Raw genomic sequence first — 72,089 nt, 5'->3', positions numbered from 1 at the left:
TTTAATCTTAATAATTTCATGTGCAGTATCGTCAATGCTAACGTAGGTAGCACAGAAAAACAACAGGTGAATTCTGGGATTTATGAAGCCACATCTGGAAAAGCCCTCGAGGTAATCGCACAGAATAATGAATCTTCAAGTGAGTGAGGTATGGTGCCGCTCAGTACTGTTTGCTTAAGCCACGCTTTTATGTGGAGACACATGGTGTGCTCAGAAAGAGGTCTTCTGGGGTTTCTGACAGATGGCATGGCTCACAGATAAAGACAGCGTCAATGTGACAAAAAGCTCAACTCGGCAGGTCTCTGGTAGAGACCCACTGTAAGGCTGCATATGCCGTAGTGATTTACTGTTGGCAGACTTGCTCTTTATGCACTTAAAGAGACTGAATCCGAGGCGTCGATTGTATTTGATGATGCTGAGATGACGTTCAATTGTGTGAACTACCAACAAAAGGGCCTAAACAGCTTGCCAAATGAAGATTAGTTTTTAAAAGCATATTTTTTAAAAATGCAGATCTTCTGTTAATGGCCTAAAAAGAAATACAACCCCAAATCAGAAAAGTTGGGACAGAAAAAAAAAACGTGGAAAGTAGTAGTAATTTCTAAATTTACTTTGACATGTATTTCACTGCCAAAAACACAACAAACATTATTAAAAGTGTTCCTCGTGATTTTTGTTTTATTTTTCAAAATAATAAACACATATTGCAATTTAGGTTTTTGCAACATATTTAAAAAAAAAAAAAAGTTGAGACAAGCAATTTAGGGCTAGTAATCAAGAAAATTTGTTAAATAATGATCTGATTTGAAACAGGTGATATCAACAGGTGATTGTTATTATGATTTGGTACAAAGGCAGTACTAAGAAAGGTATAGTCCTTTAGGAGCAAAGATGGGCTGAGTTTCCACTTTGCTCAGATGGGCCAGTTTTCCAATACCCAACCTGATTTGGGGTGAAATATAGGGGTAATTATATCAGCATTAATGGATCCATAATATCTGTTCAAACCAAGATTAATAATTACTGTAAAGTTTTAATAATCATTGTTGTTGAATGAGAAAATCCACTTAACAATTTATATAATAATACAAGATTTTTGCTGCATGTTCAAACTACACATTCAAAAGAAACTCAATCTATTCATGAGTTTGTTTTTGGGACAACTTAATTGTTTAATCGACTTAAATGTGTAAAAACAATTAAGTTCATTTGTGTTGAGACAACATGAAGGACCCTTTTCAAATATCCGGGTTTCTCAGAAGCGGAAGACATCATAGTAAGGTAAACTCAGAGCACAGTGAATAGAAGAGTACAACAAATAATTTTTTTTACAATCTTATTTGCTGAAATAATAAAAGAAAAACTCCAGCATGGTGTTCTCAAAACTTTCAGAAAAAGGAAAAAAAAAATGTGTGAGACTGATGATGGCAGCCAGAAGAAAGAATAAAGTCAAATTTACTCTCAGCCCCATAGACGCTGCATTAGAAACATCTCGCATAAGTGGTAATTAGTTTTTTGTCATTTGAAGCAAAGATGATATAATACATTCATGAATGCATATAAAAGTTCATACGTTTTTTTTTTTTATTAAAATATTAAAACCTTTCAAGGATTTAACATTATGATGACTGTTAAACACGTCATAACGGTTTTGTGAAAAGGGTCCATAGTGTAGAACCCAGCATTTTTACAGTGAATAACAACACAAAAAATGCACTTACAGTAATTTTTTTCAAGACACTTCTTTAAAAAAAAATTTTTAAAACAGCCTTTGTAAAGCAGTATTAGACATGGACTGAACCAATCAGCTATGAGAACAATCACAACATTACAAACTTGAAGCAAAGCAGCATACAGTATGACATTTTTTAACCCATTTCAATGTTTTTAGCTTCAATCAACTGCTTTACCCATTTTACAGTGCTCATTGTTATGCGTAAACATTTGCATTCACACTGTCTTGTAGTTTTATACGAGGCCAAACTCCTGCTGCAGGAAACAACACCAAACCAGGACACTTCACCCTCATCTTTCACTGATTCATTTACAAAATTTAGGTTCAGTTTTTCTTACTTAACCGATCTCCGATTGAGATTTCACAATATCCTGTTATCTGTCCTCTGATGCAAATGTCTATCGTAGAGAAAGCTATTTTGAGGGGAATTGAATGAGTTAGTGACGTTGTAAAGATGATAATATTAAAAAAATTAAACATTTAAAATGATCTGCTTCTCTTGCTATGCCTGAAAGATTCGTTGCTATGGTCTTCATCAGGACAATCTGCTGTTAGTGTTTCAATGAATTTAGAATGACTCCACATCTCTGTTTAACTGGAAAGTTAGACTTACAGTTAAGTGGGGTTCGTCAGATAACTAGAACCTTAAGGAATTAACCACCAAGTGCCATAATAGCACCAATAACATGCAGAGAGAAAACTGATCAATGCTCTTTTTCAAAGTTTTGTATTTAAGAAAACATGTAACTCATGAGAAATGCTTAAGAAGCTTCTGTTTACTCTTAAACTTCATGCAATCTTCTAATAAATAATTGTTTTACAAATAAGTTGAACTAAAGCATTTATGTTCAACAAAAGCAATTGATCAATTTACAATTGATGAACAACATCTGAGATCATATCTCATAGTGTTGTTGATACACTCAGCTATTGTGGTGGCGAGCAATCATACAGCAACCAGGATTTTCCCAACGGATCAGGTATTATACAATACACTTACTTTTGCATTTCACTCCGAAGCGTTAAAACACAAAACTGCAGCATGAGGCTACGAAATAATAAACAGAATATTGGCCGAGGCTGCTAATATAGTTATCTTTCCTGCTGTATACAGACTTTAACTGTTTATTTTTCTCACAAAGGCTGAGGCTGAAAGAACCATGGGTTCACCTGAATACATAACAGGTTGTCTACAATATAAATTCAGTGTCAAGCAACATTCGTATGAGCCGGTCTAGCACAGATAACGTTTCCTCATCATCAAGCCAGGAAGAAACGCCACCTCAGGCTATAGGAAAGTGATTGGATTGTTTCATCTGTGACATTTTGCTCCTCTGTGAAATATTCAAATGTACTCATATGCTTCAAAAGGCACTTGGCCTTGCCAGTCAAACTCCAGAAAGGACAGAATAAAACCCAATATAGCGCTTAATCTCTAATGAAACATTTGCGTTTACAGAATATACCCTGATACTGAGCAAATCAGCAGTGAACAGAAAAAACGTTTAGTCTTATCTTGTGCTGAACAGTTGCCATTAGATAAAAAGAAATAGACTGGAACAGATGAAATAATGGGATAGGTGCAAATTATTTACAGTGAGATAAATGAGAATTGTGGGTGAAATTTAAGAAAGTAAGTTAAAGAATGAGGGAGTTTGAAAGAACCATAATGGTTGATGTTGCAAGCGTTGGTGGATTCATGTCAGAAAGTGCAGTCCTGCGAGGCTTTTCAAGCACAACAGAATCAAAGGGTTAAAATGTGAGTGGAGGGCTACTACAAAAACGTTCAGCAAAACAACAACCAAATGCATCTATTCTGGTGAACCAATCACAAAAAGTGAGCCACACTTCTATAAATTAATTTGATATACTTGATATACTGCATTTGAGGCTGATTACTAAATAACAAGTGGACATACAGTATGAACCCTGTTTTCAAACAAACCTCCCTCAATTACTGCAAACTCAGTAGACACAGATACAAAGTGGTAAATTTGATTAAAACGTCGAAGGCACTCCGGTAAGTGGAGTGTAGAAAGCTCTCGGAGGAGTCTGATGTGAAATTCCAAAGAAACCAATTAAAACAGAAGGGAGGGAGTAATAAACAGAGAACAAAAATCCTTCACCACCTGTAATAAAGCATCCTCCAGAGCCTCAACAGGATGGATTACTATAGCAGGGTCACACAACGATGTGGAGGATTGACAAATAACGCACTGACAACATAATAGCCAACATATGATCAAACTAAGTAGAAAATACTCCAGCAGAATTCTCTGAGAGTCCTTGCTAGCAGTAAACGGATGACATTTAAAAAGTACAAAATCAAATAGGTGCAAAGCAACTGGGATTAAAATATCTGTTGAGCTCTCTGTGATTATCAATCATCATCAAATGTGATGAAGAATGAGTTTAACAAGTTTTAAAAGTTTTAAAAACTGTGCATGTTGGTCATGAATTACAGCCTGCATCACCACAGTCGCAAGTCAGTACAATTATAACCCGGAATGTGGAAGTTAAATCAGGTTTATTTTGTGTATTAACATAACAGATAACCATACAACAGTGGATAATAATGCGTATCCTGTCACATTTGTCGTGCAAAAACTGTGTGTGTGATTCATCGAAAGGCTTGAATTAACTCCACAACAAATACATCAAATAATTATTGGGGAAGTTCTTACTGTAGTATTTTTCACAACAATACATGAGATCTTCCTTTATGTCCGTCACTGTGCTGTTTATCTGACGCAGCTGAGGCAGAGATTGAGGCACACTCTGACAGGCACGCGAGAACAGTGGGCAGGGAAAACTGACAATAAAGCCACAGGCAACAAAAACAGCTACAAGGTGTTGAGAGCAAAGAATTGTAATATTCTGAAAGGTTTAATAGATAATCTAATGGGTGTTTTAGCTGAAATATACAGATACACTCTGGAGACACAAAAGACTTATCTTAAATTTTGAAAAAGGGATAAAATAAGTACCCTTTAAGTACTCTTTATTCAAAGTTTTAAAACGTATTTAGAAGAACTTGGTGTACATGAATTTGAGAAAGCAACCTATTGTTTTACATTTGTTCATATTTGGCAGAGGAAGATCCATGGCCATACATTTGTGTTAGTTTTACAATGTTGAGGATTTAATACTGACCAATGGTAACACAAATATAAACATGTCCTAATGCAAGTATTTCACAGTGCAGTTAAACAGCTTGCCTTTTTACAGCAGGTTTAGTTCACAAATAATGCAAATTAAATATGATTTTAATTTACAATACTAAATCCTAAAATTCGGCACTAGTATATTTTCCATCATTTGTGCGCATACATCTAGTTACCTGGACTGAACTAGAACTGGTATCTGGAGACTTATGTCAGAATGATTTGAATTGTACACCTGACCGGTGTCCTGACAATTTGTCTCACTGTGTCAGATTGTCCAAAAAGGGTAAAATGAGGCCAGATTTGTTTTTATTAGCAACATGTATATATAAACAGAAAGGATTTTACAGTGCAAAATATACCTCATCAGATTGTTCTACCATTATATGGAACATTCTGTCAGAAATGTAAATTTTCACTCACAAAAAATGTGACAGGGCCTGACCTTTAATCTTGTCCTTCTCAAAAAAATCATACAAAACTAAGCATTAAATCATACAATTCAATAGTAGAGCGCGCCCTTGATCACTGTCAGCTTTCCATCCATCAAATGATTTCAGAGCCATAGCCTTAAAGGTGTATTGCAAGCATTTTTCAACCCAGGCTCATTCCGATTACGTACCCCTATATACATTTCTGGAGAGCAAAATACGTCCCGCTGTGTATGCTTTCTCAGAACTCAAATTGCTCTCAAAAGTGCCATTCACACATGCTCTTCTTACGTACACCCACCACAGGCCACTGTCGACTGACTGACTGACTGACCGACCGACCGACCGACCGACCAACACCGACTCCCACCCCCTTTCCTGAATCCATTGAATAGTGTTTTAAAAAGCACTGATTGAGCCGCCCATCGCTTTCCATAATTGTAAATTAATTTGTATTATATATTTGTATTTAATAGCGGAATTTATAATTTCACATTTTTAATAAATTGATGTGAATGATAACAACTTAAACATCCTATTTCTGAAGGTTTTTTTTCCCCAAATAACTGTTTTTAGCATAACATAACTATTAAAGCTGTGGGTTCAATTGGGTTGTGATGAGAACAAGTTTAATAACAGGGGTTGTACATTTGTAAAGTGTTTTTAATAAAGAAAAACACTGAGAACCAAATGAGTGACATATTCCTTTACAGAACAACTCACAGAAATTAACAGTTAATCCATTTTAGAAATTTTTGTGATGTAATACTTTTTATTCACAGTATGTATGCTTTTATTTCAGGGACAGATAATGTACGTGTTTGGTAGAATGTTCACAAAATACATCATCAAATTGGCTTAACAATTCAAATAAACAACCCCTTACATTGAGAAATTTCTGTGACAGTAGTTAAAAAATTGTGCTTATTTATTTGATTTAGTGAATCATAAACTGGAGACTTCAGATAGGATTGTAATACGTAAATTGTTAAAGGAATCACTCAAACAAACAAAAAATGTGAATTGAAAAGACTTAATTCCCAATCTGTGGCTTTTTTTTCTATTGAACACAAAAGTAGAAAGTTGGAAATCAGTAATCATTGACATATAGAGTAGATAAAACAAATACGACTGAAGTCAATGATCATTGGTTTTCAACATTCTTCAGAAAATCTACTTTTGAAGAACAGAAAAAAAACTACAAGTACAGGGTGAGTAAATGATGACAGAATTGTTATTTTTGGGTGTAAGATCACATTAAGAGTCACTTAAACCACACCATTTAGTAAGGGAATCATTGACTCAAGAACATGTCAACAACATATGAGTCAAATACATGAATGAATTGTTCTGCATATTTAAACGTCTGTTCTAAAGAAAAACTGTCTACCACTGGTTAAAGAACAATGCAAGCAAAATGAACGCAAAATGACAGAAAATACTTACTGGGCAACGGACTGTGGATCTTAGACATTTCTCAATGTCAGAGCCTGCAAATGACGCGTCCCATGACAAACATTCATCTCCACCACTGCAGCTGCATTTACCTTCCATCTATTAAAGTCACCTAAAAGTACTAAAAAAAAAAGCATACTAAGTAGATTCATTGCATTTAAAAGTTGAAAACATTTGGATAAAAACAATGTGGCATCAGGAAAACATGACTTAAGTAAAAATAAACTTTAACATTATGAGGAGGCCAAAGAACTGAAAAATTGTACAAATAACAGCAATCTGTCTCTGGACTCTCAGAAAAATGATCAAGTATTTTACGTGAGATATAAGCATGTCTTTAATGGAATGTGACAGCATATTTCGATTCAGCCAGAAAGCTTTTGTAAGGGAGTTTTTTGCCCTTTGCGGTCTCTCACTTACTCAGCAGTTACAAATACTCTAACAATAAAAAAAAGTTGTCATCCTGGCTCAAATTGCTTGATAATAAAAAGAAAAAAGTATGAAAGACTTTAAAATGTGCATGTGCTGAATGGAGAAAACGCCTTTTTGGCAACCAATATTAAATCCCACACACTGCCCACTTTTATATTGTTATTTCCAAAAGAACATTAATTCAAGCACAAAAACAGTCAAATAACAGCCATGCCGAATGTGCAGTCAGGACAATTCTCAGCTGAAAAACAAGCAACATCACCAAAGGAGAACAACCCATCACCTAAACCTGATTGTTCAATGCTTGGGTTTAACCATATGTTTAGTTATATACAATGCAAATTCTTAGCAAAAACAAAACAAAACATGGATTACACACATTCAGAAATAAGTCTTGTCAGAAACAGCTCAAAAAAGAGAAAGATATAATTATCCAAAAGAGGTGGTGACAGAAAAAACAACAGTCAAATACATAGGACAAATATTTTGAAATTTGGTAAAAAAAATCGTTGACAATATATTGTAAAATCTATAACTTAAGCAAAAACACTTATCTTAAAAATCTTATGCCCAGTTCAGACTGCATTATTTTATCCCCGATTCTGACTCGCCGTTTTGAGAAATCGCAGACAAATGCCTGAAATCACAGGCAAATCGGTGCTCGTTCACGCGAGTAACAATTAAACAGTATGAACTATCAAAGACATGAGCTGAGAGAATCACTGTTGAGTCGCCGATACCCGACAGATATTTGGCATGCTAAATATCTGTAGCTGACAGCGATTCAAAATCATGCAGAGTGAAATGTGCTCTGATTGTAAATAACATCAGCAATTATCTACAGCCAAAGAAAGAGCAGCATCCACAAGCGCTTCTGTTCAATCTATTTGGACCCCAAAAAATGCAGAAAGAACTAGTGGAAATTTAACAGAGCAATATCACAACCGGGTCAAAAAAAAAAAAAAATTCGAGAGGATATTGCTAATTCCCTTAAGCCAGGTGAGCAAAATAAGTACATTTTCTACCCCACTAAAAGCTTTCTTCTCATTATGTAGCTAATACCAAATTATATACTATGACACCTCACGTTGTTTCCATGTCACTTCTCGCGTGTGTTTGGTTGAGACATAGCTTGCAGACTGAGACTAAATTGTCGATGATTCTTCCTATTGTAAAGTCATGCCCTGAGAAACCCCCTCTCGCCGATTCATCTTGGAGTGTAAACACAGTAGAGACTAAACGCTACGCCAGATAGTCATGCAGTGTGAAAACATCTGTGACGTGACTACATTGAAAATCATGCAGTCTGAGCACAGAATGTAACATGACGACCACACTTAAATTAGCATTAACCTTCACAACTTGACTCATTATTACTGTTAATTTTTACTAAACTAGTTGACAGAAGTGTTGTGTTTCTGTTTAGAAGGCTTCTTTTCAGAGCACACCCTTGAAGTGCTGCTATATTTACTTATAATTAGGGATGTTTATGAAGCATCCTTGGGCATAAGCGACTCAGTTTATAGATTTATAAAAGTAGGCAGGTGCAGCTGGCATATAGCTGATCTCCATAAATTTGGGTTTGAGTTTTACATGGGCTTTCTTTGTTTTTCTTAAGCAATATTTGGCAACACTAATGAGTCACGATGAATCACATTCGCATTGATTTCTTGCACTGCTCATTCAGATGAGAGAAAACTCTGAAAATACATTCGAGCAAATTTGGTTCTGTGACTGCTTTTTGTCAGGAGTTAATTCAGTTGTCACTCCCATAAACGCCTGAGATGTTGTGCATACAGAACGAGAAAACTAAAAAGGTAAACTGACTAGCAATTTAGTTGCATAGGTGAGTTTAAAGGGCCATGAAACCCCTCTCTTTCGGTTCAAGTCTACCTCAGTAATTTAAAAAAAAAAATGCTCCAAGATGGGCGTGAAGCTCTGTGAGCAGAGGGAGTAGTAGGCGTGGCCGGCAGAGTAGGGGAAAACGAGGGGAGCGAACAACTGTTGTCGGTTGGCGCACAAAATGAGAAACAAACCATGAGACCCATGATTTTATAGTTTACAAAGTAATTTAATGCACTGCTACACATTTGTTATTCATAATTTCATATTCACATAACCACAATTTGTTATATCATTATAATGTTAATCATGCAAACACTATAAATGAGAACGACTTATCTCCTCCTCAATCCCCGGGTCTGAAAGCAGACACAGTGGATAGCAGCGCAGCAGGTCTCTTGCCCTGTCTATTTCAGCTATTAACCCTGCCAGCAATCTGGAGGTTTTTAAACATATGGTGAACACAGCAGCACGGATATAGGCGATGTGTCTGAATGGTAACAACCTCAACTGATAAAAGACAAAGTCTGCCATTCACCAATTCTTGTACAGCTCTTGCGACAAAAATGCTTGCTACAAACCAACAGCTTTGCTGTATCAGTCCTGACAGAATTGCAGGGAAAAACATGCAACAAACCCCATGGATTATGAAAACAATCATCATAGTCTCCCTCACAGCTTGACAGGTCTGCCTTGCCTTCGGAAAGCATGTGCTCTCATGAATAATTCAGAAGCAGGCTCTTCTCATAGGATAAGAAAACTACGCTATAAACAATAATAAAAAATTGACACATCATCACTCCACTAGCAGATTCGTGCTGCGTCTCCGATTTTGATCACACCCAAATAATTATTTTAAACCTGGAAGATGAAATTAATTGATAAAAGCTCTAAATTTTCCAGTTTTCCCCACAATTAAAGCTGATAGGTGCTAAAGTTGTCTTAAATGATGCTCAACACACACAAATGTGTTACAATTTCAGAAAAAGTACTCCAGGATGTCTTGAACCATTAACTTTAGAAAAACAAATGGACAGAAATTAATCATATAAAATGTTTATTTTGAACTAGAGAACAAGTTCAAGTTCCAACATATCAGTAAGCAAATTCTGTTCCCAAAAAGAGATGATTTTAAACTGTACCATTGACATAGTCCATTACAGGAAAACGTTCTGTTTCAAACAGTGATAAACAATTCTAATGAACACTTAAAATGCAATGCAAGGGGGGAAAGACCATATGTGCTTACAACGTAACTGCATGCCTGTTAAAAGATGACTGTTATACACAACAAATCATACAGTCCAAAATCAATTAACTACAGCAAAGACGAGTTCCAGCGAGGCACCTAAACTTGGCATCACGTGTGCTAAAGAATGCAAAACACAAGGGGTGAGAATATGATCAGACACGTATATGAGCAGCTAATATAGCTTATTACAGGAACTCCACAGAAGGGTGACAGGACATCATTTGGCATTTTGTGTAGTACATTTTCCCTTTGAATAAGGTCATGACATAACAATGGCTAGTACGACAGAATTTGTGTTCCAAAAAGCGGCGAGGAGGAATGTAATCTACGCATTCACAAACGTGCGGCCATTATTAAGGCATCTAGACCACTGTGCATTGTTGCCAAGAAACTCTAAATGCCCTACAGTAAGCTGGAGCTTTATGTTGTGTGCTGATATTTCATACTGTGGGATATGCTGAAAATACTGGACTGTCTTTGACTGTAACAGAAATAAAATGCTACAGTACACAGAGTACATGCGAAAAATGCTCTAACACTGAAATCCAAACACTCATAACAACATTCTGGCATTGCTTCTCTTCACAAACCACCGAATTAATTACTCTACACCAGACTGACAAACACCAGCTTTTCTTTCAACAAAACACATAACTGAATGGTAACAAAACTCTGTAGGTAAGCAAAACCTGCTTTGTTGTGTCCTCCAAAAAAGTGCAAGTAGCAACCAAGTCAGGATACAGCATTCAGTAGTGCTTTTCCTGCAGGTAATCTTTCATTTTGTTCGGTAAAGGCAATTTCTGGATCAGATCTATCCGTGTGTACTGACGGATAACAAATCGGCACAAGTACTGCAGCGAGCGCACTTGCATAAACCTTGAAACGGGATTGGTCAGTCTAACGGGGTAAGTGGCGGACCCTGGTAAGCGAGATCTGGAATAGCAGAACGCTCCATTTTCCGAATCCTTGACTGAATTATCAATGAGATCCACGATGGATACGTGGCCTTCAATGTCAGGCTGTTCATAGAAGCTGAAACTGCCATTCGAGTGCTCGATTCGAGTATGGAGAGTCTTGGTTTGTGAGCGAAAGCTCAAGCTAAGGAGATACCGATCATCAGAACTGTCGCGGACTAAAAAAGAACCATCTGGAAGATTTGTCAGCTTTTCTTCAGCCTCCCATCTGGTGATGGGACCCCAATACCAACCCTGCTTGGCAAGTTTCTTCAGCTCAGCTGTGAGACTGGTAACCACCATAGGCCCACTGTTCTGCACAGCATCATAGACCCTCTGCACCCCTGGAGCCGAGTTGGGGTCAAAGTTGAGATGGTGCATGACTCTCTCTGCAACCTGAGCGTGTGTACCAGCAAATCCAGAGAAGCTTCTCTGGAGATAACTATCGGGCAACGGAGGTAGCAAGGGGGAAAGAGGGGCTTCGAGTCTGGAGCCCTGCAGCAAGACATTTGCAGTGTTTAAAAAGAGTTGGTTCACCGATGATGACTCCATGAATATATCTGGTGACAGGAGGTCCTGGTCAATTGGTTCTTCATCTTGATGAAGAGATCCACATCCCTCTGACTGCGGAACGATATCCATGGGCGTGGTGGCATCTAAGCAAAAAGAGCGGGAACCTTCATCATCAGGATAGAGTCCATCATCTAAAGGCATTGTGTACTGAATATAATCCTGAGCTGCAAGACCAAGGACTACAGGCACATGTTCATCCATATCAAGGTGCAAATCGCCATTTTGAGTGGCGGAATGGTGGTCTGGCACACGCGTGGTGATTCTGAATGAATCACTTGATTCTCCGAACTCTCTCTGGAGGTCCAGGAAGTCTTGGTGGACACTGTTGAGTGTCGAACTAGGATCTGAGGAGTTCATTAATGCTTTAACGTCCATTTTAATGCATGTCTCCTCCGAGTTAACTGGTCTGAGAGGCCACGGGGTGGGACTGTAATGATGACTATGGACGGATGTGGAGCGGGAGGAACGCTGGGATTTTAAGTCACTGAGACTAATGGGTGCTGAAGAGGAGGAGAAGGTGTCGTCATCTATAGAGCATACAGATGGAGAACCACCCTTGACCTTTGGTTTCTGTTTTGCTGATAGTCTTCTTTTCAAGGTGCCCATGAGACCCTCGCTCTTAGATCGGACTTTGGATCTTTTTTCGTCCTCATTATCCAGGTCGCTGCTGACGAGATCTTTGCTGTAGCACCCTCCAAACAGAGAGTCTTCAGCAGAAAAACTGGCTGCCAGGTCTGGCTGCGATACAGCATATTCACTCTCTTCTTTGCCTTTAATGTTAAACGACTTCCTTATTGTCTTCAGACTTATCTTCTTCATTCTGAAAGATCCCCCTTAATAATTTAAAGGGGGATTATGCGTGATGTTCCTGGGATGAGGGAGATGATTGTGAACACTTACACATAGCTGATCACATGTGGCCACCAACTGCCATACCTACAAAACAGAGAGAATATGACATTACATTATAATAGAGTATAAAAAAGCAATCTCATAAAATGATAACCAGAGATGCACCATTCTACTGGCTAAAAATCGGAAGTCTAGTTATTTTTTTTAAATGTCATTTGTGCCAGGTCAGACTGTTCTGTTTTTGCTTCAGATTCAGAAATTATACAATGCTCGTGCTGCATGCAAGAACATTTTAATGGATGAAAATTGTTTGGCTTATAATAGAGTAAATAAACATCTCATTTGTGCAGTAATATTTTTTATTTCTTATCTACTGCTTAATAAAATGTTAAAAATGGCAATCTGCAATATTTTGCAATCTACATATACGCTTATAAAGACACCACATATACGCTTATAAAGACACCACATTCAAAATCAGCCATGAAAATCTGAAAACTGGCTTGAAAAATGAAAATTAGTGCATGCCTAATAATATTTATATAAATGACAGTATTATATTTTTCACGTTTTTGCTTTTGGCCTTGACTGGCTCATCTTGAGTTGCCCTATGATGTCACAAAACAACAACAAAGTAACTGTACAAATTAGGGCTGTGCGATTAACCGAAATCGAATCACAATTGCGTTTTGAAACGTTGCAATTAGCTAATCGCAAAAAGCTGTGATATGAAATGTATATGTATCATATAATATCCCCCACCCAGAGCAAATGTGTGACTGCTTTCTGTGTGTGACAGCCTTCCAAGCCAATTGAGTGAGCACACTTTAGTTCTGCCCAATCAGAATTGCGCAACCAAACACAAACAGAAAAGCGTGGACAAGTGGTATGATGCCGTCTGTCGCTTTAGAAGCATTAATAGACAAATTGATATCAAAGAAAAACAGCATGTCAGTAATATGGAAATATTTTGGTTTCAAAGTTACAGACACCAAACAAAAACTGGTAATTCGTAAGAGCTGTCACAGAATAGTGGCCACAGCACGAGGAAATACAACATCCAGCACCACAAGGCACCCGGCGAGGACTAACGCTATAACTCACTACTTTGGAGAAAAAAAGTGTTTAATTTTAATTTCTGAATGTTTAAAAACAAATTTGAATAAACGTTGGAGTAGGTCAATATCTTTTCAAATCCTTTTTGACCAACACACACTGCACTTTAGCAGTAAGAAGTTGATACAGAATAATGAGCTAGAGCTTGACTATAAAATTAAATTGCAAGTCAAATCGAAACATCTGTTAAAAAAATGCAATTCGATATTTTCCCCAAATCGCACAGCCTTACTACAAATATAATGTTTAGTATCTTAATAAGTGATAAGAGCTAGATATTAAACAATATTATTCTATTATGGCTGATTGATGACCCAGTTAAATAGACTACAATAAATAGTTGGTCTAAAAACTCACAGTTATGAGAATCATAGCTTCAATTCACATAAAAATTAAGACTTATCAACTTTAATAATATGAAAAAAAAATGAAATAAATATTAGATTATTGTAAAGTATAACAGCTGATCATTCTAACTTTATCAAATCGTAAATAATGCTATATATAATCTTGCAGAATAACACCTTTAATTGTGTACATTAGCTTGTCTAAATAAAAATGCACACTTGAGTAAAAACTTCTTAATTTAAAAATTAAAAATTTATTTTCAAAAGAATAGCTGGGTAATATTCTAAACAAGACATTATTATATATCATAGGGGTGTAACAGATCACAATCCACAATTTGGAACACAACTGACCGGCAGATTAGGCTAATCCAGTTTTTTTTAACTTGTAGATTAATGCTAAATTTGTAACAATCACAGAGAAATCGCCTCTCACGTCATTTAAATCATGTATAAAAGCATTTAGGCTTTCCTGTAAAATATGATGATGATGGAAGAAGTCATGGTGGGTTATTCAGCATCTGGTGGGTTTCTTAGGTTATTAAAGGTGTTTTCCATCACTACTTTTTACGGCTGCATTAATGCATTCCGTGTAAGCTGCGCAATTAATCATTAAAAGATCAGGATCTCAACAACCACACAACAATTATAAATGGTGATTTGCATATATTTATTAATTCGTCAAATTTCTGCATTCAAATCTGTGTTTGAAAAACTCAAAAATTAAGAAAGAGATTCAGTCTTTAGTCTTTTGAGTAAGTTATGAAGTTGCAAACATTCAAATAACACAGAAGTACTGGAAAACAGTTTACAGTTTAGATAAAACCACTGATTGTCATGGTAAAGATTAAAAACACCTTCATATGCATTTAACTTGTCACTCAAAAATTTAAATTGTAGGCAGCAATTACATTATTAAACCAATAGGTTGCGACAACCAGCCATCAAAAATATGCCACTGAATAATTCTTTAAAAATGACACCTCGTAACGAAACATGAAGTTTTATGAGTGAATAACTGAATCATTTATTGAAAATGAGACAAAACAAATATGGATTGTAAAAGTTATTATGTTATATTTATACATTTAGCATCATCAGAAAAAGTAGATGTAACAGTGAATTTTTCACAGTACTGAATATTTTACAATTTCTTTTTATTCAGCTGATTATTTCTCCAATTCAGTTTTAACAAAAGTACTGGTTTTCAGTTTTGTTTGTTGTAACCAAAAGTGTCATGCAGTAATGTTTTTGTAACAAAAGGAAAGCAAATTACATTTTTCCCCCATTTTTGGTTGATCTGAAAAATGGTCCAATTCGTAACTAAAGCATAAAGTGATCCAAACCATGAGATTTGTGATCGGTTACACGAATATATCATACTCAATAATAACGAACGGATACCAATGAATTTGAATCATGAGGAAACAATAAACAAACAAAAAAACATACACAATTTTTATAAATGACATCTATAGTTTCAGACGGACAGCTGCATGTAACACTGCAGGACATTTAAAATCCCTGTTACAGTTATCATTAACGATAACTAATATAGTTTTATATGGAGAAAAACATGTAATATGGCAGGACATTAAAAAGTACTTCAAATCAAATTCCCAACTTCAAACATTATTCATTATTATTAGGGGGAAAGCACGCACAGATGAATCATACTCCTCCACATACACATTAAGCTAACAAAATAAAGATTCTGTGGAATAGAAGATGTAATAAACAGCACAGATTAACCAGATTCATTTGAATATAATCAAAAAGCCCACTGCACACATGTTAAACATACAGAACAATAGTTAAAAACCATGCAAACTATTAAGGACTATCAAGACGGCATTCACATGTGATTGGGATAAAGTTTGCTTTATATTCGGACATTTGGTCATTTAACTGTCTCTATATTGTTTACAGCGCTTATTTCAATATTCAATCAGAATTAGCATGTAAGTGTGACTTCAAAACAACATCAACACACTCTAATTCACTGTGAACAATGCTGTACTTTGATAGTCATTTGCTGCTAATATGATTAACCTATTTAAAATATGCAAAGAATACTTTTCTGAAATTATATTATTAAGCAGAATGTCTGAATATCCGAATATAAAACCAAAGTTACTTCCATTTACATCTGCTGTACCTTTAAAAACGATTACATTATTTTACAGAAGGTTAAATATTTGTATGTATGGCAGTATAAAATTAAGCAGCATATCTACATCAATTGTTCCACCAGCTAATAACAGATTTACAATACGAATCCGTCACACTATAAACAATATATATATAATTCAAAAATCATAATGTATCACTCTCTGAATACATTAATATAAACGTGCTAACGCTTTAAGAGCAGTTAGCACTCAGGCTAACCTGTACAGGCCCTGTGTATTACACATGACTTCTGTCCAACGCTACAACACTAGTTCATCAATATTTACATATAAATATTAACTATACATTACCTGCCGAGCCTTGAATACACTGTCAACTAACAGGAGTTTTCATATTAGTGTCCGAAGAGCTATGAAATCACCCTAGGGTTCATTATGATTTCACAGCTAGCTGATACCTGCACTTGCAAAAACAGCGCAGAAACGAACTCACTTTCGACTGTCACGAGGAATAATGGGCACTTAAGGGCCGCGTTTTGCGATAAAGTAACACCTTACGCTGGGAGAGTTTTGAATTGTGCCTATATTCAGCGTTTAAAACTTTTTTCCTAGCTAGCAGCCGTTTCTGCTGGCGCTGCCTCTTTCTCTGCCCTCTTTGTTTGCTGTTGCATCATGGGAGTGAACGTGAAGGAGGGAGGAGATCTTTGATGCTCGTCTGGAACACCGCTCACTCAGTCTGCTTGAGCAAAATAGACCATTTCAAAAATATTACTGTAATATCGGTTTATTTTTTTTATCGCGTTTTATATTATAATAACTATATATAATTATTTTGTAGCCTATATATATTAATGTTTTTTTTTTTTTGCTAGGCAACACAATCATGTTTTTTCAAATGTTAGCTTTATGTTATGCTGTGTTTTGTTGTTAATATATGTGCTACCATATTTATTATTGCTAACTTGTGTATTTTTATTATTGTATTATTAATATTTTACTACAACAATTGTCACAAATGCAAATACTTTTAGAAGATACTTTATTGCTTGAAATCATATTTTATAATTTTAATAATAAGTCTACAGTGTTTCTTAACCAACACAACCATTTTTATCTTTAATTACATATGAATTATTTACTCTGCATGAATGTTATAATAATTTTATTATTTAAATTTAATGTATACATAAAGCAACCAGTTCGTCACCTTGGAATTATAGTTTTTTTTATGCATTCTAAATGATTTTGGGATATTGAGCTTCAAAGTTTTTGCATTCCATATAGCACACAATATGTGTGTAACAGTTCTCTTTCATTAACACGACAGAGACTCTAAATGTACTCTAAATGTAAATTTTCAAAAAGCTCTTCAGTTTGCAAATTGGGTTAAAACAAGGCAAATGCAAAAAGTTATTTTCTGCTTGGAGTTATAATGTTCTTTTTGGCAGATCATTAAGCATTACTTTTCAATACAGTCTGCTTTCCTGCAATAAAAAAAAATGTGTTGTAACAATATGTTGATGTTTGAGAAAGTTACATTTTTGCTTTTATTTTAAACATTTATGTAATGTTTAAGGAAGAATAATTTTTCCTTGTTCAATTTAGGCATACAAGGCTGTGCTAAATATTTCTTCCAGTACAGATGTTTATTTCACGCAATTAGTATGGCAATATTTATGTTTTTTTTTTCAATTATATGCTTTATATGATATATTGAATTATATTTATAGAATTTTTTGCACATGAATTCAATGAAGTATTTTTCCTTAATATCAAACTGAAAGATTTTAAAAGAAAACAGACAATGAGCAATTACGTTGTTTAACAAAGTTTAATAAACACAGAAAAAATACAAATTTGTAGCCTACTGATATGTGATTTTTATTATCATTTTATTTTTATATATTTTTTTTGCAACAAATCATAATAATGAGGACAACACTGTGGCTCAGTGGTTAGCATTGTCGCCTCACTGCAAGAAGGCTACTGGTTTGAGTCCCAGCTGGGTTTGTTGGCATTTCTGTGTGGAGTTTACATATTTTCCCCATGTTGGCGTGGGATTTCTCTGGGTTTTCCGTTTTTTCCCACAAGTTCAAAGACATGCGATACAGGTAAATTGGCCATAGTGTATGTGTGTGAATGAGTGTGTATAGGTGTTTCCCAGTGTTAGGTTGCTGCTGGAAGGGCATCCGCTGTGTAAAACATGTGCTGGATTATTTGGCGGTTCATTCCGCTGTGGCGACCCCTGCTTGATAAAGGGAGTAAGTCAAAAAGAAAAGAAAATGAATGAATGTATGTGTGTAAATGAGTATGTGTGGGTGTTTCCCAGTATTGTGTTGAAGCTGGAAGGGTATCCTCTGTGTAAAACATATGCTGGATAAGTTGCCGGTTCATTCCGCTGTGGCGACCCTTGATAAATAAGTGACTAAGCTGAAGGAAAATGAATAAATAAAAACCTAATAACCAACAATTTTTATTTTTAAAATCTGATTTATGTCATTTCAATGTAATTTGATATTATTTTCTAATCCAGATATACAGAAACGTTGTATGTTTAAGTGCTTTTATTCTATTTTGTATCATATTCATGAAGTCTGTAAAACTAAAAGGTGACTTGGTCATTGTTCTCTATAACTATTTGTTCTGAATTTAGATATGATTTCTATAGATTTCTCTTTTTTTACTTTTTTTTCGCATTATAACTATGCCACCATAAAGTTTTGTATGAGTGCCTTTCTTTTATTTGTTAATATTTTGTAACATGAGCTCTTAAAACGTCTTTAAAATGTTTATTATTATTATTATTATTATTATTATTATTATTATTATTATTACTGGCACTGATGGTTCTATAAAAACCTTTAATGTGCATGGAAAATTGACAGTGCTCTAAAAGGAGTGTTTGAGGATTGCTGAAGCAGAGTTTTTATTTTAGCAACTATTAATTTATTCTGAATATTGATTGTACAGTTTAAACCATGCAAATGTGTTCTTAGGTTGACTTACATTATAGTGATATTTTAAAGAATTTTAATATACAAATTTATTGCTGCTTATGTGAAGAGACCCTGGAAAAGCAACAAGAAAAAAATCCTCTTAACTGCTGCTCACTGGAAAAATGCAAAGCCTGCTGCACTTTTGTTGTTCCTTTGCACATCAGACTTTTAGATGATTAAAGTGTGGTCTAATTAGTGTCAGTAATATTTTAAAGAGGGCATTTATGCATGCCAAGGCCAGGCTAATTGATGTCATACTCTTTCTGTGTGTTGTTTTTCTGCTCTGTTTAACTGACAGAGCTGTAGGCGGTTGTGGTCAGGTGTATGAAAGCTACACAGAGGAGACAGATACTCTGCACAGGGATAATTACCTCCAGCAATAAGGGTTAACAAAACATTTTACTCACAGACACCACACAGTGTGTTCTGCACTTACTGTTATGCATTTCAGAGCAAACGACTTTTACTTTACAACTTTGAGCTTAATTTTAAAATATCTTATTTATAATAATAATAATAATAATAATAATAATAATAATAATAATAATAATAATAATAATAATAACAACAATAACAACAACAACAACAATAATAATAATAATAATAATAATAATAATAATTATTATTATTATTATTATTATTATTATTATTATTATTATGGTTCATTCAGCTGTGGCGACCCCGGATTAATATAGGGACTAAGCAGAAAAGGAAATGAATGAATGAATGAAGGAAGGAATGAATGATTGATTATTATTATTACTATTATTATTATTATTATTATTATTATTATTGATTCATTCATTTTCCTTTGGCTTATTCCATTTATTCATCAGGGGTCACCACAATGGAATGAATCGTCAACTTATTCATCATACGTTTTACACAGTGATTGCCCTTCCAGCTGTAACCCAGTACTGGAAAACACCTATACTCTCAATCACACACATACACTACAGACAAATTAGCTTACCCAATTCACCTATTGTGCAAGTCTTTGGACTTGACAGGGAAACTGCAGCACCTGGGGGAAACCCACACGAACACTGAGAACATGTAAACTCCACAAAGAAACGCCAACTGACACAGCCGGGACTCGAACCAGCAACCTTCTTGCTGACTTTGAGGCGACAGTGCTAACCACTGTGCCACCATGTCACCCATTATTATTATTATTATCTGTAAAAATGCCTTACCGTTGAACTTAATAGTTAAACTGAGTTCGCTACATGATTAATTTATTTTCCTTCAGCTTAGTCTCTAATTAGTAAGGGGTCGCCATAGCAGAATGAACTGCAAATACTCCAGCACACTTTTTTATGTGGCAAATGCCCTATCTGCCACAACCCAGAACTAAGAGTACTAACATTCAGTTATTAACAGACAGTGAGAGTACACTAAGCATATACAGGGAGAATATGGAAACTCCTCACAGAAATGCCACCATGCCCAGATGGGACTCGAAACAGCAACATTCTTGCCATGTGGCGAGGCTAACCACTGAGCAACCATACCAACCTGCTTTATAACTACTTTATAACCATTTTAAAAAAATTTTTAAATGAGTATACCCCTTGCAGGTCTTTATGTTAATTTAATATTTTCTATAGAATGCTATACAATAATATATTTGTGCATTTACATTAGATAAGTCAGCACCACCAAAACTGGAACTACTCTATAAATATGTTTGTTTCATGAGCTTTAAAAAATACAATTATTGCTGCTTAGGAACTATCTGTATTAAACTAATATAAACAATTATCCCGTAACTTTACATCTTTTGGACAAAAAATACAATTGGATTGGTACAAAAGACAAAAATATGTATGTAAAACTGTATAATATGCAAAAAAAAAAAAAAAAAAACGCACAAAGAGAAATACACAGCTTAACTTTTAATCTTTCAGAGAGAGAAATGCTGTGAAATACAATCTTCAAAATATGTATGTTAAAAATAGCAAATACACACAATGTACAAAATGCATTACAATTATTTATGTACAACAATGTTTGTATGCTTAGTAACACTTTACAATAACAGTACATAAATAATAATGTATTAATATGTAAAGTAAACATAACTTTATTATGAATTAAATATGAGTTAAGGCGCACACTAATCATGAACAAACTTTAACTGCAGCATGATCCATAAGAATTCAGGTGTAAATAACAGCTACCCCAATTATTTGTTATTAGATTTTGTCAATAAATGTATTAATTAACATTTAGGTTTAAGCTAAATGTAACCAGCCTGAATTCATGAACTGTTAATGTATAATTATGTCATGACTTTACTTTGAGGGGCACATCATTAACTTATCTCTAACTACTCAAGAACACCTGCATTTAAACTGTTGATGTTAATGTTGACATGTTATTGATATTCAGTGTAAACACACTAGTTGGATGTGCATAAGGAATTCATGAGTAGTTAAGAATGGGTTAATGACGATATGCCCCTCCAAGTAAAGTCATGATGTAATTCTATATTAACATATAATGAGTTCATGATGGTTAAATTAAGCATAAACTAATGTGGTAATTAATGCATTAATTAACAAACAATCATATACTAACAAGTAATTAAGGTAGCTGTTATTCACACATGATGATGATGTTAGTTCATGATTAGCGCATGCATTAACTCATCATTAGATCACAATAAAGTAATGTTAAGTCTACATATTAACACATTATTATTCATTATTCATATACTGTTATTGTAAAGTTTAACCATGCTTTTACCTGTAGGCTATAATTTAGATACAGAATTTGCTGTGAACCTGTGAAATCAAAAATGTATGAAACCAGTGAAGTGAATAAATAAATCAAACATCAGATTAACTTGTAAAGGCCCACAAAACAAAACAAAACAAAACAAAACAAAAAACAAAACAAAACAAGGGGCATGCTTAATGGTATTGTTATGTTGCCATCCAAATAACCTTGTTTTATCAGTTATTGTCTATTTCTTGTATCTGTCTAAATGACACCATGACAGAGCACCGTACTTTGAACAACTTTCCAACAAAGTTGATCAGTAATTAGGTGGCATAGTCTGTTTAAGCATAAAGATGCCCTACATTTTACTGTTTGTCTGTTGCATGTATTTCTCCACTGCCTTTGAACAGTGACGTGCCAAAAAACCCACCACGACAGCACACATTATTTTCCCCTGATAGCATTAAACTGCCTCAGACTCGATGCCATCTGACATGTTTTCATGCCTGGATTGGCGGCAAGGCCAGATGGAAAACACGAGAAAGAATGATTGACATGCTCACGCAGGTCGGAGGTCATGTTAAGCAGTCAGGACGGGCCATCCTTCAGCGGAGACGTTTAACAGGTGCGCACAGAGGGCCTGTGAGCAGCGGGACAATGAGTTTGATTGGGGGCGATGGAGCCCAGGGTGAGGGTATACGTGTGATGACTCCACCAACAGGCTGTTCTCATTCACCGCTCAAGTCTTCCCCGTGTGATGGAGTGATGTGAATGATGGATCACAAATCAGGGCTGATTGTCGACATGAGGCTTTATTTCGTTTTTCAGACGAGAGAGCTGACCTGAGTCTCCTTTACAGCTCACGCCGCACAGATCTGTTAGCGTTGCACATTAACATTGGAGGAAAAGAGACGTGGATTCAGTTTGAGAAGTGGTAGAGTGCTTTATTTCTTTTCTCTGAGCTGAGGGGAATAATGAAACGGCTATCTTCTGTATAATCGGCTTCATAATTAATTGAGTTTGCAACAGAGATGCTGTTATTGAACTGACTTGAATCAACATTTAATTAAGATTGAGCTGATTAATAAAACGTTTTACTTTTTCGAGGTGCTTAAAAGTTGGATTGAGTTTGTTTTGGACTTAATACACTTTGTAACATTATATGGAAGCCTGTAAAATGCACCTTTTGTACTTAAATTTTTTTAAATGATTATTTTGCATTTTTTTCATATCATTATATGATCATATCATTATATGATCATATATCTTATATCAATCGATCTCATTTTCGAGATTTTATCTCAATACAAAATAATAATAACATGTAAAGCACCTTGTAAAACTTAAAACTTTTGAAATTATTTGTTTTCTTAAGATTACTTCACAACTAAACATAATAAATGAACTATTTCATTTTTAAAACTAAATCTTTACTGACTTGACTGCGGAATTGCTCCATGTTTGAATGTAGAGATCACATTTGCGCAGATATAATAGTTACGTTAAAATTAAAAAAAAATGTTTGCCCTCACCATACAAAATATGATAGAAAACAATGTTATAACTCGACACAGAAACGCCAACTGACCCAGCTGAGGCTCGAACTAGCGACCTTCTTACTGTGAGGCGACAGCACTACCTACAGCAGAAATGTATATAGAGGTACGTTTTCATAATGGGCCCATATTTCAATATAAAACACTGTTAATGAACTAAACTGAATCAATATGGATGTAAACAGAACTCTGTGATACTTTCATCTTTATAAAATTGCGCCATATAATAAATGTAGCTTCTATTACATGTTTTGGAGCTAAAATTTACCGTAGATATCTGATTTACCTGGAAAAAGTCCACCGTATAACCTGGATAAAATGGGTTTAATTATTTTGTATAATAAACTGGCTACTTTAGAGTATGCTTCAGAAGCTATTTTGGTCCCTAAACAGCCTATTTGATCTATTGGCTCTGTTCAAGTGTCTTGTCATTGTTCCTGCAATAGTAAGTCGAGGAGCTGAAGTACAATTCATTTAATATGATGTTGTTGTTGCTGTGTGCTGCTCTTGTGCCTTAACTACTGTCATCTAATTCAACGTCATCTACTAAAAATAAATAAAAAACGAAAGACAATAAGGCTTAACAACCAAACAAAGCGCTCTGAAAGTGGTAAACAAATGAAAAGTGCTCTTAGTTGGTTTATTTTAACAGTAGGCTATCTTTTGAATCTCTCACCCTGTTATGTGGTGAAGCATTACATATACATACTGTTTGATATTCCTCTGCGTTACTAGTGTCGTTTGATTTCCACTGTGTCTGCAAGTGGAAATAATGCTGAAATTAAGATTTCACTGGTACCTCTCATTATCTACGATAGACACCAATGGTCTCTGAATGGCCTCCTACAGCTGTGCCACTGCTTATTTTATTCATACCAACACAACGCTTTAGGCTACAGTTGAAAGTAACTAACATCAGCAGGAATGGACAAGCTTCATTTTCATAGCTTCCTGTACCGGTTCCAGGGTTTGTTTGTTGTTTTGCCCCCCTTGTGTATCCGTTTCCTCCTGACTGGCACTGCTACCCTGGGGCCCGTCTGCTCATGATATTAAAATAACCAGGGAAAGGGGGATGCTGCCATCAAGAGGTGCGATAGTATCTCTGTGGAAAAATGAAATATTTAAGCTGCACAGGAATATTGTGTTATGAGCTGCTGCGAGACCGAAAAAGCTTTTGCAAACTGCATTTCTATGCAAATAATGTGCTATGTTTGTGCTAATGTAAACTAAATGAAAGGTACAAACTGGAAGATTTTGTATTAGTGATTTATCAATATTGCACAGTCAGATCTTTTAGATATCACTTCAGTTATCTAATAATATAAAGAACATAATTTTTAGTAGAATTGAATAAATGTATTTCGATTTTTTAAAAAACTATTTATTTAAGAGGAATGTTAAAAACGAATACTTTTTGCCATTTTTAGGCATGTTTTTATTTTAAATATTGTTACATGAAAAACATGTTTTAATGATTATTGCAGAATAAGATATTAGCAGATGATCAGTGCAATGTTTTAAAAAGAATAAAAAACAAAATACACTAAATAAGTCCCTCATGTGTCTAAAACTGTATTATAAAATAAAACAAATTGTTAACATAAAATCTAATATTTTTTGTTAAGGTTTTTTCGTTTTTTAAACAAAAAGTTTTAAAATTGTTGAACCAATTACTCAATGAGGCAGCATGGTGGCACAGTGGGTAGTATGTTCACCTCACCGCAAGAAGGTTGCTGGTTTGAGCCCCAGCTGGGTCAGTTAGCATTTCTGTGTGGAGTTTGCATGTTCTCCCCGGGTTTGGGAGGGTTTCCTCTAGGTGTTCCGGTCTCCCCCACAGTCCAGAGTGTTTTATATATACAGTAGGTGAATTAAATAAGCTTAATTGCTAAGCCGTGGTGTATGTGTGTGACTGTAAGAGTGTATAGGTGTTTCCTGGTGTTAGGTTGCAGCTGGAAGGGCATCGTTGCATAAAATATATGCTGGATAAGTTGGCGGTTCATTCTGCTGTGGTGACCCCTGATTAATTAAGGGACTAAGCTGAAAAGAAAATGAATTAATTAATGAATGAATGAGTGAATTACTCAATGAAGCATTCATAGAGCATCTGATTGCCATTTTTAGTTTATTTATTTAGAGAATTAATAATGTTGGAGTTTTCAGTCTCAAAATTAAACTTTTATACGGCAACATTATCATTATCACTGCGTGTCAGTACTTTATTGAATTCTTGAATCAGTCAAGCGGTACAGCGTTCATCTGTATTTTACAAATAGGAAATCTATATTTAGTAATTATGATATATTCATTCATTCATTCATTCATTTTTCTTCCTCCAAGTCCCATTATTCATCAGCCTACTTACCCAGCCGGTGTTCTGTCGTTTTTTTCTTCCTTGTCAGATTGTCTCCCATTCAAAAAGTAGGTACCACATTTTGATGATGCAATATGCTACCCATCAAATTTTGCCACCAGTGTAAAGTTTAATGTGGAGTAGTCCCTGCAGGTACAGGACGTCAACACTATGTCATATTGACATTATACCCCAACGTCATGCGTAGTTGGATTTTGGTTTGGTAGGATGATGTCAGAACCAATGTCAATGTCCAACGTCCAACCTAAAATCAACCAAATATCAACGTAGTTTGACGTCGTTATTGGACATAAAAATAACTCTGTTCTTAGAGGCTGGCTAGACATTGAATTTTGGTCACCTGACATCATAACTTAAATCTAACCTAAGATTAAACATCCTATGATGCTGTGTGCCTGCTGGGGTGTGATATGAAGCTGTAATATCGCCCTAACCTACCTAATCCCTAACCCCAGCCTCAGAACCAATCAAATACAGTGGTAGCATTATCTTATGGGTACATTGTCAGGACATCAGGACTCGAACCAGTGACATTCTTGTTGTGACAGTGCTAACCAGCTACCATATCAAGATATGATATAAAGGCAGCTAATATATTCTGAGGGAACTTAGGGCATATCAATGCAAGATGAAGAGTAAATAACCAGACACTGGTGAGCATAGTAAGTGAGCCAACCAATCAGTCTAGAAACAGGAACCAAGACATTATTAGTCTTAATAGTCGTTTTTTTATCAATTTAATTAAGTATACAATTAAGTGAACTGAAATGATAAATAACAATACTACGCATGACCTTGGAAGCAGATTAAAACATTTATGGCACATACATTTATGTAATATTCCATCAAAAATGACAAAATGAGTGACAGTAAGTAATAATATTTGAGACCTTTTACAGGTTATGCTGCGTTTAATAAAATGTGCACAGGAACTGTGCTTAGGTCACAACTCCTAAAACTGGCATTAGTTCAGGTAGTTACAGTCAGGTAAACATGTCAATCAGCACTGAGGGCCTATTGCCAGACACATTTATCCCTGGGGTTTAATAGGCACACTGATGCACTGCCATCCACAAATGCAAAAATCAGGTGAGAGAAAAATAATGTAGTCATATATGATTATTTTGGCTGTATTTAACAGACTATTTGTGTATGCAAACCTCGAGATTTTTAATATCTTCAGTGGCTGGCCTAGAATTGGGTTACCTAATGTTATATAGTGAACTAAGAGAACTTGCATAAATAAAAACGAAGACACATGGATCTCTATGCTTGAGTGACGAAGAAGCAAATGAGACTTTAATATGCCTTCCTGTTGGAAAATTTTGGAAATGCACTTGTGGATGCAAATGCATCAGAAGGTACACAAAAAATATCCTCAGCACCCACAATGAATATATTTTGGAGCCAAACAAGTACCTCAGCTGCACATCTGAGGTGCCACAGCGGGTCTATGAGGCCATAGGCGTCCAGTCTGTCGAAATGGGGTTTATTTTCTTTCTGCTTAGCTTAACCCCACTGGTTCCCTGTGGTCTACACACACAGTTCTGCTGCATTTGCTCTTTCTTTGATTATCAGGAAGAAAGCTGTATATATTGTGCCAAACTTCCCTGAAGCGAGGCAAAATTTGGCTTCTTTCACACAGACCTGCTTTGACTATGCCCCTAGTGTCCCCTTATAAAGGACTCCCTTGTTATCCAAGACTTGATGAGACTAAATTTTAAAGGTTGAAAACAGGGGCAAAAGGGAACATGATGTTTCATCAAGTGTACGTACAGAACTGAGAAATTGAGCATTTACATTACCTTCCTTTGTTGAACAGGCTTGAGCGAAGATTATGATCGTACTTCTTTGGCATTATAATTGGAACAAATACACATTCACAAAATTCCTATTGTGTCGTTTTATCATTTTTTTTTTTTTTTTTAGCAAAGTCAAGATATTGCTATTCAGTTGGAAAATTTCCAAATCACCCACTTACAAATGGTCACATTTGATTGAAGAAGAACAACAGGAGGTGTTTAGTGCTTAAGGCAAATTAAAATGAAATTTGCAGACAACAGAGGTGAAAAGGACGAAAGTTTCCAGTAGAGGGCAATGTTGCTTTTAACCCACTGGTGAGCTGAACTGTAATGCAAGATCAAGACCATTAGCACGTTTGTTTGTCTTTTATTTGGGGGAGGGTGGGGGGTTATATGTATGTCACATAGCATTTGAACAATATTTATATTATATTATATTATATTATATTATATTATATTATATTATATTATATTATATTATATTATATTATATTATATTATATTACATTACATTATATTATATTATATTATATTATATTATATTATATTATATTATATTATATTATATTATATTTGACAAATATCTTTCCCTTTACTTGTCATTTGTTTGCACTTAAATAGTGAACAACTTCATGACAATATATTGAAACTTAATACTTAATAAAGTTTTAAATAAATATTGCTCAAACCAAATTTTGATTTGTGACACCTCAGAACACTCTTAAATATAAAGGTGCCAGGAAAAACATTTTAATATTCTAATTTGACATTTTTCCACTGTAAAGGACATTTTCTGTAATGTAAAATTTCAATGGATGTTAAATTTTCTTCAACGACTGTTCTTTATTTGTTTTATTTATTGCATGATTCAAAAAGTATATCTTACAAATATTACTTTTTATACAATTATGCATTTATTTATCATTATGTAACTTCATCAGAGCTATAAATGAGCAATTTCACACTCTTAGCAGTGCGATATGGCTGTATATCAGCACTGGTGGGAAGCGTGCGTTGGCTCAAGGCCACAGGCTGAGTGCTTTCCACTACTGCCAATATACAGCCATATTGCACTGCTATGAGCGTAATATTGCGTTTATACAACAATTTGACGGAATAATCATGTGTATAAAAAAGACATTCTCAAAAACCCTATTTATATGAGGAACTACTTACTTCCACAACACATTCTCATCTGCAGCTGATGTCAGAACAGCAGAAACCTTTGTTAATTCACCAATGTCACTTTAGAGCTAGTATTTGAATGATTCTCTAGAGTAATGTCTAAAATTTGCTCAAATTTTAAGATTATAAGGCTGAACGGCATGAAATACCATCAGTCTACATAGATTCCTGTGTTGCAATTGGGATTTCACAATAATTAATCCAGAGCAAATCAAACACTACCAGTGGTTCTGTGGTATAAATACTACACTTCAAAATACCAAAGAGAGTGATCCACTTAGAGTGTCACTTACCTGATTTATAATGATTTGTTTAGCTGTAGTTTAAAATTTACACTGAGAAAATTTAATTTTTATCCCTCTAAGTACATATTATATTGTCTCTGTCGCCATCTTGTAGTGGAACGTTAACCGTCACTTTCTTTGGTCTGCTCAGACAGGCTGATGGCAGCCGATGCACTGAATTTGATGCTCCAAAATTATAAATATTTAAAAATAGGCACTATCCTTATAAATAAACTACATAGTTGCAATCTAAACAACTACAAAAAAAGCCTCAAAAGTACACTATGTTGTCCAACAGCAGCAATATTTGTCAAACTGTAGAGTGTCCTCTGCTTGTTGCTGTACGTGGGTGGAGTAATACACAGGGGTGAAAGAAGAAGTGGCTGTGCTATTATTTGCAAAATATTTCACGACTATCAGCCAATCAGATTCAAGAACCAGACTGAACTGATGTATAAATAGATATATTGAATGTGGCTCAATGCCACCATAATAACCTTTTTTGTACAATGTAGAACAAAGTCAAACTGTTATAAAATACATTGTTTTGTCACATTCAGGTTTTGAATTAGTGAGGTCTCAACTCAAACCACTGGGAAATTATTATAGATTTTGTATGCAAAGCAAGGAAGCATTTCAAACCACACTGTAAATTATTTAGCATGAAGAGTTTTCCTAACCATTTCAGAAAGTGTAAATTGCTGTGGATGTGTTGCTCTGTCTTGTGCTCTGTGACTCTGAATGCTGACTGCGCAGGACACACATAAGTGCACTGTGCCGTGTGTCCATTGCGATGACATGATTTCATCCAGGTTGTGGTGTTTATGTGGGTGCTGGGGTTTCTTTTGCCAAGGGTAAACAGCGAGAGGTGCTGCTTATAGAACTGGGCTCCTTAATGATACAGTCAGGAGAGGGGCTAGTCCTCACGGTCCACGTCATCTCTGACCTTTTTTCTGTTTGGAGGAGGTATTTGATTACACCTTTTTTTTTCTCAAGTTCACACATAAACCATTGTGGATAGTAGGTGAGTGTAAAATAGTAGCTTTGTTTTGATATGATGGAGGTGAGGCTCTGGTGAAAAGCTGGCAAGGCATTAAAGAATGGAACGCAGTCAACAAGAAAAAAGGTTTCAATGCTTTATTATTATTTTGTTCTGATCTGGTCTTCTAAAAGTGTAGGATAAATTACAGTGTAATGCTTGTGTCTTCGTTTTTACTACATTCATCTATTTGACCAATGATTTTTGCCTTTAATCACTTAAAAGGGCACCTATTTTACCTATTTTACAAGATGTAAGGTAAGACTTTAGTGTCTCCAGGATGTGTCTGTAAAGTTTCAACTCAAAATTCCCATCAGATTGTTTATTGTATAATGTAGAATCTATCCAAGTCACTGGTTTGAGCCTCGGCTAGGTCAGTTGATGTTTCTGTGTGGAGTTTGCATGTTCTCCCTGCGTTCGCGTGGGTTTCCTCCTGGTGCTCCGGTTTCCCCTACAGTCCAAAGACATGCTGTACAGGTGAAATGAGTAGGCTTAATTGTCCGTAGTGAATGAGTGTGAATGAGTGTGTATGGATATTTCCCTGAGATGGGTTGGCGGTTCGGATAAGTTGGCGGTTCATTACGCTGTGGCGACCCCAGTTTAATAAAGGGACTAAGCCGACATGAAAATTAATGAATGATTCTGTCCATTTTGGTCTCTGAGGGGTATTTAGCTGTTTTTGTAGCCTGTGGCTTGAAATCCAAGTGAGCTGCTTCTCCTTGCCCATAGCTCTGAGGTGCGTGTCTGCTTTTTTTGTGTTACGTTAGATAAACAGCAGTCAGTGATAGAGACAGACACAGATGAAGCTGAAAAACAGCTCATTAGTCAAAATCAACTGAGTAGGTTTGTTTAATGTAATTATGGTGGAGTTTATTCAAGCCTTTATGAAATGACAAGTCACACACAAATGCTGTTTGCTGTACACGCACACACACACACACACACACACACACACACACACACACACACACACACACACACACACACACACTTTAAATACATACATTAAAACTTTAAAATTAATTCTGCTTTACATGGAGCCATTAAAGAGAGGCTTTGGCGGAAGAAATATGTTGTCTCTTTTATTGTCCCAATCAAAAAACAGGCTGCTGCATTTTGGATTATCTGAAAGCATAAGAGTGATGACTGACTGATGCTAGTGTACCGTGTATTACAGTAATCAAGCCTAGATTAGATAAAAGCATGAACAACAATTAGTCTAATTGCATGTTTTTGTTCTTTTTTATATAGTTTGAGCTTTAATTAAAAAGGCCTTTTATTGTCATTGATGGTTTCTTAAGAATATTTAACATCTATAGAACATTTCTACACTTCACCAAAGATACTTTAGTGGAATATTTATGATTATTTTTTGTTATTTTGAAGATCAGCCTTCATTGTTCTTCACACTAAGAAAAACTTGAACTTAAGAATATCAACACACACACAAACATGCGCACACAAAGTGTGAGATAAGATTATGAGATATAGTCATGACTGAAATTCTTAATTATAAGCTGGTGAGATAAATTCTGAATTGTAATGTATCATGTCACATCCTGTGATTTACAATCATAACACATAAAATCATAATTTCATAAATGAGATATAAAGTGACATTTGGAAAATATGAATTTGTAGTCCTGAGTTTGTTAACTAGTTACATTTGTTGTGAGATATACGCTCAAAGTTGTGGCAATTAAGGTCAAAGTTAAAAAAGAAAGAAAGAAAGAATTGTTGTATTCAAAGCTGCAGGGCATAGAAATGTTGCTGAAAATTACATGCAAGATGTTATTAATGCACGAATTATGAAAAATGCTGAAAAGCAGTATCAAATCAAAACTCATATAAATCATGAATATTCTGATCAAAATGACCCCCTGAGGCTTCCAGGTTCCAACTTGAATATACCGCTCTTTCTGTTTGTTTCACACATGCTGACAAAAACTAACCCTCCGTCGTGATTTCAAGACATGGTGTGTACTCCTAATGAGGCAAAATATACAATCTAATGAAATTCATAAATATTAAGATGAAAATAGTCGGGTTGGTTGTGTGCACTTCACTCAGGTCAGCGACAGGAGGGCACCATAGGCTTGTGCCAAATGTTGGCATGCCTATTTTAGCCATGGCGGAAAATTTTCCTCAGGTTCTATGAGGACATACAGCGGGGGTACAGGGCAGTGGGCAGAAAACTCTTTGCTTTACGACTGCTGTGTGAACATAGGGAAAACTTGCACAACCACCACACTGGCACAACCTCAGTGTGTGTGTGGGATCTTGACAAATACATCTCTGAACACGGCCAACATCGCAACTGGCAGGGTGAAACACACAAGATTTAGGGTCCTGAGAAGCAGGACGTCTGGCAAAGGATGTGTGTGGGTGAACAGAAAAAAGGTGAATAATGTTTAAGCACAAGAAGCCAATTATTATAATTTTTTTTAATTGTTGATTTATATTTTAATTTGGGGATGAGGGGGTGTAATAATTTAAATTAGTTCAGCATTTAAGAAGTAAAAATCAAGATCTGTAAAACATTTGTAATGAATGATAATGGTAAATTTAACTTGATGTACAAAAAAAAAATGTACTTGTTTTTATTTATTTTACTGTAAAGTTTCTGTAAAAAGTGGTGACCCCCTGATAAAGCAGGGAATACATCTTAGGATAGTGAGTAAGTAGTCTGTAGAAACTGATTTTTTTTTTCTACCTGCTTAAAGAAAATCTTGGCATGAAGTATGTAGGGATAATTTACAGTTTGAACCCAAAGAATGACTAGTCTGTCAGACAAAGAAGAGCCGGAGTGAGATTAAAATAACTAAAGTTTGCTGAAGACAGTTTGCAGTTTCATCAGTAGAAGCCAGCTTCAACACTTGCAATGATTTCCTAGGACGCTCTTCCTACAATCACAAATTACCAACACTTACATTCTTACATAAAGTCATTAACTGTGTTATACTTACATGTGTTTTAAAGCACAGATAGACTTAGAAAATTTCCACATGGGTGTGTGCGTACTACTCTGAAGGATATCTCAAGATCTCAAGCATACAAACGTCAGACAGCCACTAGGCTGTTTAGAGCTGACCCCAGACCTGTGAAAGGATCCACAATCGAACAGAACGCACACACACGCTCAAAGTACAATCTGTTTCTTACCCAAAATTTAGTGAACTCTCAGCCGTCTTTATCAAATTCTCACTACAAAAAGTCTATCTTTAAATCACTTTAAACAGAATTAACACATAATAATAATATCAACATATCTTTAGACAATATTAACAAATAGCAATACAAACAGGAAAACAGTTGTACAGTTGTTTTCAATCACCAAGCCCTTCAGTTCCACTCGAGGTCATGACCTCTGACCTGGTTTGCTGGCTCCTGAAAATAGTTACAAAGAGACAGGCAAATGTACTGAACATTCTGATATTAAAAAATGTATTAACTTTATTTATTAGTCAGAATTATCTCAAGATTAGATTTTGATTTAAATAATTATATTAATAAAGCAATGAGAAAAAGGAAAATGAGAAAAGGATAAACTTCGATTGTTGAGATTGATTAAAAGACAACAATCTGAATCCATCAAGTAAAACTAATATTAGCCTAATATTAATACTTTAGGTGTGTTTGACAGATCTAAATGTGAAAGGTTTAATGATTTGAATGGTTTTCCAACTTTTTGACATGTTCCATGTAGGATTCCTGCTAATGACTATTTAATGACTAAATAATAATTTGCAAAATTGTACAAAAGACAGCAAAATATTAGTGTTTGTTTGTTTTCTGATCTTTTTTATTAATACATTGTGAAATTTTTTACTTTTAATGTCTACTTCTGTGTTATTTTAGTGAAAGCAACTCAAAATTAATACAGGAGTAATGTAATGCATTACAATTCTGAAACAGTAATATTGTAAAGTAATTAATTATTTTTAAATGACAGGAACAAGTAATCTATAATGCATTACAAATAAAAAGGAACTTGCACAACACTTGAAATAATGTGCTAAAATATGAATAATGTACTAAAATGCAAGCAATATGCTAAACCATGTTAGCAATGTTTTAATGCTAGACAACAATGTGTTAAACATGCTAGAAACATGTTTGTGCTAGCAAAATTAACAGATCTGTCTGTCTGCCTGATAAACTGCAGCAATGTCTGACTTAAAATTTCTAAAATTACATTATTATCAGGCTTTATCAAGCCAACATCAAAGTCTGCCTTGACTTATTGTTTTATTTTATTGAAAACTAAAAAAAAAAAGCTAAGACATTTGGTATCTGTGAACAGCAAATCTCTACCTTTTTTTAAATGATTAGCCATTTCATTCATTTTTTTATTTAGAGATGTCCAGATCCGATCACATGACTGGAAATTGGGCCTGATCACGTAGTTTCAGACTCAATCGGAATCAGACGTTAGCTCTGAATATATATATATATATATATATATATATATATATATATATATATATATATATATATATATATATATATATATATATATATATACTCATTATTTTTGAACACATTTTTGAACACATAGTTATGCGGTGGCACAGAGTTAGACCTCTTTCTTGATTTTACACAGCAACGTGTGCGGCATGACATCACTTTGTTGCAGGGACACTATTGGTTAAATGCTGGCAAAGTAGATCACAGAAGCAGCTTGAAGTGAAAAGCGCGAATATGCCTGCGTGCTGGAGGTATTATAAAGTTTAGGATGACAACAGTGCCATAGCAAACTGTGAGATATGTAAACTTGGGATTGCTGCTGGTTATTTTAAGTTGAGGTGCTGTTTGTTAACCAAAAGTGTAGAATTGATGTTATTTATTTCTTGATTGTTCAAGCTACCTCACAGAAGTGCTCTGTTTGTTAACAGAGTTGTTGAATGTTAAAATAAGGTGAATTAAAAAAAATAAGGATCACTTATCTGCTCTTAATTTTTTTATGTATTATAGAAGTATCGGATCGGGTTTCGGTATTGGTAGATACTCATAATCAAATTATTCGAACTCAAGGGCAAAAAATCTGATTGCGACATCCCTATTAGAAATCTAACTTTCTTAAATGTTCTGTCATCCTCACAACAAAGAGCAGCATCAAAATCAAACAACAGGAACAGTTTGGTCATTGCAAATCTCAGCATATCAGCAAATGGTGTGGCCAACTGTTTGAGAGATTTATGTATGACAAACTCATACTGGCCCACGCTCACCACTCATCAGAATTAACATAAACATCTGCCTGTATTTCTGTCCCCATGCACAATGTCTTATTTTCAGAAGCACACTTACATGTATAGAATGAAAACATCTGGAAGCAGATATGACAGCTTCTGTGGGCCATGAGCTGGATATTTATGTATATAAGCACAGTTAAAAATATTCCATTATCATTATACAAACCAGCAATGCAAAGAAAAGCACCCTCATCACCAGGTTCCTGCTGTAAGTATGTTAGAATAATACTCATTAAAATCTGCTGTGGCGGTGAGCTCTGCAAACCCTTATGCGAAGGTACTTATTGTTGACCGCATACTCATCATATACGTCTACTCAAGCGAGCGGCTTCTGAGGAATTCATATGAATGTGCAAGTCATTTCTAGAAACTGTTTTACAATGTCCAGGCTGTGGATATCTAAAATGGACTGGTCACAAATAGACATGTTCACTATTCAGTGGTTCTTAGTGACCCACAAGTCTGTTCTGTGGGCTGTTGGGAGAATCCCGTGTACAATATAAACACTATAATGCAACTATCAATGTGAGATGAAACTTTGGCATTATATTTAAAGGAATGAAATGAAAGAAGCTATAAATATGCAAATATTTGCTTGAGACGTCCTTTTTCTTCAAAACCATGAACAAAACTATGCAAGGTAAATTTGAGCCAGGCTTCGAATGTATGTGATTTGCACAAACCACAAGGTGCTTTCCGCTGTGATTTATTTGAAAGTGCAAAACACCAGTTTGCATTTGGTGCAGTTAACAATTTTAGCACCATATCAGGTTGTTATGCCCACTTTCTTAAAATATATAATTACCCTCTGTATACATGAAGACAACAGAAATGGGAAGTAACAAAGTACAAAGCAGGTTTTTCTGTCAGTACTTTTACTCCACTTTTTATTTTTTTATAACTTTTTACTTTTACTCCTTACATTTATACACAAATATCTGTACTTTCTACTTACATTTTTAAACCACGGTTGTTACTTTCATTTTCATGTGTTTGGTGGCGCGATCTCTATTATTTCTTGTTATTGCGTAATTTGAATGACTTTTTGATGCAATCAATATATTTTTCATCATTGTGCGCCTGCGTGCTGCAGTGCTTGGCTTTTTCAACCAAGGACACATATATTGATATTACAAAGGTAATTTTTGCTTCCTTTTGTGACCACAGAAAAATTTATTAAAGTAGGAATATTGTTTTTACTCACTATTGGTAATAATCCTATGTGATTTATATGTGTAATTTTAACATTTCGTCACCTTAGAATAAGATTCAATCTGACATTTTTGTCAAATTTGAGTTATTGACATGTGTTTATTAAATGATAACTCATGTAAATTAAGGGATGTTTTTTATATTTATTTATTTATTTGTTTGTTTGTTTGTTTTACATTTTAAGACTTTTAAATAAAAAAAAAACAAATGTAACACACATACTGTTTGCTATATGGAATGCAAAAACTTTGAAGCTCACTATCTCAAAATCATTCAGGATGCAGATAGAACCTTATAATTCCAAGGTGACAATTTAGTTTAATATTTTATTATTAACACATTATATTATATATCAAATGACACAGTTAAAGCAACATGTAAATTCATGTTAGCCAAACACTAAAAGCTGTGCTACAGTGTATTGAGTACAAACTTTGGCTGTTTCTCAATTTCAGGAACGCAGAAAGAGACTTGCATTCTTGTGGAGACCATTCATTTCAGGTTACCTCAGAAGAATAAACTCGGGAGACCACAAGAACAGAGAACGCGTCCTTGTGAGAAATGAAATGCTGCATTCTTCCTGATGGTCACATGACCTCCATGATTGTTTTTCTCCCTTTCACAACATATACTATGCATAAAGACTTTACAAATGTTGCACAATACAAATAAAACAGATTTTAATACGCATTTCATCAAATAAACACCCTTAATGTATTTATGCCTTTATTAAGATTTTCTCAAGTCTGCATTGTTGATTGATTGGAGAAAAATATGGCTCATCCTAGAGCTATTACAAATGGGATATAAGCAGTTTCATTTAGAATTATTCATTGTTCATACAGTCAATACTCTCTTAGTAAGGTATAAAAAAGATATTGATACTAATTGTTCATTTTGTAAGCAACACCCTAGTTCACTTATTTAGGCAATGCAGTTACTCTAATTTGCTTGGAAAGATTTTTCTCTTTTTTTAATTGAGAATGTTGATTAAGATTTTTCCTTACTATGGGAAAATGTTTTGTTTGGTTTTGTTAATTATAAAACAGAAGATATACATAAAAAGAAAATATATTTTTTAATCTTCTTATCTTATTCACAAAATTTTATATACATAAATGTAAATTTTCAATCCAAAAACCTTTTTTTATATTTTGCTTACGGAAATGCATCATTACCTTGAAACTGTGTCTAACTCTTTTACAAAAAGACTTTAAAAACAACTGAAACTTGTAAATTATATCATCTTTTTCTTGTATAATGTAACCCCTTCTGTTTGTTTTTCTTTAGTTTTTTTTTTGTGTGTGTGGTTGTTGTTGTTGTTGTGTTTCTTTTTCCAAAATATTTTCGTTTTGTCTTTCCATTTTCTTTATAATGCACTGTGATTGTATATTCTCAGTTTTTTGCAAAAAAAAAAAAAAAAAAAAAGTCTGCATCTTTGTGTCTTCAATACCAAAAACACATCCGGGAACTTTCACATGTCCTCCGTTCTTGCGGTCTTGAGTTTTGGAACTGAATTTTGGCAGTAGATGATGATGTTACATGAAAACACAAGGACACAAGATTGCTGAAGAAAGCATATTGAGAATCAGCCTTTGTCAAGTGCTAAGAATGTTAGCAATTTGCTAAAACGTGCTTGCATTGTGCTAAATAGCAGGGTGAAAAATGTAGCAACATGATAATACATAGTAGAAATGTGTTAGCAAAATACGCAATGTGTTAAAACATGCTTAAGCATGATAGGAATGTGGTAAATATGTTACAAATATGTTAATAATTACATAATTAGGCTATTATGACATCACTGTAAAAAAAAATCTTGCTGCATTTTTAGTTAAATCAAATTAACCTGTCTGGTCATCTCTAATTAACATCCATCAAACTGACTAAATATATTAAATTAATCTTTTTTTAATATTAATTAGACTTTTTTGTCTTTACTTTTTGTCATGGTTTCTTTTTTTTAAATATTTCCCAAATGATGTTTAACAGAGCAAGAAAATTTTCACAGTGTTTCTGATAATATTTTTGTCTTCTGGAGAAAGTCTTTTCATTTTGGCTAAAATAAAGGCAGTTTAAAAATTTTTTAAAGCCATTTTAGGGTCAAAATTTTTAGCTCCTTTAAGCGACAGTCTACAGAACAAACCATCATTATACAATAACTTGCCTAATTACCCTAACCTGCCTAGTTAACCTACAGTAATTAACCTAGTTAAGCCTTTAAATGTCACTTCAAGCTGTATAGAAGTTTCTTGAAAAATATCTAATCAAATAATATTTACTGTCATCATGGCAAAGGTAAAATAAATGAATTATTAGAAATGAGTTATTAAAACTATTATGATTAGAAGTGTGTTGAAAAAAAACTTTTGTTCCTTATAAATGTCTATCACAATGAAACTATATTATAAACCTGCACTTTGATAACTGCTGATAATTACCATAATTACGTTCATACTTATGTAACATTAGCAAAGAATCTGTCAATCCTCTGTAAAATCATATTTCTACACTGTATGCCAATGCACCACAATAGGGAAACTTGAATAAAGTTATAGAAACCTGCATCACAAAATTATCTAAGCAATTTTGTTTATTCATATTTATACATAACCCAATCAATAATTATTCTTTCCATTTATGTATTGTTAACTTGGACAATATCAGACAATATTTGGCTGAGATACAACTTATCTGAGGGTTAAAAAATCTAAATACAGAAAAAAATTGCCTTTAAAGATGTCTAAATAAAGTGCTTAGTGAAGTACATTACTAATATAAAATTGAGCTTTGATATATTTACATTAGGAAATTTGTAAAATCTCTTCATGGGACATGATCTTTACTTGTTATTCTAATGATTTTTGAGGAAAAAGTAAAATCGATCATTTTGACCCATAAGATAACAAACCCTTGTAACTTAAAACGGGTTTTGTGGTCCTGGGTCACATACATTGATTATAATTCATTTTGACCGAGATCTGAACCACAATCATTTTTCATTATATTATATAAGCATCCAGCCAGAAGTCTGTTGGGTGCAAATATAAAATATAAAGTGTCACTGTTTTCAAACCTTGGATCTAAACCAAGAACACATGAGCATGCGAAACCAGTGTAGCTTCACACTCGGTTCAAAGTTACACAGCAAAGGTTGAAGATAAAGCCTTGTATTTATTTATGCTGACACATGAGTAACTTGGGCTGTCAGTATGTAAACAAATGTTGAAATAAATGAACACACGCACAACACCATTGTGTTTTGTATTTGTATTTGTAGAATCATTTCTCTTATAGTTGTGCCCTGAGTACAAACATGTCCTTTTCCTGATCCAGCTCCAGCTTCTGCCACACTGGCCTGTGAATTTTGACAGAGCTCTGATGCATGCCTCTTTTCTCTAGAGACCATCATACAGATCTGCAATGCTTCCACTGTATCCTGGTAACTATGCACTTAACAGACTAAGAGGTGACTCAGCTGAAAAATGTAACAGAAGACCCCATTTGTAATAGTTTTAATACTATAATCCGAATTGTTCTGTTTTATTGGCACCTTTAATGGTCTATGGAGGACTCTACTTGTTTTCTTTTATTGGTGTCATGTTAAAACCATTAAATTGAGTATGTTCTAAAACACACTTGAAATCACTTAGAATGCACTGATTTTAAAGATTAGCCATTTCTAATGGTGTCTGTTGTGGTGTTTTTATCTTATGGCAATTTGTAACTTTTTGAATCAATGGCAAAAGTCAAATGAATCTCATTCATACAGTTAGTACGATTTGCTTATCCTTTTATAGAGTAAAGAAACTATGACGTCACTTTGTAGGCCAATTGGCTGCTAGCATAAAACTGGTTCCCTAAGAACCTTATTTAAGCAATTTAACCAAAATCCACTTTAAAAAAACCATTGACTTCAGGACGAAGGAACTGGAGCTGCTAAAATGCTAACTCGCTTCTATTTTTTTGCTTACAAATTGACGTCATAGTTCCTCCACTCTATAACAGTTGGGTTTAGAAGTGGGCCTCCTTTTTAAAATGTAAAATGTTCGTGCTACTAAACTCAAAATCAGATTCGTACAAGTTAGCCCTTAAACTGACAAGACATACAATAGCTATGTTTGCTTGTGAGATCAACTGAACTGGAGTATGCATCTTATATCAAATAGTCTAGTTTTTCTTTTACGCATGAAGAATCTTTACTCTATTGTTAGCATGTTGTGGCTTCACAGCTACAAAGTAGACTGGGATGTAAAAAAAAAGTGGTAGTTGCATTTGTCCATATTTGGATTAAAACAGCACTATAAAAATTATTTGGCAAAAAATTATGACAACAGGTAATTTTTATGTTACTTTATTTTATTCAGCCCCATTTTTGAAGGTATACAAATTTAACTTATTATTTGATGATGTAAATGACTATTTACAGATGATTATTTACCATTAATTTGATTTAACAAAAAATAAATAAATAAATAAATAAATAAATAAGGCAGCAAGTATTTTTTTTACAGTGAGCAAGCAATTATTATAGTTTAAGTAAGGTTTTATTGCTCATCATTGGGATTACAACAAAATGGCATCCTATATGACAGTGGTTCCCAAAGTGGTGGTCACAAGACAATGACGGAGTCATTACTTCCAAAAGTCGAATAAATTTTATTAAACTATTAAAACTACCATATTTTATTCATAACTTACAGAAGATAAAAATAGTAATTAATAGAATAAAATAATTATTAAAATACGAATAAAATTAGAAATAAAAATAAAATACACAGCATAGCATCAGTTGCAACAGATTGATTTTACATCCCCAGGCTAAAACTTACTGGCAAATTCATTCAATCAAATACATTAAAAATTCATACAGGCCACAACGGAACATTAAGGATGATCTCTGAGAGTCCAAAATTAAACCAAGAATAGACTTGTGCTGAAAACATTGTGCTCACCAGTCTCATTAGGGAGCTATTATTAAATTAAGCAAATTAATAAATCACTATATCAATTATTGCCTATGATTGTTGGACTGTAGCACTTTTGCTTGTGTTGTCATTATGCTTGTGTTTATATAGGCCTATAGTTGTGTTTGCAACATTTATATATTTATAACCACCTCCGAAGAATGTAGGGGTCACGAGTCACTGGCATTGTTGCTTTGGAGGTCACAGGCTGAAACTTTTGGGAAGCCCTGCTATATGAGACAATACATAATCTGTAAAACAGCTTTTAAAACTTTGGCTGTTTTTTTAGTTTTTGGAAGAAGCCTTTTAATATTGGCATATTTTTATTTGACCAAATAGTAAACAGGTAATATTGTGAAATGTTAATACATACAATTCAACATTAATATACCATAAAATGTCATTTATTCCTGTGATAAAGCTTGTGTCACATAATTATTCAAACATCTTTCCAGTTTGCTGATTTGCTGCTTGAAAAAAATTGTTCAGAAAGACAATCATTATAAATGTTATGGCAAAATGTGAGTACACCGGTTTTCAAAAAACATTAAAGACTACAGAAATGCTTGACTACATGAACCAGGCAGAAATATACTTGGTTTTAAGTGATAAACTGCACAGCACTGTAAGTCTGCAGGCAGAGATCTTGAGGAGCCGGAGAGGGCAGTCAGGAAATGAAAGAGGTCAAGGTAAGTGACAGAGAGCTGCTACCACCACTCCACCACATCTGTGCCTGACATGGAGGAAATGCACTCCAGGAAGTCAGATTAAAACCCTCACACACACACACAATGTCCTTCTTTGTCTGGGCGCCGCTGCACTGCCAGCAGAAGTTGAGTGTTTTTACATGAGGCACGTTGGGTTTTCATTCTTCAAGGTGCAGGGGCTCCGTCTGAGCTCTCGAATTTGAAATCACCTCACAGCTGTGTTTAGCCAACAATCACAGAAATTCAAATACATAATACATCAAAACCGGACATTGCGAGGGGAGCATTGTGAAATCCTTCACTATATACTTTCTCTTGAATAAAATGTACTCAAGATGTTCGTATAAGTCACAAGGGCAATACACTGTTAAAAAAAACAAAAAAAAAAAACACAAAAAAAAAAAAAACGCTGGCTTCCACACAATTGTGTTTTTTTTTCAGCTCATTTAAAAGAAGTAGTTTGAACAAACATAATTTTTTTGAGAGTATAATGAAAGTTATGAGTGTAAATGGTAATAAATAACACTCTCCACACACACTCTCTCTCTCTCTACTTTTTTGTTCATATACTGCTCTTTTTTTGTTAAATTGTTCTCAAATTCTTCAAAAGCAATAACAATTTCCTGGCCTGCCGGGTTGTTACAGTATAAAATTCTGAACATATGCAGCAAAAAATATATAAACTTTAAAATGTAAACTATATAATAACAGCTTTTATAACACATACCGCTTGTTCTGATAGTTACACAGTTGTGTTTGCATGCACCATTGCCTATTGTTATAATTTTAAGGAATGCTTTATATCTTTATGAGCTTGAATAAAATCAAGATGTTTGCATAAGTTATAAGGGTAAAAAATACTGGGTTTCACACATTCAATTTGTGTTTGGACAACATGAAGCGATTAAGTTAACATTTTAGTTTTTTACAAATTTAAGTGGATTGAACGTAAAACAATTAGGTTGTCCCAACAAACAAGGGAATTATGTTGTTTCAGCTCATTTTAAAAAAGTAGTCAGAACAAACGTCATTTTTTCAAGTATATATGTAACAAATTATGAGTGTAAATGTCTTTATTTTATATTGCATGCACTGTAAAACCCAACAAGTTGAGGTAACTCAAAACCATTTGAGGAAACCGATTGCAACAAACTAGTTAAGTTCAAAAATAAATTCTAATTAGTACTGTGAAAGTAAGTATGCAGCAAAAAATATATAAACTTTAAAATATAAACTATAGAAAAAGAGCTTTTATAACACATACTACTTGTTCTGACAGTTACACAGTTGTGTTTGCATGCACCATTGCCTATTGTTATAACTTTAAGGAATGCTTTATATCTTTATATGCTTAAATGAAATCAAGATGTTTGTATAAGTCAAAAGGGTAATTCACTGTAAAAAAAAATATTGGGTTCCACACATTCAATTTGTATTTGGACAACATGAAGCGATTAAGTTAACATGCAATTTTTTTTACAAATTTAAGTAGATTGAACATAAAACAATTCAGTTGTCCCAACAAACACAAGAATTATGTTGTTTCAACTCATTTTAAAAAAGGAATCTGAACAAACGTCAATTTTTTGGAGTAAATATGTAACAAAACAATAATGAGTGTAAATGTCTTTATTTTATATTGCATGGTAATAAATAACATTCTACACACACTCTCTCCACTTTTTTGTTCATATTACTCTTTTTGTGGTAAATTTCTCAAATTCTTTGAAAGCAATAATGATTTCCTGGCCTGCCAGGTTGTTACAGTATCATATTCTGAACATATGCAGCATAATATACTGTAAAGCATGATACACCAATGGGCAACCTCTGAACATTGATATAAAAATATGATTACAAAAATATAAACTATAAAATAAGAGCTTTTAAAACACATTCCACTTGTTCTGACAGTTACACATTTGTGTTTGCATGCACCATTGCCTATTAATTTTTACTTTAAGTAATGCTTTATATCTTTATGTGCTTAAAATAACAAGATATCTTTGTGTAAAAACATATAAGATCAGATGTAATGCATTAAAATTCACTATATTTACAACTTATATACACAAGACATTTACATGCAGATATAAAAAAAGGAGACTGGAGTTTTCTCAGGAGCAGATGGTGTCAAAGTCAATGTCTTATTTTCCTGTAGAGGAGATTTTTCGTGACAGCGCTGGCCTTACATCTAGCCCAGCACGACCAGCAAACCAAATGCGTGGTAATTACCGGCTGTAACATTACCAAGAGCTCTATTTCTTTGCATCCGTCCTTGGAGAATGGTTTCAAATGACCGCAAACACTCTGAACGCTTTGCCTCCTGGGGGATTCTGTAGGCTAAATGGAAGAATAATGGCCGATATTAATCCAAATCCAGCAGGACACAACGATGTATGATTTAAATCCTAGTTTGATTTATTAATCGCCCTTCAGATACTCATGATACCCTCAACCTGCCATGTAATGATGCAAAATGAAACCCAACTGTGTAGGTGGTCTGGTTTTATTTTGCAGAGACAGAGAGTTTGTGAGATTACGGTTCAGCCACCCACCAAATAAAATGATTACGTTATTAAACCAAGCTCAAATGAAGGCATATTAGATAACTCATCTGAAAAACAGATGAAGCTATGATAGAATGATCTGCAGAATCAGCAGAAAAGCTGAGCATTGTTCAGACTGTCAGCCCAAATCAGATTCTGGTGAGAAATACATCATATTTATTAATGGGCCATATGCACAGCTAGTGTTTTTCAGCCAATGATGAACATCCAGACAAAGCTTAATGTGACTATTTTAAATTTCATAAGTTTCCTTATACAGGATTGATGTTGTAATGTAGTTAAAATACATTTAGTTAAATAGACTTAAGCATTTGTTTAGTTGCTAAAGCGTAAAAAGAGATGAAAGACTGTTGAAACGCAAGCGCTGCAATTAGGAGCAGGCTAGCGCAGAAATTCCATTGAAAATAGTGGGGTAAATTTACTTCCATATTTTAAAGACATGGCAGGGGTAAACATAATTGAATGCAGAGGTTCTAGTTTGGTCTGATCCCAACTTTATACCGTATCTCAGCCAGGCAGTGAAGATCGCTGTTCTTTAAAGAAATCAGATCTTAAATGTGACGATTTTGTATGGGATGGCAATTACCCAAAAGCCCTGGTGCTGGCTAACTGAAATTAAAAGTCTGTGCATATGCCAAAAACCTTAATTCTTACAAATTTATTTTAAGCTTAAATTTTATATTTACACATAAATACACATTAAAATATCTTTATATATATATATATATATATATATATATATATATATATATATATATATATATATATCAGCTGTGGCGGGTTAGAAAGACAACCCCACTAAAGCCTCTTTGGCTGGTTGAAAATATGTTTTTAAATTGCCAGTGCTGCCTTATAACTAAAGATTAGAATTTTAGTTTAGGATCGTTTGTGTATATGCGAGCAAATGTGATTTTAGAATCGAGAAGCTGCATGACTGATAAGTATTCGTGCGAGCTAAAGCAAACAGGTGAAAACCAAAGGAGAGGATGACCAGTCACATGGCAATCCTCGCTCACTGATGACAGTGTTGTGCGCACAGCTGATGTGATGCACGTGAACGATTTAAAGCTGCCGTGTCCAGTTTCCTTGCGCGAAGAAACTGTGCCTGGAAACGCAACTCGTGCAATCTTTGACCCTTGAAATAGACTGGAAAAAAGTGCTCATGCATGTACAGTCCTGCTACTGCTAGCTTAAGATTGTTTGAAAGCAGCAGCGGTTGCTGCTTTCACTTTAACCATATTTTGAACAGATTATTAATGAGCCTAACGTTAACCGTGTGAACGTGATTATCTTCTCGTTATTGCACACAGAATGTTTTTCACCGGCTTTCTTTTGCTTAGTTATTTTTGTTCATGCGGTTTAATTATCATCCTTTAAAATAACATTGCTTTAATAGGAGATTAACTCCCCATTCATTAGTAACTGGTGATCTGGGACCTTTAGCCTGGACAGACTACTGTGTAGTTCTAGATACATGAGAATAATTTTTTAAATGTCAATTGTGTTTTATTAACATTCTTGTTGAATGAAAAGTTTTATTTTGCTTGTTTTGACCCATTACTTAAAATTTGTGGCAAGGAAATAATTAGTTTGGTGTGGCCAGAGGAAAAAAAAGGTAAATCCTTAGTGTTGAGCCCTAAAAAATAAATAAAACTGATTGCACAAAGGAAGTAAAAGTAGCTTTTCTTTTGATTTCTGCACCATTTGTCAAGGTCAGCAACTGTTGAACTGTTGAAGTTTTATTTCCACATTAAGTCCACACAGGACAGAAAATGATTGTACAATATTTATATTCCTATGCTTTTTCGTTATATCCTGTTGCCACATGAGAAGAATAAATATACTATTTATTGTCTACTTAAACCATGTAAACATGTCAGATGATGATTAGCGTAAGCACACCTACTACTAGCAATTTATAATATACAGTCAAGCCCAAAATTATTCACACCCCTGGCAAATTCTGACTTAAAGTTTTGGTTCAAATATAAATACAAGTTTGGATTTTGGAAACATTTTTTTCCACAATGATGCCTTCTTTACATTATCTTATTATCTTTTGGTAAAAGCCTGTGTCATTTCCAATCAAAAAAAAAAAAAAACTTGTCGATTGAAAAAAGTAACTCAGAACTAAGTACCCAGCAAACAATTTTGTGTTTAATAGACATCTAATATATATCTAAAGTAGACAGCTTGGCTAAAATGAGGATTAACTTGGGCTGTCTAATAAACTTCTAAGAAGGGCCCAAAACTAGACTAGTCGTCAAATAGAGATTAGACAGACTTTATATGTGTAGTCATTCATTTCTGTTTATTTGATGACTAGTCTTGTTTTGGCCTATTCTTAGACATCTACTAGATTTTCACTGACAGCCCAAATTTTGCCTTGTTTTATCTAAGACGACTATATCTATTAGACATCTATTAGACATCTAAAACAAAAAAAGTTTGCTGGGTAACTAAGCTTCTCATTATCGGCCTAATTAATGAAATGAACAAAATTAATTATTGGCCGATAAAGTTATGGATTTATTTCTGCCAGCTGATCCATATTGGAAGAATGCAACTGACTATGCACATTTTGATTGGTGCCTCCAATATATGATGACATCACATTCTGTTTTGAGGGGGTTTCATCGAAAAAAAAAGCGACCTCAGAACTGCAATTTGGCAAAAGAATGACACAATAATGTATAATATTAATATAATATACTGCATAATTCACTATATTAGCTTACATTCTTTTAATCTGATTCAGAAAATTTCAGATTAGAATTCTATTCATCAGTCTTCACAGAATATTCAACACTGAGTTCCAAATATAAATAAATATCGATTATCAATATCAGCCAAAGAAATTTATAATTGTACTTCCCCCTAACATTTAATCCAATGCCGCATCATAGTCATTTAACCCAATGCAAACATTTAGAAGAATGAAAGACAATCACAGGACTCACGAATCATGTCTGTTATAGTTTAGTTTCAGTACCTCTCTGAGCTGATGCCATTCTGGTAGGAGCCCTTGTGCTGCTTCCTCTTGTCCACAGGCATTACGTCCACATAGCCTCCTGAGTCGCTTTGAATCACCCCTGCATGGATTGCTGCCCTGCATATACTGGAATTCTGCTCAACGAGACAAAAAGAAGAAAGACGGCTCATTTCTACTGCAGTTGTAACAGAACAATTGCTTCTTAATAGCTATAGAGCGACCCTGAGGAACATTTTATTATATTGCTCTTTTATGGCTCAGGAGAACCAAGTATTCAGTTATGTTTAAGTATTAAGTGTCATTTTTTATTATTCTTTTAGAATTGCTTAGGGGGAATAAAAATAGACAAAAAGGAGGCTATTTTAAAAATATAACACTAATACAAAGTCAAAGTGTAAGGGTGTAACAGTTCACAGTTGATCTGTGTGGCTCATGGCCCAATGGCTTCTAATCATGCGTAATCTATAGACTAATTGAACATTATTTTTTATTTTAATCTGATCTACCATACCTATTCTTTACCATTATTTACATTGTCAGAATTTTGTAGAAGGTATGTAAAGAGGTCTCAATTTTCATGGGGACTGAGAGAGCTCAAACCTGCTGCAATCTAAAGAAATATGTGGGAATAAAAAATACTAACATCTTTATAAGTTTGACTTTACATGCACATGCAAATTTTGTTGTCGTAGATATGACAGGTATCTCCGACAACACAGCTGACTAAATATGAAGTGGTCAGGTTTGTCATTTTTTGGGGTCGACACATTTGTTGTGGTCGCTGTAAATGTTTGACTTTTATTTTGTTTTGTGCATTAGCTGATGTTTGGTCACATGGGTAAAGGTGAATATTTACAAGAGTGCATTTTCTGTTTAGTAAGTGCACGTGTGGAGAGGGGTGAGAATCGGGAATTCTCACTTTCTGTTGACCATTCAGTTTAGCACATTCTAAACCATTCAAGTTATGCATTTGTATGTCACGCAATGTTAATATAATGCAATGAATAGAAATGTTCCCCTCTGATTAGCCTCTCATTGGCTATAAAGGTGGTCATGTTATACAGTATGGCTATTTACAGCCATGTTTCTTTATCTGCATGTATTATGAGAATGTGTGTGCGAAATTGACAAAAAGGTTCCGTTAGTTTGTAAATGTTTTTCTTTTTACTGTTTTCTTACAGTAACTTGAAGCGTGTTTAAGTTCTCTGGGCGATAGTACACTTTTGCAGAGCTGTATCTTACAATATTCACTTTGGAATTGAGTTCACTTTTACATTTTGGGAAAATGGACAAATAAGATTCAAAAAATATCGAAATTCCCTTCTTGGTGAGTATCCTGGTAAACTTAAGTTTTCACAGATGGGACAGAAGATGCATATGTGTCAATATATTGTGTCTGTGAATTAGCTCTTAAAGTAGTCACTATTCATCCAGTATATAAAATTAGGCACTGCTCTTGTTTTGTAATGTTGATGAGGATGAATTTATATTTAATGTATACAACTATTTTACATTTTTGTACCCACTTACTAGACAAACAGTTTGATATCTCTAATAAAAAAATACAAGTGAGATTACTACTGTATGGAGTGTAGGATCTGAGAAGCAGAAATCTTTAGCAAAAGACTGTATTTGCTTTATATTTACATTAACATCAACCAACAGTTAAAAAAAAGTATTAGAGATCTTATATTTGCTTTAATAATATAGTGCTGTTTATGCAGAAATGAGAAGATAGCAGTGATGTTTTGAAATAGCCAACAAGGCAGATTGTGATAGAAGTGTAAAATAAAACTAATTCTTAACTCAGAACCTTACATTTTCACAGAACAGAATTTCAGTTTTAACTAAAATCACTTTTTTTTTTTTTTTGAATTTCTGAATTTCTCTTATGTTAAGCATCATGCTTTGGGAATCACATCAAGCACAACACACTAAAAAACTAAAATATTAGATTAATGGTTAAGGAAGTTCATCTAGCACATATTTTCAAAATAAAGTGGTAAAAAAGCATGCATAAACATTTAGTGTGTGGAAAACCCCCTAAAGCATACTTAAAGACTTACATCTGCATAATAGCGGGTTCCGATTACTCGAGCATAGCTGTCGTATAAGCAATTGCGAGGACAGTACAACCTGAAAAAAACAACAACAAAATATTTAGTTTTGCTGTAAATGAATATTTATTACATACCCGTATGTACTATATGCAGTTCTATGTAATCTGTCAAGATTATTTCATTTACCTAGGACAGTGGCGTACTGGTTTCTTGAATGGACAGAATTGTGCCACAGTGGTTTCACAATTCACTGCCTTTACTAAAAATCACAAAATATTGGTTGTTAAATTTCTTTTTGAAAATTTACCTTACATGATCTTAATTACAACAATCACTTATTGTGTACTGACCTGGAACATTTGATACAGTGAAGGCATTGGCACTCTGATTTTTCCTGAGGAATAACATGGAAGTAAAATGTGAGTGCAATCATGTTGAACTTCCATCCAGGATCATGAAACATGCAGGTTCTGTGACTTACGCTAGAGTCTGAACTCCATTTTTGAAGGACTTTGAGAAGCGCTGCCTTCTGCCCACTCTGGTGATATCCAGCCAGCCACCGTCATCATCTATTATTCCAGCATGCAAGCCGCTGCCACAGATACTGGATTGCTGGATAAAGAGAGAGACCCTGAGCTGACCACAATCCATGCAAAACTGGATCTAGCATTTCAAAAACATCAACTAGCCAGAAGCACAGTAATGCCAAATGAACGCATTTACCCACCATGTCATAATGACCAGATCCAATTACTTTTCCATAGTTGTAAAAGCAGCCTGGTGGACACTCGTACCTGTTTGAACATTTAGCACTAGTGAAATAATTCATATATGACCCCGCGACATTTGTTTGTAACTTACATGTGTATCAAACTACTGTACCTGTTACAAGTGGTTCCTTTGCATTGATCACGTAATCTAGTATCACACGCTACTTGCTGAGCTACAGAGAAAAAAAAAAAATTTCTTTTAATAACAGGCTGCAGCATATGAAAAAGAAATATTTTTTATCTTTATTATTTGTCATCAACACATTTTATTCAGTTTGTATTTGTACTTTAAGAGAAATGCATACTTTTAGATGTCATTGAGCAAAAATATTAAATCACTGAACACTTATAAATTCACCTAAAGTTATAGTTTATTCCCCAAAAATAACTCACTATTCACTCACGCTATTTTTTGAAGCAATTTCAAATGAGTATATTTATTCTGTTCAACATAAAATGAGAGTTTAAAGAAAGCTGAAAACTAGTAAACATAGACTTGCATTGTAGGAAAAAACAAATATTATGGAAGTCCATTGAATTTCTAGTTGCTTTCAAATTCTCAACAGCTTCTTTTGTGTTTCAAAGAATAAAGAAAATCAAACAAGTTTAAAGCAAATGAAGGGTAAGTAAATGACGGAATGAAATGAATTTTCAGTTTTTGGTGAACTATAGATTGATTAATGAATTATGATTTATTATAATTAATTGAACTATTGAACTTGATTAAAATTCATAAGCGATTATTTTATTTATTTATTTATTTTTGGCCTCAGTTCACTGACAGTTTTTTTTTAACAGTACATATGTTCACCTTTTACAAGTGAGAGATTTTTGAATGAAGGGTGCATTACTTGATATTAAAACAATTGATGGAAACACTATCTATCTATGATTATTTATTGACTTTAATCAATATTAAACAACTAAAATTAAAACACACACTGCCTAAAACCAACACTCATCTTTTTCTTATAAAAAGGGAAAATAAATAACTTGCACTTTTGGAAACAAGTTATTTTTAATGTTTTTTGAGTATAAAATAAGCTGTAGCTTTTTTAAATATAATAACTTGTATATACCGTAAATAAAAGTTTAAACATTGCATTTTTTGCATCTTCAGTAAACAAATATTTTAATGTAAATAATAATTTTAATGTAATTTAAAATATGCTGTCTCAAGGCATCTCTGACGCAGCTTGCAATGGTCGTCAGTGTAGTGCAAAGTAACACAGTGGAGTCATGTGACTCCACATACAGAAGGGAAAGTAATTGAAATAAATCGACCTAGAAAAATTTGATCGATTATAGGTTCTCAATGTCGATTTCGATTACTTTTTGATTAATTGCCCAGCCCTATCTCAATAAGTTGACCAGTGAAATTAAATAAATAATCTTACACATCTGGGAAGTACTGGAGACTTCATTCCTCTCGATGTTCTCATTGGGAGAAGGTGTCGTGGTTTCATCTCTGTAGTGAGTGTCGTGGCTTCGAACTGGCTCTGGTTCTGGTTCGATGTAGTTATTTTCCTCTGTTTCAGGAGTGTAATGATAATTACTGCCATCATCTGAAAAGGACAATTTAATTAAGCTTCATTTTTATTTCAAATGACTCATCTTAGTTAAGTATTGTTTCCATAAACAGTTTATAGATCTTAATTGTTTGACATGGAATCAAAAGAAATGCATTTTATCATTTATACATTCAATCATTTATTTTCCTTTGGCTTATTCCCTTATTTATCAGGGGTTGCCACCGCGGAATGAACCACCAACTATTCCAGTATATCAGTGGTCACCAAACTTGTTCCTGTAGGGCCCGTGTCCTGCAGATTTTAGCTTCAACCCTAATCAAATACACTAGAACAAGCTAATCAAGGTATTAGTAGGTATACTTGGAACATCCAGGCAGGTGTGTTGGGGCAACTTGGAGCTAAACCCTGCAGGGACACCGGCCCTCCAGGACCTAGATTGGTGACCCCTGCAGTATATGATCCAGCATATTCCAGCTGCAACCCAATACTGGGAAACACCTATACACTCTTACACACACACACACACACACACACTCCTACACTACGGCCAATTTAGTTCATCCAATTCACCTATAGTGCATGTCTTTGAACTGTCGAGGGTACACTCTACACAAAAATGCCAACTGGCCCAACTGGGTCTCAAACCAGTGAGGCCACAGCACTAACCACTGAACCATCGTGCCACCCCACATAATAATTCATAATAATAAACAGCTCTCAAATGAACATAATTCACAGACTGTTTGGTTTTTAAAAATGTTTTCATAGTTTTACAATCGTACTAAAAAAAGAAATTCAATATTAGTAACAGTGTAAGCATTAAATAATGAAATAGTCGGTTTAGCACCTTTATAGCAGAGGTTGTTTCTGCAGCCGCCCCCATAGCTGGGTGGGCATGCGGAGCAAGGAGTCCCATGCTTGTATGGTGCGTGTCCCCACCAGTTACCTCTGAGAAAAAAACAGTAAATTAATCATAGTGCTTTACTGGAATTATATCATATTGCATATGAGCAAAAAGCTTAATGTTCTTACGGGGGAGAGTAATTGCAGACCAGATACACAGCTTTTGCCCAAATCATGCCCCATACATTCATGTTGTAGCACACATTGATAGCACAGCCAATTTTGTTGCTTGTGGCCCAAACCAGCTGTGAACAGATCAATACATAATCATTAGTGTGAAGCTGTCACGATCACCAACGATCTAAACACCATAGATCGCTGGACAACATTCACATCAACATGAACTACAAATCCACCAAGTTATAGACTACAGATCCAGTCATGCAACACACACACACAAACACCTGCTACAAGTCAACATTGATTAGACACTCACAGCTGAAGCTGCTTTTGGACTGGTTACTGCACTATAAATACAGCACACTAACATCCAGTTGTTGCTGAGTCTTGTTATCTGATTACTGACATTACAACATGTTACCTTTGTCTTGCTTTGCCGTGTTTTTGACCGTCGCCTTGTTTTCTATTTTTACTCCTGTCTGCTGCCTGCCTTGTGACCATCTGCCTGTTATTTTGACTATGACACTGGATTGCCCTTATACATCGGTTTGCTCCTGTGTTGATCATTGCTTGCCTGACCATCCTGTTAATAAATCCCTGCACTTGGATCCTCCCATCCGTTGTCAGAGTTACATCATCATTACAAAAGCATACTTAAACTGCTCTAATTTGTTTAATATGACCATGTAAATATTTTTTCTTAATAGTTAATATGACGTCACACGCTGCAGCATCTTTGTATAAATGCAGTTCAACATCTAAACTATGAATATTCCACTGTTTATTACATGTCTTCACCTGATATGAATTAGCTGGACACCTTTAATCAAAAATATGAAACAACTTTGAACAAGCTTGTATTGTGCTCTGCAGCATGGTGAATTCTTTCATTTTAGGTTATTGATTGAAATGAAAACAAGGCTGTAAGGGATAGAATACAGTTAAATGAATTGTACAGTTGCTTAGCATCATCCCAACTGTTCACCTGGCAAAACTGTTTTTTAGAAAAAAAAGTTTAAAAACTCCATGCAACAGTTTTACATTGTGATAAATACATAATATATTCTTATACAGTATGTAAAGACTGCAAGTCTATTCCTCACAGTCTCTTTTTCTGTGTTAAATTCAAGGTCAATGCACAATTTAAGGGTGTAAATGTAAGATTCAAGCAGGATTTCACAAAGCCATGTAAAATGTGCAAAACTTTTCACATACCTAGAGTTAAGGGGTATTTAGAATCACAGTGTTATGCATGTTCGTTATTGCCCTATTATGTACTATAGTGCATAAATTTCCAGTCAAGAGACTTTGGAGGAACATTGCTAATTTGTTAGGGTGAGTGTGGTTTTACCTGTGTGTAATGTGTGCAGACAGGTCCAGAGCATCTGTAGGGGCAGTGAGGGTTACACTCTTGAGGATAAGGGTAGCTGAAATCTCTCACCTCATCATACCAGGCCTGGACGTGAAAAGTTGGGGGTCTGTCTCTGAAGAAAATCACATTTGAAGCAAACATTTAGTCCAGTGCATAAGATGCCTTTGTTACGAGATGTGACCTCAATCTATTTTTAATAACAGCACCTGCCCCAGTGAGCTCCCAGGTTCTGGCCGATCCGGGTCAGTAGGTGAGACGGTCCATGTTCCCACAGACAAGTGTGAGCCCAGTGCTCAGCACTCCTCTCAAGTTCAGTGTCCCACACCTGTCACACCGAAAAGTCATTTCACACAGAGATCAGCTGTGCATTTGAGGGCTTAATTTGGTTGTGTTTGGAACACCTCCAGTTCTACTCGCCCGCCCAAGCAGGATACAAATTAGTATTTCCATCATGGGAGGCAAGCACTAGCTAATGTACCATTTGAGTTCAAGAGAGTAAGGTTTACCTTCAACTGTCCGACTCGTGACCCCCAAATTCCTTGGAGGTGATTATAAATATTCAAACTGTATATAATATAATATGTATACATATAATACATATAATATGTATTATACTGCATAAACAGGAGCATATTGACAACACAAAAAAATGCAACAGTCTAACAACCATATAATTTTTATAGTAATTTATTAATTTGTTTAGTTTAATATTAACCTCAGCTAAAAAGACTGGTGGACACAATGTTTGCAGCAAATTTCAAGCCTATTCTTGATTTAATTTTGGAGAGCACCACTCAGAGATCATTCTTAATTCTCAGTTGTGGCCTGTATTTACTTTTATTGCATTTGATTGCCATTAAGATGTCAGAAAGTTTAGTCTGGTGCTATAAATCAATCTGCTGCAACTGATTGTGTTGTGTAGTGTAAACACACTAATCCTAGGAAACATTTTTTTAAGGCTGATGGCTTTTCATTTTGCATGTTGTTGTTTTTTTTTTACTATTGAAAACCCCTCAGTTTCTACTGTGCCTGCTCTGAGGAGGATTTAGTCTGGAGTGCTACTTGGAGCTGGGATGACTGTGTACCAAAATTAAAATCTCCTTCAGCCAAACTACATTAGGTAACATAGCAGATAACAGGTTATATGCAGGACTCCTAAAGGTAATTTCAAAACCTTTTTAAGACTTTTTAAAGACCTTCTCGGAAAATTTTAAGACTTCATTGCCACTTTAAGTTCAAATCAGTATCAAATATTTAACCTAATAAACAGTTATTAATAAACAGTTGTAGTTAAATAAATCAATTCAGCACAACCGTGCAACAGAACTCAAATAAGCTCGGAAGAAACAAAGCTTGAAGGAATAAATTACGCTGTTGTTTTCAGCGACAGACTTCAGCCACTGTTTAAACTTGTCTTTCTCCAACTAGGAGGACTCAAACTTACATTTTCCATTTTTGCTGTCTGTTTCGCTCTATGGTTTCGCTACATGTGGAGAGCATCACATCACCTTCTTCCATTTGTCGCAAATTACATAACATCACCTGGATGATGGAGCTTGGCCAGACGCACCCCGGCCTGAGCCAATCGCGTGGATTGAGCACACCATTTTTAATATTAGGAGAAAAATAAATATATTTATGCTTTTTTGGAGTCAAACACTTTGGATAACATTTAAAGTTTAAGACCTCGCAAAAACGCAATTAAGACTTTTTAATGCCTTTTAAGGGCCTTAATTTTCTCATAATTGATTTATTAACTTTTAATACTTTTTTAGACCCTGCGGACAGCGTGAATAATTATGTCATACATTCTGCAGCAAATAAAAGCAAGTTCACACCAAGAGCAATGTGCTAACTATGTAAGCATCCACATTCACACACAATGTTCTTCTGTTTAGCTGCATTTTTTTGTTTGCAGATTTCTATAATTGTGCTGGAATTGGCCCAGATTTTAAAGCTATAGTTCGCCTAAAAGCTAAAATACTTTCATAGTATACAGTAAACATCATTGTGCCATTCAAAACACTAATGACATTATTTTTCTTTATTGGAGCATGAAGTTATCGAAGTATTTCTCAATTGTGTACAAAAGAATATATTATATTATATTATATATTAAGTATTTTTATATAATGTGTATATATTAATATTAATATATATATATATATATATATATATATATATATATATATATATATATATATATATATATATATATTTTTTTTTTTTTTTTTTTTTTATTCTTATTTTTACTGCAAAAGATGACTACTGTTCAATATTTGTCATGCGAAAAAAAATTGTACAGGTTTGGAATGCTTACATTCATTTTTAATTTTGAAATTATCCATTTAACACACAACTACAAATACTTTAAAGAACAAAAGAAACTCAGAAAATGCTCCGATCATATTTTTGGCAAATGCTAAATAAAACTGCTTCTGCTTATGTACGTCAATGCATGGTTGTTTAGTTTTGACCAGTAGACTGATATGAATCTACAAGTGGCCCAGTTGAAGTTAAAAACCAAAAAGAATTTCTGCTTTGCTAACTTGGGACAAAAGACATATTAAAACTGCCATTAGAATCGCCACAGATTTAAGCCGTTTTGTATGAAAGAACAAGCACAGTGTACTATTCTGCCCAGGGTTCTGATTATTTCACTACAGAGCAGCTTAATTTAAAATTACATATGGGTAGTTTGCTGTGCTGCGTTAATCTCTTCCATATGTGCAGAGCTGGTGCATTCCATTCCAGCAGCCCTCCGTACATACTGCTCCCAAACCACCTTGATAATATTGCGCAATAAATTACCTGGAAAATGTTATAGTTTGCATTTTAAGCTGCATTCATGCTGCTTACAATAATATTAATGCATGCTCTCTTGTCATCACCATGTACTTGAAGTGTGTAGCACAAATGTGAATATAATATCGGTCTTTAAAGCATATAAAAACATAGCAAGCTTTATAGATTTGAGCAAATTGTGCATAGAGATGCAAGGCCTGTTGGCATTTTATGTGGCCTTTGAGACCTGTCTTGACATTGTTTATTTATTGTGATGCCTAATTTGCTGTTACAGCGAGCATCTGGACGCATTTCAAGGGAGATTTGCATCCCCTGTGACTCCCTCCACTTCCTTTGCAGAGTAATTACCCAGAGGACTGTGCAGAATGGAGGTAGCGCATGTCTCCTCCTCTACCTGCACCCCACACAAAGACGCATTCTGTTACGTTTCGCTGTGGGACACAGGGTTCTGGGACTTGACAGATTTAACACTGAATTGTTCAGAGCAACACAGATGTTGTCGGCTCAAACGTAACTGGGTAAAAAGAAAGCGTTCTTGTGCTGAGTGCAAGTGTCAGTCATATTCAACAAAATGAATGTTTTCGAAATATCTTTCAGAGATTTCACTGCTTATGTCTAAATAACTATAATACGATCGTCTCTGTTGATTTAATGTGTTATTTCTATTCTGTTCTTTGATGTCTGAGTCAATATTTGCTCCCATTGTTGCCAAATGCAATGCGGCAGGGAAAAGGCAGCTTCTAAGAAGTATCAGGTCATATTTGGCCAGAAAGCAATGAGAGGTCTGGCGGAGTGCCACGTACAGTAGGTGAGCCACAGAACGTGGGAAGGAGAAGCTGCATTTTGGCCTTCCTGATGGACCTGATGAACTGTTTGCTGTAGACCACAAACTTGACTGTAGTTCAATGTGTTTGAATGCACTTGTGCAAAATACTGGTTGGCAGAGCCGTATAATAAATTTATGAGCCCCCTCATGACCCCAGCAATGTATAAATATGCTTTTCAACTCACTATTCAATGGAAAAGTTGTACTTTACAGTTTTTATCAGTCATTTTACACCTTTTAAGAGTTTTTCCCACTGAACAATAGTGTTTTTTCCATGCTATACTACATACAGTAAGTATCATATTTGTTTAAGCCATGTTAGAGATTATGTATAGCTTATGTAATTGTACATTTCTCTTATTTTTACATTTAGATTACTAAATTAAAGAATTTAAATACACATTTTCATCACATTTTAAATGCATTTCTAACATCTGGTTCTTTTTATCAGTTCCCATCAATCCATCCATCCATCTATCTGTCTATCTTTTAGGGGTGTTATGGATCACAGTTGATCCGTGATCTGTATGGATCACAACCCACGGTTCGGAACGCACGTGACCCGCAGATTAATAACTTTTTTTGAACCTGTAGGTTAATCCAACATTTATAACAATTGCAGAGAGATTGCCTCCCGCATCATTCAAATCATGTGTATGAAAGCATTTTGGCTTCCCTGTAAAATATAATGATGACGGAAAAGTTGTTGTGGGCTTCTTATTTAGATTATTAATTAGTGGTGTTTTCTGTCACTGTTTGCTTACCCTGCATTAATTAATTCAGTGTTAAGCTGCACAACTAAACATTAAAAGATAGTGATCTCAATTCAAACCCGCGCAACATGATTGTTAAACCATAAAGACTTGCATATGTTTATTAATCTTTCGAAGCGCTGCATTCAGATCTGTGTTTGATCGAGAGAGATTCAGTTATTAACACTTTTTCAGTTAGTTACAAACCATTAAATAGCAGAAGTACTGGGAAAACCAGTAAATCTAAAAAAAATAGTTCAGATTTAAAGAATGATGTTGATGGTAAAGATTAAAATCACTGTTTAATACAACGTGACGCTGGTGAATGTTGTAGCAATAACACTGTGTAACCAACAGGTGGCGACAAACTACCATCAAAATTATGTCACAGAATAGGTTTTCATAAGTGATAGACCTATAATGAAACATGAAGTTTTATGTGTGAATTGTTAACTCACTAATTGAAAATGAATATGATATGCTATACAAGATTTTAGATATCTAAATTTAGCATTATCAGCAACAGTAACAAAGATAATTTTTGTATTGAATATTTTCCTTTTTTTAGCTGGTTCTTTCTTGATTTTTATTTTTATTAAAATTAAAGGTTCTAAATTCTGTTTATTTTGTACCATTTATTACCATATTAATTTACTATATAACTAAGTCATGCTCTGAACCTTCACTCTTTTTTGTGAAATATGCATAATTAAGTCAGATTGTGACGTAGAACCATGTAATCTTACCATGTATTCCATGTTTGAGGCAGGTGGGTACACTTGACCCCTCAGCTTATTATGCAGGTCAAGAATGAGTTGCATATCACTTTGTGAAATTGCTCTCTTGCCCCTTGACTTGGATTGCCACCAAGTCTCATCCTTATCCATGTATTTTTCCAGGATGGCTTCTAAGTGGGTGGCATTGGGAATCACCATGGAAACCACAGTTTGGACAGTCACAAGCAGCACAAAGCCACTAAATAAATCTTCCAAATGTCCACACTTCATGTTTCCTTCACACCTGTCAGCCACAAAATCCAAAGTGATCCCTGTCCTCTGCCTGTGAAATCAGAATGATTGTTTTTATCAGATCTAAAATATTTGAATTCACATATTCATGTTATAAAACTACTGAATGTGTACAAAACGCCGTTTAACAGAATGACATGATAATAATTAGATCGGATCTGAGTGCATTCATTCGCATGGATGCTCAGCTATAGATCAGTTCACACATGCCTGCCTGAAAAGTGCAGTTTCAGCGTTTTAACCACTGAGCTCACTTCTCAAAGACTTGTGTATGCCTTTTTGCCACACACATGCAATATTTCATACGGTCGTGTCCTGTATTAAAACGAACCACTAAAGCCTTTGAAGACTGAAGCTTCTACTTACTCTAATTCAGTCTCCTGAGAAATGAATATTAACTTTACTACAGCTGCCCTTTAGTCACTTGCAGTATCGCCAATTCCTATGACATATTTTACAATAAAAGTCAAGTGCTCTTCATACTGAAATCATGCAGCCTTTTACCTTCTGCAGCTCCGCGCGTCACTGATGATGTTTTAGCTCCGGTGCTGATTTACTGAAATAGCGATTCTCTGAAGTTTTTGCATCTCAGATACAGGTGTCCATCTTTTTCAGTCAGTTTGCACCTTTCTTCGTGAATGAGTCATCATGAGTCATTGCGCACGAGTAAATTAATGAAGTCAAAATGTTTAACATTGTGAGGCTGCTTTTCTCATTTATAGAGAACTTTTAAGCCACGCCCATACTCGCACCGTCACGCCCAAAGCCCTGAAGTGTTAGGTGGGCAAGGCTGTATATATATTAGTGTGCAGTCGCATGTAAGTCAAAAAACATTTATTTTGTGTGTGAATTTTTCTTTCTTTTTTGAAATGTTAAGTTTATATATCCTTCAAGTATACCTAATGCAGTAAGTAATGCACTAGTATGCATACTTTTAAGTGCATTCTATACTAGGATGAATTGGTCCAATTTTTAGTTTATAAAAGTTTTTATGAATAACTTTAAAATATATAATATTTAAAAAATAATTATTAAATGTTACTTTTTTTAAAAGTACACTATTTTTTACCAGGCCTGTAATGAAGGTGCATTAAATATACCATTTTGTAGTTTTTATAAAGGTAAAATGTATTTTTATATTATTATCATTATTATTATTATTATTATTATTATTATTATTATTATTAATAATATTATTATTAATATTATTATTATTATTATTATTATTATTATTATTATTATTATTATTATTATAGCTATATTTGTAAGCTTTTTAAACCAATCTTAAACATTACATTTTTTATAGGCTACTGTTGGTGCATTTCTCACAACACTGTTTACATTTGCACAACAGTCAATGCATTTCTCAAAACAATTAGTCATTTGAGCACATCAGCAGTTTTTCATTCTTTCCAACAAATTGCAAATGATTTTGGACATGCATTAATTGTGTTCATTCAACTCTCTGCTGTTTTATAACATTATCATTTGCTTATGTCATGTCAGTCAAAATGAACTAAACTTGTGAATGCTGAATAGTCATTCTATATAAAAAAAAACTAATAGTCCTCATTTCATTACTTGAGTCATTACACACAAAAATGATGAACTAGCTGTCAAAATATGTCAAGCTAATTTTATAAAAGCATTTTAAATCTTTTTTTCCTGAAAGTGTCTTCTAAATTGAACAATTTCATGAATGATTTACAGACCACTGTTCAGTTCCAATATGTACTGCAATATTGTTCACAGTTGTGCACAGTTCAACCCAAAGAAAGTTTATGTTTGTTGTAAATAAGGATGCATTTACAGTTTTTCTCAGTCGCTTTGGTGCATTTCTCACAACACTGTTTACATTTGCACAACAGTTAATGCATTTCTCCAAAAAATTTGTCATTTGTGCACATCCTAATAGCAGTTTCTCATTCCTTCCAACAAATTGCAAATGCTTTTGGACATGCATCGATTGCTTTTATACAACTCTCTGCTATTTATAACATTATCATTTGCTTATGTCATGTCAGTCAAAATTAACTAAACTTTTAAATGCTGAATAGTCATCCCATATAAAACTAATAGTCCTCGTTTCATTGCTTGAGTCATTACATACAAAAATTATGAACTAGTTGTCAAAATATGTCTAGCAAATTTTATTAAAAAAAATTTAAATCATTATTTTCCTGAAAATGTCTTAAAAATTGAAAATTTTCATGAATGATTTACCGACCTGTGTATGTTGTAGGTTCAGTTCCAATATGTACTGCAATATTGTTTACAGTTGTGCACAGCTCTACCCAAAGAAAGTTTATGTTTATTGTAAATAAGAATGTATTTATTCTTTTGCACAATGCTGTGAATAAATTAGAATTGCAAAGAACAAATGCAGTAAAAATGTGAAACATACATTTTCAGTGTCTTGTACTCAGATAGCTTACTAAATGCAGTGAAGTCTAACTTCAGTTTTCAAATGGCAGTGCTAATAGTATCTAGTGCTGTCTAGAGCATTTTCAGGAAGTGTCACCAAAATCGGACCTTTTTTTGCATTGAAAAAATGTCCAACGTAAACTGTCATAATGAAAACATGACAAAGCCATTTGACTATCTTGTTCATAAACAATGGTGTCATGGTTTTTCATTTTGATGATACTGACACTTTGATTGACATCAATACTTGCTTTTGAGGAATGAGCTATCCATTTTGAGCAAGTGATATAAGTTTGCACGTTATCAACAAGGTTTTGCAGTTTGTATTTATTGCTTTAAGAAATGCATAAACTGTTGTGCAAATGTAAACAGTGTTGTAAGAAATGCACCAACGCCACTCAGAAAAACTGTAATGTAGCCTAATTGTTTTAATATAAACTTATATTCAGCTACTATGCTTTTAATTGTCATTATTGACACCTTTAATTATCAATTTAGGTCAAATTAACTTGAAATGGGTGTTGTATACAGTATATGAACTGTTATACAGTATTGTTATATTCCAAACAAAACACCAGATGGCAGTTTTGAGTCTTTTTCGCCTCAAGATTTGCTTTATGGAAACATTGAACTTCATGAACTGTAATTACTCTACACTATAACTAACATGCACATTTCACCACATTTATACATAACATCTGATCTGCATGACATACATTTTAAAAACGAGAAGCTTAAGTATTTCCCTCATCTACTTTTAGTGTCGTAGTGCAAAAACGTTTCTGTAAGCTGTATGGCGTCTTTTGAGAAGTCATGTTATAGTAGTATTAAAGGAGGATCTTTTTTTCAATGTGCAAAAGAATGATTTCAATGTACTGTATCTGTTGGCTGGAAAGTCCTTCAGTCAGCCCAGTTAATGTATGCAGTGGTTTTGACCTATATTTTGCTGAGGGAGCTGGATTATGTTTGTTATTTGGTGGTGTTGAGGAGGGAAGTCTTTCAGTTTATTTCTGCTCACATCAATTGCCAATACTGATGATCTGGGGAATTTTACAAATATTTAATTGTGGGTATTTCCTTCTGAGAAAACATACTACTGCTTCACCATTGCTCATATTTCATCTTGATCAACATACAGAAATGCTAAGAATGTTTTGTCTTGCACAGTGATCAGAAACATTTTCAGGTGCCTCAAAACTGTTCAGGCCTGCAGATCCGAAGACTGTTCAGAGTAGTAAAAAATAATGCACACAAATAATAAAGATAATAATAAAATAAATTAATTATTCAATCTAGCATGAATGAGGTGACTTGAATGAGAAACACTGAAGAACTGTCCTGGAAAACTGGAACCTTTTAGTTTCATAGACACACAAGTTTACACAATCAAAGAAGCTCACATAATGCAGCAGCCTCTGAAAGACACTGAAACAATAAGCAACATGTGCCGGGAAAATCTTAGAAATGTGTTTTTTAAATAAACCCAATGCATGTTTTGAGCTTGAGGAAGTGCGATATTTGCTGTTTTATATGCAGTTTCCACCTACTCTGATGTTAAAACTTACTAATAATGTAAATGTAACTATTTAAATAACACAAATTTTACCTTAAATATACACTCTCCCAAATAGCAAAGACATATTTATTAGAATATTTTCAGCACTAATGTAAAACATTTAATACAAAACACTTCATAAGAAATAACACAAACTGCATAATGGACTGGAGTAAATTATCTCAACACAAAATGTATCTTGTTTAAGGGGGTAAATTAATTTACAGGCATTAAAATACTGCTACTATGTGCTGGGAATGTACAACAAATGTCAGCTGATAATCATCTCAATGAGCCATCAATTGCAAGAAAAAACAACTTATGTGGTCTGGCATTAACTATAATATCAAACAAATTTATATAAAATTATTTTAGAAATTTAAAAGCTTAGTGACGAACCTCCTCTTTTCAGACAAGCAGAGAATTGTAAAAAGAAAAGCAAACAAAATCAGAGCACCTTTCCACAGATATTTAAAATGGATTGCCAATCTATATGGTAAAACAAAACACAAAGAAATACAAGAGCATAAAACACTATAACTTGTGACAACTTTTAATGACCAATATAAAATAAAATAAAAAGTTACAAATTCAATGTTATCATTATAAAATCCTAGAATACTTTGTTTTGCTACAGAAATTACCCAGACAGCTATAAAAACCATGTAAAAAAAATTGAGGCTGCCTTTTAATTAACCTGAACAAAATAGCTGGAATAATGTCTGAGCACCTTGGAAAACCCCTGACAAAATGAACATATAAAACCTTTAAGAAATAGCTGTATATTGGAATATAAACATTGCTATATATAGTGATAAGTAAACGGATTTGATCTGTGCACCAGAAAAGAATAATTAACTATCAACGAGCATCAATATGATGATGACTGCTTCTAAAACAGTTACATTAAAATGACATTATCATTAGCACCATTTCTGGGTTCAATAGTATCACATACTGTACAAAAACGCTACTACATCTGCTGTACAAAATGCATATCAATATAAAAGGAGTCCTATTAGGTAAAATTTGCTGACTTAATTGATTAAATGTTTAAATTAAATTGAGTTCTGTTAACTTAATGCTAATAATTACATTAAGACAAAAATGTTTTGAAATTGCTGATATAATTTGAGTAATCATTTACTAACGATTGAATTAAGTAATGCCTTAACTAATCATCACAGCCAATTTTAACTTAGTTATAGGGTTATTCGTACTGGTGAAGTGAACTTGATAAAATGTAGCTTCTGATTTGATTATTTTATGTTATTTATTGAGGGTGGCTCAGTGGAAAGCACTGTCACCTCAAAGCAAGAAGGTCACTGGTTTGAGCCCTGGCTGGGTCAGTTAGCTTTTCTGTGTGGAGTTTGCATCTTCTCCCCTTGTTTGTGTGGGTTTCCTCCGGGTGCTCCGGTTTACCTTGCAGTCCACAGACCATGGCCGTATTGTTTAAGTGTGAATGAGAATTAGTGTTTAGAGTTATGGAGTAGTGTTTCCCACTACTTGGTTGCAGCTGGAAGAGCCTAATGAATAAAGGGACTGAGCCAAAAAAAAAAACGAATGAATGGATGAAAGTCTTGTTAATGTTGAATACTTTTGTGGCATGTTTACGTTTTTGTAGTAACCATTGTGTGAAAGACTAAATCATATAAAGAAAAACTGACCAATATCACAGCATTTCATAACTATATTATGTTAGTGGCTGATTTGTATGAATTATTTTGTACAATCTTATTTGTTGTGCATTGTTAAATGATCTGCTCATTTTCCACATACTCAACATTTTTGTATAAAATTGATTGTACAAATTAATAAATGTGTTATGCAAGCTCTTGATATTAACTGAAACAGATCAAATAATAATAATAATTAATATATTTAGAACCAATTTGTATTGAAACTCTATATAAAATTTATTTAACCCTTATGATATGTTGAGGACGTTTGCATCCACTATGGGGTGCTGTTGAGTGTTAATGTGGCCACAACTTTCTCTGTATTTTAGCAAATAGAATGATTTTTGGTGACAAATCTTATTTTAAAGAACTCAACAATAGGCTGTGGGCAAATTTACTACCCTTCCGTTATATTTGTGCCAGTTTTGGCTCCACTGGCTTCCATTATAATAAAATTTTTTGATTGCAAAGCCATGACCCCATATGCATTTTTAATTGTTCCCTGTAGGGAAGTTTAATTTAGTGGATGTTTTCATCCTAAACATAAGGCAGGTTCACCCAAAAATAAACTCATCCTCAAATGGTTATAAACCTTTATGAGCTTTGTTCTTTTGCTGAACACAATATAATATATTTTCAAGAAAGCTAAAAAAAACACATGCAACCATTGAATTCCAGATAAAAAAAACAAATACTATGAAAGTCAATGATTAGAAGTTTCCTGCTTTCTTCAAAATATGTACTTTTGTGCTTATTAGAAGAAAAAACCTCAAACAGTTTTTGAAAAAGTAAAAAGCGATTAAATGATGGCAGAATTTATATTTTTGGGTGAAATTTTTATTTAAACACCAACAATCTTGGTTTATTTGTCATAACAATTTTAGAAATAAAGGTACAAAATCTGTGACTGGGGCAGTACCGTTTCAAAGGATAAAGTTTTGTTCCTAACTAGTCTTTAAAAGGTACATATTAATACCTAAAAAGTACAAATGTGTACCTCACAGTAAATGTAGCTTTTAGCGGTAGTTCTAGGAAGACCTAAATGTCACAAGACTCATCACAATCAGTTCCAACCAATAGCCACGAGACACAAGGAATATATAAGCTGTCCATTCATTTCATTAATTTGGTTGCAGGCACCGACGCAAACGTATACCCATCGTCCCCACCACCACCAGGTTGGCCCTGTCCAGAGGGGTAAGGCTCCGTCCCTGCCTTCATCCTCAAAAGACGTAGCTAGATCTAAAAGCTTTCAAACCAAGCTATGGATGGGGCCTCCGCCAAAGAAATCCTGTCTCATGATACTCTTATCAAATAATACTCATCAATAAAAGTAATTCAGTATCATAATTATCTCCCTGGACTTTCTGGTAGAACTTAATGTGTACCTCACAGTAAGTCAACCTTAAAAGTACAAAAGTTAACCTTAAAGATACAAAAGTGTATTTCCACCAGTATGGTACAAAAGTGTACCTTTTAAAAAGGTAATACACCAGTGACAGATTTTGTACCTTTATTTCTGAGAGTGAATGATTGATGCTAACATTTGCATCAATATTATAATTTCTTTTTATCGAAACTATTAGATAGTACAACATCACTGCAAAATGCCCACAGTAACTATATTATTGGCTCATTTAAACCAGTACATGAAGTTTGAGTTGATAGCAGGAAAGCACATGTTGTTACTACATGAACCTCCGTAGCTTGGAGGACAGGCGGAGCATGGCACACCAACTCTGTATGGTGCTTCACCAATCCAGTTGCCCCTAAAAAAAACAAATAACAAATACGGTACAATAACAAGCATGTTATCAGCCAAAGAATGGTTTGCTCTGTGCTCTTGCTGGCTAGATCTGGCTAGAGTTGCTTTAAAAGATAAAACTTACTTTGGGGAATAATTGCAGACCAAGTACGTTGCCTCTCTCCACACAGCACCCCATACTACCATATTGAAGCAGGTTTGGATGGCACATCCAACTCTGTTTGATGACGCCCACACCATCTGTAACATTTAGAGAGTGTCAAACATTTCACCGTTGACATCTTTTGATTTATGACTTGCAGCCACTCACTTGTGTGTAATGTGTGCACATGGGTCCATAGCAGCGCATCGGGCAGTGGGGATTACAGTCACGTGGGTATGGAAACATATAATCCCTGACCTCATCGTACCATGGTTTAACCAGCTGAAGAATGGAGCGGTAACTGGCAGAAGCAGAAACAATCTGAGTGTAATTATGAAAGTAAAAAAGTCCTGTCTCATCCACTTGCTGGACTTCATCCAAAACACAAAACTTTGGTCTGGCCTACTGCCTTGAGTCTCGTTCATCGTTTGTAATTTGATAATGCTGCCAAAGTGACATTTCAAGTCTTAAACAAGCACCAGTGATTTTTATTCGGAGAACAATACAGTTCAAAGTGGTTGTTCTATCAATGCCAACCAAATGTTCACCTGCTAGACTTACTTGCCAGTTCGAACTGAGAGGTTTTGACCCAGATATCGGAGAAGGTAAGGTGGTCCGTGTTCCCAAATACAGGTGGCTGCCCATGCTTCTGCTGACCTGGCCAGTCCATCATCCCAAAGCTAGTAAATATAGATGATCAGAGGTATTTATTTGCAATAATTATTAAATGTTTCTAGTTAAAACAATGGTGGAGAGCACATACAAACACATAAAGGGTTCATTTATGATGCACCAATATCTATCAGCCAATACTGTTAGTTGATACTGATATCTACTGATACTAATACCAATTTTAAATGAAAACTAATTTCAAAATAGTTTCCAGCTTTTAAAATAACAGTAATAAATTATACAATTGTGAAAGAAATATGTCAAAATAAAAAATATCAACAAGCTGAATAACCTACATCAATATGCTGCTTCAGATTAAATGGTTTCAGTCACAAACAGAAAAGACGTGACTAATTATTAGCTGATTAACATAACAAACTCAAATAAAAAATGTGGTAAGTTTTTTCAGTTTTGAATGTTAATAATTCATATTAATAATACTGACTGTGGGCTGCATGGTGGCGCAGTGGGTAGCACGTTTGCCTCACAGCAAGAAGGTCGCTGGTTTAAACCTCAGCTGTGTCAGTTGGCATTTCTGCGTGGAGGTTTCCCCCACAGTCCAAAGACATGTAATATAGGTGAATTGGGTAGGCTAAATTGTCTGTAGTGTATGTGTGTAAATGAGTGTGTATGGGTGTTTCCTCGTAATGGGTTGTAGCTGGAAGGGCATCCGCTGCGTAAAATGTAAGCTGGATAAGTTGGCGGTTCCTTCTGCAGTGGCGACCCCTGATTGATAAAGGGACTAAGCCAAAAAGAAAATGAATGACTACTGACTACTCGACACAATATAAGGCATATATGCGTAATCAGATTAAATAGATGTATACACCTCATTGAATTTTAGTAGTTCAGAGCTTACAACATGCAGATTTGTTGTCGCCTATGAGCAAATCAGCAATAGGCATGGGCATATGGTTCTGACGATATAACCATAGATAAAAATATCATGGTTTCATAATACTGTGATTACTGCTCTAAAATATATTCTTTTTAAATGTTTGAGTAAAAAACTAAAACTTCTCCCCCTTTCAACAGAAAGTATTTTATTTTGAAAAATATTTTGGAACAGTGAGCATTTCAGGCTAAATAATTCAAATGAATCATCTCTATTTGATTCTGCTTGTCTTTTGCTGTCTTCATTATTTTCAAAAACAGAATCTTTGGATATCTTTTCTGCTTGAGATACTGTTGTCCTAAAAAACAAACAATTTTTTAAGCCATCTTACCGTAGGATACCGTATATACTGTATATACACCGTAAAACCTTGACTTTTTTAAACCACGGTAAACCTTGAAAACGGTTATAGTCCCATGCCTAATCCAAACAAAAGGGATTTTCTTTCAACGAAGCACAAATTAATTTTGAATGCAACGATCAGACAGTACTGATAGCTGCTTTTGCTGACTGATTCTTAGAATTAGCCAATGGATTATGTATCGTCAATATCTCAGCTTACATGTGAGTTTGCAACCATGCACACATAACCACACATTTCATCATTATACGAACCAGAAAATGCACATTCAAACAATCTTGAACAAAAACTGCTGAGTCTGCAAGCTAAAAGTAGCCTATAGTTGTAAATAAATAATGTTTAATTTCTTGCACAGAATCTTTATAAAATGAAGACACTTAACATAAGTATCATAAAGAATATTAATTTTATTTTGCCTGTATATGTTTTGTTGACTCTGAAAGTACCAGTAGCCATTAACTGAATAAATTATAAATTACCATAAGTTTAAAGCTGCGGTCACATTGGACTTGTCTCCCCATAGACCTCCATTCATACACATGCAAATGCGTCAAATCGGAAATGCAAGGTTGTGCGACAAGTTTCGCAGTTTGCTGCGTTGCTAAGTAAGTTCCATCTTGGTGAACTCTGACCTGCGAAATTGCATCACTTGACTGCATGAGACCAATCGAGGATCAAAACATGACCACTCTGGAAAGGAATTTAAACTATGGACCAATCGCTAACTTTTTAACATATCCAATTATCTTGTTTAATACCTCCCCATTTCACAGCACCATAATTTCGCATGCTCAGACTCTAGTGTGACCGCAGCTTCAGCTAAATTCTTATTTGATGTTCTGCAGAAGAATAGTTTGTGAAGTTTCACAAACTAATTTTGAGAGGAGCATGTGATATGGTTGATCGCGGCTGGTCTCTTACCTGTAGAAAGCCAATCAAATTATTCCAAACTCACTATAAATAGCTCATCTAGCATCCCTTTTCTTTGTTTTTAAAAGAAGCCCCTATCTCCACCTTTGCTCCTTTACCAGGGGGAGCTCTCAAGAACTACCTGATCTCGTACACCTTACATGCTCATTGATCAAGCGGGAGCCCTGGGCTCAATTATCTCCGAGCTCAGGATTCTCTTCCAGGGCAGCATGCCTGTTATGATTATCAAGTAATATTTAAGTGTGAACTTATTTTTATGTCACTTACACTTGTATTGCCTGAGATTAAAAAAATCTATAGCACATTTTATTTTTAGGGGTTGAACTGTCCTTTTAACAACTACTATAATCATTTGCTTATATTAAATTCTGTACAAAAAATAAAAAAGAAACACGTTTTAAACTCTAAATAAATTGTTAAATGCATCGAAGCTATATTGTGATATTGTAATGTATCCAGCAGGAGGGGCTGTCTTGAAATCATCGCATGTCAGTTTTAATCAGAATCATCGGCTAGTTTTGCCGTTGAGCGTTAAATTGTTTTATATGAACTATGGAAGCGATCTGTGGAAATCTTACCATGTACTCCATGTTGGCTGCAGGTGGGAAAACATTCGCACGCACCTTGTTGTGATAATCCAGAATTGCAATCATGTCACTTTGCGAAATGTACCGTTTTCTCCTTGATTTGGGTTTGGATCCTATTCCTTGATCATCCCCCAATTCCGATGTACTGAAAGTGAGATTGGTTCCGGTTTGCGTTTCGGTCGCATTTCTGATAACCCAAGCGCTCGCATCACTAGCTATGAATACAAGAAGCAAGTCGGTAAAAAAGTTGACGGTCTTCATCCCTCTTTGGTGAATACAGTAGCCCTTCTATGGAGTTAACTGCAGATAAAACAACAATGAATAAAAAATTAACATTTGCATCTCAAAGTGATAAATAAGTGACAGAAAGACTAGCAGAGAGGACATTAGAAATAAAATGTAATATGAAACGTTTCAATAGGCTAATTAGTGTCCTGCGCGAGCATCGTACCGTTGAATCTGCAGGAGTTTGCGGTGAAGCAGCAGCAGCAGCAGCTCTGAGTCAGTTATCCAGATGCAGATGCAAATCTCTCATCCTCAACTGCTGCCTCTGGCTTTTATACTGTGCTGTGATTCAGGAGGCAAGCGCAAGGTGCTCTGCCCGTCGGTTACCTGAACAGTGTCCTGCCAGCATAAGTTGCTCGTTTTACCATCAATAGTATCCTAAACTCTCCGTATAGGCTATTGCTTTATTGTTAGTAGTGTTGTGAACCTCAGGCAGTCACTTAATATCACATCCTGGTCAACTTGCAAGTACATTTATTTTATTTTATTTTATTTTATTTTATTTTATTTTATTTTATTTTATTTTATTTTATTTTATGGCAACACTTTACAATAAGGTTGTATTGTGACATTGAACAATACATTTATTACAGTATTTGTTCATGTTACTTTTACGTTAATGTAAATCAAGTTGTTCATTGTTCGTTCACGTTAAGTGCAATAACTAATGTTAACAAGC

At 34.6% G+C, this 72,089-nt stretch overlaps 4 protein-coding genes across 5 annotated transcripts in view; all 4 read right to left on the bottom strand.

Annotated features, from left to right (window-relative positions):
- The window catches only part of LOC110437736 (neuropilin and tolloid-like protein 1), a 45,342-nt gene extending 38,436 nt beyond the window's left edge, over window positions 1-6,906 (bottom strand). The window contains exon 1 of the mRNA XM_073926828.1: window positions 6,724-6,906. The gene's annotated coding sequence lies outside the window, so the exon portion shown is untranslated. The remainder of the gene's footprint in view (window positions 1-6,723) is intronic.
- Window positions 6,907-10,099: 3,193 nt separating this feature from the next.
- Window positions 10,100-17,017, bottom strand: socs6b (suppressor of cytokine signaling 6b). The gene is made up of 2 exons (NM_199625.2): window positions 16,636-17,017; window positions 10,100-12,773 (listed from the first exon to the last, which is right to left on the bottom strand). The coding sequence occupies exon 2, from the start codon at window positions 12,654-12,656 to the stop codon at window positions 11,058-11,060; it is 1,599 nt and encodes a 532-aa protein (NP_955919.1). The 5' UTR covers window positions 12,657-12,773; window positions 16,636-17,017; the 3' UTR covers window positions 10,100-11,057.
- A 26,982-nt stretch (window positions 17,018-43,999) lies between these two features.
- Window positions 44,000-60,806, bottom strand: crispld1b (cysteine-rich secretory protein LCCL domain containing 1b). 2 transcript variants are annotated; one of them, XM_009298567.4, is made up of 15 exons: window positions 60,620-60,806; window positions 59,834-60,146; window positions 54,911-55,029; window positions 54,684-54,816; window positions 53,342-53,457; window positions 53,157-53,257; window positions 52,175-52,342; window positions 50,890-50,950; window positions 50,735-50,801; window positions 50,489-50,619; window positions 50,358-50,401; window positions 50,194-50,266; window positions 50,014-50,083; window positions 47,948-48,081; window positions 44,000-44,728 (listed from the first exon to the last, which is right to left on the bottom strand). In XM_009298567.4, exons 2-15 carry the CDS (start codon window positions 60,092-60,094, stop codon window positions 44,677-44,679), a joined length of 1,530 nt encoding a protein of 509 aa, XP_009296842.1. In that variant the 5' UTR covers window positions 60,095-60,146; window positions 60,620-60,806; the 3' UTR covers window positions 44,000-44,676.
- A 3,828-nt stretch (window positions 60,807-64,634) lies between these two features.
- pi15b (peptidase inhibitor 15b) lies at window positions 64,635-71,874 on the bottom strand. The gene is made up of 6 exons (XM_679508.7): window positions 71,577-71,874; window positions 71,117-71,425; window positions 68,242-68,360; window positions 67,849-67,981; window positions 67,663-67,778; window positions 64,635-67,542 (listed from the first exon to the last, which is right to left on the bottom strand). Exons 2-6 carry the CDS (start codon window positions 71,384-71,386, stop codon window positions 67,407-67,409), a joined length of 774 nt encoding a protein of 257 aa, XP_684600.2. The 5' UTR covers window positions 71,387-71,425; window positions 71,577-71,874; the 3' UTR covers window positions 64,635-67,406.
- Between the last annotated feature and the right edge of the window lie 215 nt (window positions 71,875-72,089).

The sequence above is a fragment of the Danio rerio genome, chromosome 2, assembly GCF_049306965.1.
Source record: "Danio rerio strain Tuebingen ecotype United States chromosome 2, GRCz12tu, whole genome shotgun sequence".
NCBI classification, from domain to species: Eukaryota; Metazoa; Chordata; class Actinopteri; order Cypriniformes; family Danionidae; genus Danio; species Danio rerio.
Note: the sequence above shows the minus strand (reverse complement) of the source record. Positions and strands in the feature narration are given on the sequence as shown.

Bases quoted from the DNA above. Each gene is read 5' to 3' on its own strand.
- socs6b (NM_199625.2), bottom strand. From the start codon at position 12,656: ATGAAGAAGATAAGTCTGAAGACAATAAGGAAGTCGTTTAACATTAAA.
- crispld1b (XM_009298567.4), bottom strand. From the start codon at position 60,094: ATGAAGTGTGGACATTTGGAAGATTTATTTAGTGGCTTTGTGCTGCTT. The intron at 54,817-54,910 runs GTGCTGTTATTA...GATTTTCTTCAG, and splicing joins CTGGGAGCTCACTGGGGCAG to AGACAGACCCCCAACTTTTC. The intron at 44,729-47,947 runs GTACTGAAACTA...TCTTCCATTTAG, and splicing joins AATGGCATCAGCTCAGAGAG to CCTACAGAATCCCCCAGGAG.
- pi15b (XM_679508.7), bottom strand. From the start codon at position 71,386: ATGAAGACCGTCAACTTTTTTACCGACTTGCTTCTTGTATTCATAGCT. The intron at 67,982-68,241 runs GTAAGTCTAGCA...TGCTTCTGCCAG, and splicing joins CTCTCAGTTCGAACTGGCAA to TTACCGCTCCATTCTTCAGC. The intron at 67,779-67,848 runs GTGAGTGGCTGC...TAAATGTTACAG, and splicing joins TGTGCACACATTACACACAA to ATGGTGTGGGCGTCATCAAA.